Source organism: Seriola lalandi, unplaced genomic scaffold (assembly GCF_002814215.2).
Source record: "Seriola lalandi dorsalis isolate HSWRI2012SDOR001 ecotype SW California unplaced genomic scaffold, Sedor1 jcf7180002054335, whole genome shotgun sequence".
NCBI classification, from domain to species: domain Eukaryota; kingdom Metazoa; phylum Chordata; class Actinopteri; order Carangiformes; family Carangidae; genus Seriola; species Seriola lalandi.
In genome coordinates, this window is record NW_019524888.1 from 649,510 (window position 1) to 718,653 (window position 69,144).

The 69,144-nt window shown below is 40.7% G+C and overlaps 4 protein-coding genes and 1 long non-coding RNA gene across 6 annotated transcripts in view; 3 read left to right on the top strand and 2 right to left on the bottom strand.

Annotated features, from left to right (window-relative positions):
• LOC147819064 (uncharacterized) overlaps positions 1–4,591 on the bottom strand; it is an 11,091-nt gene extending 6,500 nt beyond the window's left edge. The window contains exon 1 of the long non-coding RNA XR_015437318.1: positions 4,198–4,591. This is a non-coding gene — a long non-coding RNA (uncharacterized LOC147819064). The remainder of the gene's footprint in view (positions 1–4,197) is intronic.
• Positions 4,592–6,567: 1,976 nt separating this feature from the next.
• Positions 6,568–8,635, top strand: id3 (inhibitor of DNA binding 3). The gene is made up of 3 exons (XM_023407431.2): positions 6,568–7,031; positions 7,385–7,458; positions 7,860–8,635. The coding sequence occupies exons 1-2, from the start codon at positions 6,732–6,734 to the stop codon at positions 7,436–7,438; spliced, it is 354 nt and encodes a 117-aa protein (XP_023263199.1). The 5' UTR covers positions 6,568–6,731; the 3' UTR covers positions 7,439–7,458; positions 7,860–8,635.
• A 3,792-nt stretch (positions 8,636–12,427) lies between these two features.
• On the top strand, positions 12,428–24,637 carry e2f2 (E2F transcription factor 2). The gene is made up of 7 exons (XM_023407433.2): positions 12,428–13,205; positions 19,341–19,440; positions 20,405–20,624; positions 21,158–21,319; positions 21,442–21,556; positions 21,893–22,091; positions 22,532–24,637. The coding sequence occupies exons 1-7, from the start codon at positions 12,942–12,944 to the stop codon at positions 22,804–22,806; spliced, it is 1,335 nt and encodes a 444-aa protein (XP_023263201.1). The 5' UTR covers positions 12,428–12,941; the 3' UTR covers positions 22,807–24,637.
• A 4,996-nt stretch (positions 24,638–29,633) lies between these two features.
• asap3 (ArfGAP with SH3 domain, ankyrin repeat and PH domain 3) lies at positions 29,634–53,960 on the top strand. Of its 2 annotated transcripts, none has more exons than XM_023407434.2 (26): positions 29,634–30,026; positions 34,057–34,129; positions 36,559–36,704; positions 38,230–38,304; positions 39,594–39,643; positions 40,277–40,400; positions 41,341–41,426; positions 41,773–41,848; positions 42,880–42,966; positions 43,195–43,304; positions 43,990–44,059; positions 44,155–44,242; positions 44,527–44,575; positions 45,393–45,559; positions 45,668–45,801; positions 45,968–46,059; positions 46,165–46,345; positions 47,534–47,619; positions 47,762–47,877; positions 47,960–48,027; positions 49,542–49,649; positions 49,864–50,077; positions 50,867–51,158; positions 51,457–51,679; positions 51,861–51,992; positions 52,141–53,960. In XM_023407434.2, the coding sequence occupies exons 1-26, from the start codon at positions 29,901–29,903 to the stop codon at positions 52,213–52,215; spliced, it is 3,048 nt and encodes a 1,015-aa protein (XP_023263202.1). In that variant the 5' UTR covers positions 29,634–29,900; the 3' UTR covers positions 52,216–53,960. The 2 variants fall into 2 exon arrangements, with proteins under 2 accessions (XP_023263202.1, XP_023263203.1); XM_023407435.2 differs by having other exon boundaries at positions 51,861–51,988.
• A 5,714-nt stretch (positions 53,961–59,674) lies between these two features.
• LOC147819065 (uncharacterized) lies at positions 59,675–60,492 on the bottom strand. The gene has a single exon (XM_087174289.1). It carries the CDS (start codon positions 60,302–60,304, stop codon positions 59,675–59,677), a length of 630 nt encoding a protein of 209 aa, XP_087030415.1. The 5' UTR covers positions 60,305–60,492.
• Between the last annotated feature and the right edge of the window lie 8,652 nt (positions 60,493–69,144).

Sequence of the window (69,144 nt, forward strand, 5' to 3'; positions counted from 1 at the left end):
GGGCTCCACCAGGGGTGACCAAGAGGGGCACCGCTGACCCAGATTAGGGAAGGGGTAAGTGTGTGTGTCTGAGTGTGTGGGAGCAGGGAGAATCAGCTGTGTATCACGTCCCAATCCCCACCGTTTCAATTCATTAGCAGTCCAAGGAAGAGGCAGGAGAGACAAGGAGGGGTGGTAAGTGTGTGTGTGTGTGTGTGTGTGTGTGTGTGTGTGCATGTGTGTGTGTGCGTGCTTGTGCGTATGCATGTGTGTGTGTGTGTGTGTGTGTGTGTGTGTGTGTGTGTGTGTGTGTTTGTGTGTGTGAAGGGGGGTGGGGAACAGAGGAAAGAAGAAGTGTTAAAAGACAGTGACAGAAGGAGAAAGTCACTGCTGCGGCTCATCTTAGATTTCAGGGACCTACTTGACCTAGAAACACATGACACACACACACACACACACACACACACACACACACACACACACAGGTGCAGAGATACCCACCAGGGACCTAATGGCCTCTGTCTGTGTGTCTGTGTGAAGCCTGACCAGCTGATCCCCTGCAGCAGCAGCCATAGCGTCAGGCTCCTCTGCATCTTCCTCTTCTCTCAATCCCTCTTTCTTTTGCCGTCTGAGTGTCTCTTTCTTCTTTCTGCCACTTGTCCTCAAGTCTCTCTCACAGTCATTTTCCACAGTAATGTGTTCTCTGCCTCTCTCACCTTGTTGTTTTCATCAGACTCGTGCAAATTTCTTGCTTCTATCTCTGTTTCTATCCACCACCACCCCCCAGCCCCCAGCCACCCGCCCTCCCTTCTTGATCACCTCGGGGTACTCAGGCTGGCCAGCCAAACGTAACATTTCACCCAACCTCGTTCACTGCAATTTTATACACCATTACAATTGGTCAAAAATCTTGGGATCAGCTTATTTCCATTCTAGTCGTCTCCTTTCACCACAACTTCTTCTCCATCCAACGGATCTATCTGCAGCACTTTTTTCCTCACAGCGTTCTATGACGGGGCAGTTCAGCAGCCAAACACTCTGCATCTCTAAAGCAATGTACAAGCAACAGTCTGTGTGGGGTCTTACAAAGTATAGGCCCAGACAGTCCTTAATTACAAGACAGTCTAGGTCAAATGAGTTTAAAGTGTATTCACCACAAAATGTCCCGCTGGCAAAACAAGCGTAAGAGCAGCAATGACACAAGAGTATTTGCAATTATTATGGTCATCATCTGGTAGTCATCTGCAAATTGTTGCATAGGTCTTGATTTTGGTTCAAATTTAAGCATGCAGCTCCACGCTGATAGAGGCCAAGACTGGGTGTGGAGCCAGTTTGTCTCCATGCTGTCCGCAGACTCTCGTTCTGGTGTTTATTTGCAGTTTTGAAAACAGAGGAATTGTTTTTGAAGAGAGATTAGTGCCTGCAGTGCTTCCATTAATGGTCATCCAATGTTAGACTACAAATTCAGTGTCAGCTCTGGAGTAGCTGTAAGTCAGTCCAAGTCTGTCTACTCAATATGGTCTGACAACATGCGCTATAGGGCTGGATGTAAGATGATAGGTCGTTTCTGAATGTAATACATTATAATTTGTTTGTCAAAGAAGAACATTCATAATTCTAATCCAGACCCTTTCTGCATTTTGTTTGAGAGGATTGATGGAAGGTGTTATGACTAATCAGATCACCCTCGCCTACACCAACTGGCCCCAACCACGATCACCAAGTCTGACCTTAACTGTGCTTACACAAAGCCAGATGTTTATCCACATTGGAATAGCTGCAGAATAAACGGACTGTTCCAGTCAGGGTCGATGAAAACGACAAAACAATGGTGTGACCAGCAGCTGGCAGCTTCTCCACTTGCCCAGTCACACTGAGTATTATAGTCAGCTTGTTTTGGCCCTATGTGGTGACCATGGGCTTTATGGCCCACCTGCTATACAGTTGCATTTGCCACAATTTATTCTTGCATGGAGAGAGCAGTAAAATATTCACACCCAAGGACATGAGCAGAGCCACTTGACAACATGATACTGGCAACAGCACAGTTCCCACAATGTGCAGCCGCAGTATTGTTAAATTATAGTCTAAAGTTACTGACTTCACTGTATTATTATTTAAAGTCATTCTTGTTTGGTGGCTAAACAGAGATACACGATCCCTGTTCACACTTTGTGTGCTCATCCATATTCTGTTTGGATCCATTTGAGACAGACGGTACACCTGACATTTGAATGCATCTTAAAGGGACACACTGGAGAACTGGAATAATTATCAAAACTGATACAACAGAGGGTAAAGCTCCAAAACTACCAAATCCTACCATTCCCATAATACAATTTGGAAGCATATTGTTGTTGTACAGTATATTTTCTGCCTGACAAGCGCCCACGCTTTTCAAACTCCACACCCTCAGTTTGTAACGCAGACTTTAAAAAAAATTTGAAAAAAAGAATCTCAAGTTCATGCTAGAATAACTCTGTCAACATCTCTATGGCATCATCAGTGTTATTTCCTCAGACCTGACAAAGCCCCCCCCCAACCAAAGACATTATGCAACTCTATAGTACTCCTTGGGATGGATAAATGGCCTTTAACGCATCACTGTTGATTACACGTGAAGGGATTTTGCCACTTCTGCAAAGGAGAAATTCAAGCTTTTGCTCAAACAATGACAGAGAAAAGGCCTTTCTGTTTGGTTACTTATTAGCGCAGCACATGTAGCTACAGCCTAAAGCCATATTCCTGATTGTTTTGCATTGGCAAATAAACTGTAACCAGCTATGACTGGAAGTTAGGAAGTCATTTGTGTTTATTGTGTGTTTACATCACCAGAATTGGTCTGAGCTGTCATACCCTAATGCAAACCATGTAAAGATGAATTTGAATACAATAACACCTGTGTTAAGAGCTGTCCAGTGTATTTTAGCATTAACAGCCACAGAAGCGGTGATGGAACAATCCTGATCCTGTCACGTATAGAGCTCGTCATGCCGCCTACCGCCCACAGTGGACACGTAGTGGGTGATTTACTGAATCAGTTAATGAAGTGTGTGGGTAGGTTTCCGTCTTGATACATAAGGTGCCTTGACACTCAAGCAATCAAGCAAGATGAGTGAATGAATAAATAATGGCGCACAGGCTTGAACAAGACACTCTAACATAAATAACAAGTGAGCAGCACAAATGAACAATGTGCATAAAATGTCATGTCACTGCCTGGGTCACTAGGGACAAAAGCTTGGGATCTGTAGGCTGTTCAAAGCTGATGGAGACGACTGAAGCGTCTTTGATGAAGAACAGAGTGAAAACAGGGAGCAGAGGAGGAGGAGGAGGAGGTATCCTGAGTGACACACACACACACACACACACACACACACACACACACACACACACACACAGCCAGATGAAGTTTCACTGTTTCTTGACACTTAATTATCCCTCTAAGATGGGCCTGCACTTGTGGATAATAAAAGATAGCCTTCTGTATACAACACTGCTGTTCCACATGACACTGTGGTGGTTTACCCCCTCTGTCTCTCTGGTCCCCCTCCCTCCCTTCCTCCCTCCCTTCCTCCCTCCCTCCCTCCCTCTCATCTCACAAGATGACCCTCATTACTCTACACCCTGTGCTCTTCTTACCACACAAAAAAAGAGACACTTTGTTTATGTTGAGAGAAGGTGCTTTGATAGGTAAAGATGAGTGGAGGGGGCAGATTCAGATCCTTCAGGAATGGAAACGCATTCAGTCATAGAAGTGGAACAGATGTTCTGGCTTATTATTATGTGATAGTATTTCTCCCCCCCCTTCCTTGGTTGTATTTGGTTGTTAATAAAAAATATAGTGGATTGAAATTTAATTGAGAGACAGAGAGAGAAAGAGAGAGAAAGAGAGAGAGGGAGAGAAGGAGAGAGGAGAAGAGAAGAGGGGGCGCTGCTAATTATGCATGGCGATTGTTGATGGCTTGATTGTCTGCGTCCAGCTGCACGGAGGAGCGGGGAGAGGGAGAGGGAAGGCGGGGAGAGAGGCAGACTCACTGACGCCAGGCTCGGAATTCTCCCATCCATTGAAAGAGAGACCCGATTGTGTCCGGGGCCTTTCCGACAAGCACCTGATCCCTGCCCAGACACAGCAGTGTGTGTGTGTATGTGTGTGTGTGTGTGTGTGTGTGTGTGTGTGTGTGTGTGTGTGTGTGTGTGTGGCACAGATTTACGCACCGGGAGCTCTGGAATCTGCAGACAAGCGCTGTCATGGGTATCAGAGGAAAATACTCTGCTGGCATTTTTTGATATCCTAGAAATAGCTCCTGGTTCCTAAAAATTACTGTGAATTCAGAGGCAGCTCTTTCTGTGGATCATCAAAAACAAATTGGATAATGTTTATTCTGTTCCTGTGGAGGCCTGTAATCCCAAACGCCTCATCTATTCTGCCCAATTCTTGCCCCAGCAGTTTGCTCAGTCAGCTAATACAAACAATTATTTTCCCACCAGACCTGGGAAATTTAGGACAATATTTGTCCTCCCCGTGACATATTTAAGAAAGATATTTGAGGTCAAAGTCTTGTTTGGATACTCTACACCAGTCACATAATATATCTCTAAAATAGTTCTGGAGCGAAGTCCTGTCTCACGGTTCAATACTGTGGTTTGCTGTAAAGTGAGGTCGCTGAGTGGCTTGTCATGTGTGGGGTGAGTGGGTGGGGGGGTTGCCAGGAAGAAGACAGTGTGACTTGAACATCTGTTAAACCTCTGCATTAATGGGGAGGATATCTCCAGCTTTGCGTATTTACGCACAAATGTGTCCAGAATGGAGATAAGAATGTGAATGTGCTGACTTACTCATCATCTTGAAATTGTTTGTTACAGTTTACCCCCTCTTCTTGTTGTTTGTGAGGTAATACAATGTCGAAATTTCCCCAAAGCCTCGCCAAACTTAGAATACAGTTTATCCTTAACTAGATAGTTCCATCCCTCAATCCTGAGTGTTTTCAAAATGAACAGGCGCAGGCTGGCACCCACGAACCGTTGAGCAACAACTTTCTTCATCTGATGACTGTACAAAACCTACATTACTTGGCAGTGTAAAGTGAGACTTGGGTTTGTCATGGCTTTAATATTGATAAACCTGACTGTGGAGAGGCACTGTAATCTGCTCTCCTGTCACTGTTCATGAAGACATTCGTCTCCGGGTCATGTTGGTTTATTCGTCATTACACAAGTTGAGGAGTATTTGGAAAGATTTCTCTGAGTACAACTGCAGACGGGAGGAGGGAAGCGTGGGGGGCGTAGATCCGTGACCGTGAGTGACAGAGCCGGACAACCAATGGGATCGCCGAGCGCCTCTGCTTCTCTCCCCTCTGGTGGTGGACGGGGGAGGGCGGGCCGTCTGCCAAAGAGAGGAGTGCGCGTCGGGGTGAATGGATGACGTCGGGAGGCTGGCGCCAGCATGTCTGGGACTGGCGCGTTAGATCAACACAGCTGGGCCGGGATAGGACACACAGCTGGCTCAGGCCTGCATTCCTCCACAAAACAGGATTGTGAGAAAAGGGGAAAATAAGACCCAAATAGGAGCAGAACGGGACGTGCTTTGATGTAAACTAAAAGGCAGCAACTTTTGGAAATGTTGAAATATAATTTTCATAAAACACTTTCATCCGAGGAGGTTAAAGAATGGGAGAAAGTGACTTTACAGCTTTAGTCTTATGCGAGTTAGAGACATTTTAAATTAGCTGTATTACACGTAGGCACTGAAGCTGTTAGTGTAGACATATAAGCGACCAAAGCATAAATGACCGGTCGGTTTACACATATCCGCTGACTGATCATTATAATATCATGTTTTTGGTGATAAATTCATGTAGTAATAATTTGGTTACCCACTGACCTTTTACCTATATTATACAAATATCATATTTTCAATATTGTTATTTTTGTATGTACATGTTTCTGGGTAGTGTGTCCTAAAATAAGAACACACACTGCTGTGCAATGTGAAAAAGGCTCATAGGAATAAATAATATGGTATGGGTTGCGTTTGTGTTGAAGAGATTCAGTTTGATGACAGGTTTTCAAGGGGTTGACACAGACAGACATATGGATATACACTAATTGATAACTAATAAAAAAAAGACATTTTTCAAATGAGACAGCTTTATGAGAAGAGTGTCACGTGATCTATCTGTGGAAGACTTTTATTGTTGTGATGTTCTTGATTTATAACTAGCCTATTTGTGAAAGTAGAAGTGGAATAGAAACAACAGAAGGTTCATTCTCTCATAGTTTCTCCTTGTTGTGAACTAAACTTATTCCTCTTTTTTTAACTGGGGATTCTCAGCAACTTGAATTGTGCTCTAGTTTCAAAAGACTTTTGCTATTTATTTCACATAAATAAAAACAACCTGAAAGAGGTAACTAATTGATTGACAATCCCCTTCAGGCATCCCATTCCAATTTCCTCATTCTTTCCAGCCCGTCCACAAGGTGATATCAGCCAATGGGAATGGGCGTTCTCTTTACACTGGCCAATCAGAGAGAGATGCGAGAAAGGGGGCGTCAGCAGGCGCGCAGTGTATAAAAACCTTTCTGTAGGCTACGCCGCTGTCACAGTTGAGCACTGTAGCTTTCCAGGACAGTGAGAGGAAGATCGAAACAAGGAAGAAAAACCCATCGCCAACTCCTACTCAAACTTCAAGCCGAGTCTTTTTTGTTGTTGTTGTTGTTGTTGTTGTTGTTTTTCCGCGTCGGTTTCCACCATGAAAGCCATCAGTCCCGTCCGCTCGGTGAGGAGCTGCTACAAGGCCGTGTGCTGTATTTCGGAGCAGAGTCTCGCCATCAGCCGGAATAAACACTCGTGTCTGGAGGAGCCGGTGAGCGCCCTGTGCGACATGAACGACTGCTACTCCAAGCTGAAGGAGCTGGTGCCGAGCATCCCGCAAAACAAGTCGGTCAGCCAGGTGGAGATCCTGCAGCATGTCATCGACTACATCTTCGACCTGCAGATCGCGCTGGAGGCGGAGGACACAGCCACGCCGGAGATGGTGTTGTCAATAAAGGTGAGGAGGAGATGCCCGCTGCGCGGTGGACTGATGCTTGTCGTCACACACTGACACGAACTAGCAGCGATTCTTCTGTGGATCTTTGCGCTGACCTAAAGTTAAAGTCTGGTTCTGGGGATTTTTGTAAAGTTTATTCCACTCAAGCTTTGAAACACCGTCAGCGCTCGGATGTATGTCAGTAATATTGTAGAATATTGCGCTGCAGTGGCAGATAATGTGTGTCTGATATGTTATGTCGTGGGAAACCATGTTACAACCCCATACAGACAGTTATTCCTGATTATATGCAATGAGAATAATGGTGTTGCCAGCGTCTAAAACTGCTTCTCTCCTCTCTGCTCTCCATTCAGACTGCGGACCTTGCTCGCAATTTCTCCAAAGAAGAAGGACGGTTGTGCCACTAGGACGAGGATGACAGATTATGGTACATATTTATCCTTTTCTGATCAATCTTAATATCTTCATAAATGAATAAAATCACAAGATGAATGTGCTTCGAGAGACCCATCTTCTAACGGTTTAGAACAGATTACAACAGTGTCTTGTTTTGACTTTCAAAACGAAATAAATTAAAAATAAACTTAAATACCAGGGAGAATAGTGTGAGCATTGATGTGCTGGGACATGAAGGTCTCCTTACTCTCCACATTCAGCACGGTTGCCAATTAGACAGGCCAGTGAATGTGTAGCGGATTCATTGCTATCTGCCTGGGGTTAATGAAAGTTCCATGCTAGGCGCCAGTCTGTCTGCTCCCCTCTGCAGGGAGGGAGGGAGGGTGAGAGGGAGAGATCTGACTTCACTTTTCTTCCTTTCTCTCCATGCAGGTGCAGGGAAACACATGTCTCCACTTCACTCCGGGCAAGAGGACAAGAGGGGCAGAAAGGGTGGGATAGGTATTTGGGAGAGAAGGAGAATAAGAAAAAGAAGAAGAAGGAGGAGGAGGAGGAGGGAGTTGGAGGGTTTAAAGAAAGAAAGAAAAGACAGAAAAAAGTGGACTGTTTCCTAGATGAGTGGGGATCAACAGTAGTGCATGAGCAAGAAAACAGAGACTCATTCTTTGGCCCCTGGACAGACAAATCAACACACCAAAGCAGAAGCCAGGATTGGAAACTGAAAGCAAGCGGCTTTGTATGCCCTCCTCAACGAAACCTGGGATTCCCTATAGATAGAAGTAGAAATATTGGTACATTGTTGTTTTATTTTCTTTTATTTTTTGTGTTGCATTCCAAACAAACTTTACGTGGGTTAAACTCACACCCATCCTGAACCCATCATATGTCACATCATCTCACATAATTTTCCCTGCATTATTCCCACCAAACCCCCCACAACCCCCATCCCAAAAAAAAAAAAAAATCTGTTTTCCAATGATCTGGAGACTGTTACAACTTCATCCGAATGTGTACATATCTGCTGTGGGTATGTAAGGTGTGAGTCAATTTGGTATAATCAGAACTCTATACTAGAGTTAATTGTAAAAGTTTGTAGGGATTGTGTTATTTCTACAGACAATGTGATGTGAGTTTCATAAACTCTTTATTATAAAGTTTGCTTTGTATGTATGTTCTTATGTAATGAAATAAAAAAAAGATGTGAAACAGTTTGGCGGATATGGTATATTTGATATGAAATAATGAATGAGTATGAACTCTTACTCGTCTTCAGAAGGTAAAAGTGATGCTGACGTGACTTTTTGGCTTTGGATGACGGTGAAATGCTGATACAACAGGATGTTTTCAGATGAATCTTGAGGTTGAGTGGTTGGAAATCAAACGAAGGGAGTTTCCTGTGAGAGCTTCTATTTTTCCAAAGAGTAAGTTACCAGCAGTTTGAAGCAGCTGAACTTCCTAAACAGTGTATAGAGTAGAGGATATTACGTGATCATAAACCAACAACAAACCAACCTTTCTGACCATTCATAAATCTTAAAAACCATGATTTTCTAGGCTAATTCATTTCTACGTCCATGACACCAGAGAAGTATGTGTATGAATATGGTGTCTTGACCATGGAAGCAGAGGAGCACCATCTATAATGCAGCATTCATGCAACTTTACTTGTAAGGATACTTTTTCTAGACCTTGTTATAGGCCTAATATGTGTAGGAGTGAAGCTATTTTGAAGCCTCAGTCATGGAATCATACATTAACTGTCTAATGATAAATTAACAGTTTTGGAAATTAATGTTACTGTACTTAGCTGGTCTCAAAAGTTGAACAAACTACTCCACCTTGTGGATCCATCTGGGATTTCAGGCATTAAATGTTGGCACATATGACCAGTGCCTCATCTGGTTAATCAGCAACAATAGAGAAATCTTTTGTGGTTTTATAGCCTGTCTTGTTATTTACAGACAACAAACCAAACAATAATATGTTGAATTGTCAAACAGTTGACCCAATTCTAACCTTCAGCATACTGGAAATAATGAGGTTACAACTCCATCTAGTGGTAAAAATAGGTTATTGACTCAAAGAAAGTTCAAACTTACTGTACATTCAACAGATATTAAGATAAGGTGTGAACTATCATATCAGTATGCAATAGATTCTACCTTTGTGGACTATATTTTATATAATTACTTAGTTGTTTTTTTATTCATTTATTAATTTATTGTTAAGAAATGTTGAACTCACCCTAAGAACGTAAATGAGAGGACAATATATCATGAACACCCAAATGTATATTACAATTACAGACAATAGCATAGTGTGAAATCTCACTATTAATCAATAATAAACATTATATTATATATTTAAATTTTTCGCATGGTTATTATAGTCGACCAAATTAAACACATGTTCATTATTTTCTATCTACTTCACACATTTTGTTAGGATATGATTTGACTGACTTAAAACAACAGGCTGCATCATTTATGTTTTTTTTAAACAGTATAAAAATGAACCAGTAATGATGGTTGAGGCCAAATTAATGCAGAAGAGATACCAGTCTACACCACAAGATGGGAGTGTTGGACGAGGATGCAACAACTCTGTCCTCATGACATCCCAGGATGTAAGCGCTAAGCTTTGGCCATGCTTCAAATCCAAATTGGTTTGATACCACACAGTGATTAGTAAGCATGAAGTGAAGAACAAAGCAACTCAGGCTAAAATGTAATCCAAGGATTTCATCAGTCACATGAGCTACATACAATCAGCTCAGAATCAGTGCGGCCATACCATGAACAAATGTTGGCATGTGTCAAACAGGAAGCTGCATTAGTATTGACATTACGTATATGTGTTGATGTGAAAGCACATTTGTCTAGCCCCAGTGTGAGGTAATTCACACTATACTTACAATGACTTTAAACACACAAGACATTTATTTTGCACCATTTAAATCCAATGTGAACTCGATTAAGGTTTTTTTCAGTTTAGAAAACAGCATTCAATTAATAATGATTATAATTATATGAATACAAAAAATTGTGTCAAAACTGTACTGATATACTTATATTTTGGCCCCACAGGTGTCATGAGGATCACTTAGGTCAAACTTATTTATATGGAGGCCTATAACAGCACTTACTCCTGACCAAGCCCAGTCTCTTTAAGTAGACAAGGAAAACATGCATTAAAAACTTCACCACATAACTTAACATGTGAGACAGATTTTTTTTTAAACAGTATAACTTTAAATCTATTCAAAATAATTCATGCCATTAACTTCCGTGTGCTACTTTAGCAGGGAAATTAACATGGGACAACACTGAAATAACTCAGGACAGGTGCAGTGTACAGAGACATTGCAAAAAGGGATCACAGAATTGGGAGAAAGTGTGAACACCCCTAACTTTTTATGGATTGTGCAAACACCACTAATGAGTTGTACTGCATTTCGTAGTGTAGTTTGAAAGAGGATGAGACGGAGGGTGGAGATGGTGTGAGTTGCATTATGTGGAGATCACTGTGACATTTCTGTTAGTATTTCTAGTCTCTACCATCTGCTTAATGTTGCAATGTCTACAAGGCAAATTTCTTAACCAACAGACAATAAAGAATCTTATCTAAGTGTAAAAAGCAGCTCACTGTGTCAGCTTTTTCTCTCCCCCTCCCCTTAGCCTTTTGTATATGCTTTACAGTCATCATGAACTATCTTGAGTGAATAAAATATAATGAACTAATCTTGCATTCAGAGTATATTTGAATTTGATTTGAAATAATTTGAAATATAGTTCAAATAGAGGCATGACAATAGGCTTGCTTTGGCTGGGAGTCCTCTTTGCCTTGGCCAATGGGTGTCAAGTCATATGGCTTGGGTGGTAGCTGTGGATGGGGGAGGGGTTGTTTTCTTTCAATATCTCCTCTGAGCCAATAAGCAAGAGTGCTACTGAATGAATCCAATTATCATCTACAAACTATCCCCAGGAATACCTTGCACTAGGCCACAATACACTTTCATCAGATACAATATTGATTCCTATGTAAAGAATGAAAGCTTCTTTCTTACTATATAAAGATGACCCAGGAAAACCATTTCTATACATAATTACATATTATTTATATCTATTTATATTTATATTTATATTTATATTTATTGTTCCCAACATTGGCCTTAAAAGTCTATGTGTCTAATTTCTAATATAAGTATTTTATTGTGTATTGATAACTAAATAAATAACTTCCCCACTTTTTGAAAGTTATATACACTCTATCTGATTGTTCCACTTCTTGAATGAGGCTAGACCTAACTCATTATTAATACACATTTTCATGATTGTTCCACTTAGACCTAACTCATCAGTTAGATATTCAAATATAACGATCCAAATTTGTGGATGCATCATTACATCAAAGAAATTATACATGTTTTGACGCAAATTTTCATATGTAAAATCTGTGATCTAGAATACAGAATAAAGTTCTGATGATTTAAAAACAACATGCCCACAAAACAACAGGGTTTTGTGTTTATGGCTAAGCATGGAAATTGCAGTTAAGTTGGACTATGATGCAAGATGTGGGTCAAATTGTTGCTTACCATATCTTATAACAATATCTTATAATGATACAATAAATCTTACAATATCTTTATATAACAACCACAAAAAGTGTGCTAGCAAAGAAGCGACAGCTGTCTATTTATATGTCTGATTATATACACTGGGGTCATTCATATTCAAACTAATAAGTGGTCATTGTCTCCAATTTAACCCTTGCAATAAAGGAACATTATGTCCCAAACTTGTGCTACTGTCCCTTTAAGAGGACGAACCTCGTCCCTCAACAACTGTTTTATGCAAATGTGACACGCAGAACGTGCCATGAGCCAATCAGATACGAGTTCTAACCGCGGGAGATCTAAATTTCGCGGGACGAAGTTTGGCGGTAAAAAAGCTGTTCTTCGCCAGCTCTTGTCCTCTTGTATGGAGAGCGGAGCTCTGAGGTGGACGGACAGGAATCACAGACCGGGTTGGATTCTGCATCAGAGGGGGGGTCACAATAAGTTGTAAATCTCAAACTGCAACCTGAGCTCACTGAGACCTGGAAGACCTCTGGTATTTGGACTTTAAAATACTGGATCGATGACACTGTTCACTTATTTAGGCAGCGATTTTTAACAATAACTTGTAAGGAAAGTTTCCTCTGCACTTTGTTACCGGACAAAGGATAACAACACCGACCAGTGTACTGTATGTACTAACGATTATTACTACTAAATACGCCTGGATTGCATGTTTAATTCGTGCATTTTGAATTGAATAGGCTGGTTTCAGCTGTGTGAGTTGCTATTGGCTCCTTCGTTATACTAGAAATATATTTTCATAGGAAGCCTGTAAGTGCAGCAGGTCGCCGGTAATAGGGAACGATATAGCAGAGCATTGATCAGTGTGTAAGCCAACAGCACACTTCCCCCTCCGCCTGACCGATCCGGTTAAATTTAGTTTACTCAGGAAAATGATGCGAATGCCAAAAGGCGTCTCTCCGGCATCTTGTCGGCCAGCAGTGGGTCTGTCTTGCCCTCAACAGAAGGTAAAGGTTTTGTCTAAGACAGAGTTGCTCGGCACCGTACTGTCCAGCCCGCCGATGAACACGGTACCGGTTGGCTATTTCACCCAGATCTGCAACACCACCGCGGCCGAACAAAGAGCCAACAGCCTGTATTCAACCCCCCACGGACCAGAGGCTAAACCCATCAGATCATCCTCCGGGCGATTGCCGGTAAAGAACCAAACACACACTACGAGTACAAGCTTCCACTACATTTACACACATTTTAATAACGAATCATTGATACAGTGTCCAGCACAGTGATCTCTGTGCCTGTGTGTGGGCGGAATAATTCATAATTTCCATTGGCATGCGCGTTTTAGCAACGTTTGGGGCACATTCAAATATGTTTTGACGTGATAAGACACAGAGGAGCCACTGTGTCTACTGCTGGATGTGTATGAATTGGTGTGTTCCCATGTTAAGTTGTGTGACATCTTTTCCCGCAGTCCAGCTGTAGCTAGACAAGACCAAACGCTGTGTGTGTGTTTGATAGGGAGGAGGGGGGTAGTTGATAGTGGTGGGGCCCCTCTTTTATGAAAAGGAAGGATGAGTGGCCCCCACAGTGGGAGATAGCTGGGGCAGCAGGGGTACACAATCAAACAATGCTGGGGGGTGACCAAGCAGATGACACTAATGTAAACACAGTATTTTACACTCATCTCTTATCTTCTTTTAACCATTTTGGGAACTGAAAATCAGATCTAATTTGAGAAGAAATATTCCCGAGCTGTAGCTCACACTTTTATTTGGACAGCTTTTTTTGTGATCACACCTACATGACAGCTGCTCCTACTGCACCTGTCATTAAGGCAACACAGGACCTGTGTAACCTGTTCATCTCACTGTAGGAAGGAGCTGGAGGTCAGAGGTCATAACCGGACAACTGGCGTGTTTTCCTGGGAACTGACGTGTGTATGCTCAGGTGGAAAGTTCTCTTAGAAACACTAAAAAGCTTCATGTCCATCAAGTAAATTGTTTCTGTAGGAAAAATGAAATGAGAACTGTATTCCAGCCATTTTACAGGCAGTATGCTTCCTATTGCTGAAGGATTATTTGAAAAGCTTGATGATCTGAGAGGATTGGATCGCACTCAGAGACTTGCTAGTGCTCCACACCTGCTGTTGTTTGTTATATTGGTCTCCTCCTTTCTCGCCAGCCCTGAAGTCCTTTTAGATTTAGTGAATTGCAGTAAAGCTAAAGGGGGTTAGGGGTTAGAGTGTGTGCAGCGGGTCCAAATCTCATGTTAACCCCCTAGCCCTTGCGCCTGTACTTACTAATAGGCCCTTCAAGAGGATTAGTTGGACGTAAGTAAAGTGCGAAATAGGCTGCCACCTGGCTTATTATATGCTAAGGTGAACTTAATTGCGATTCATTCCTGTATGTATTCATGGATTTGTACATGTCACATGATAGAATGATACATAAAAATGTTATCCCCTCTTTTAATCCATCATTAAGACCATTTCATGTGACACCCACTAATATCGAATGTGGGCTGACGGGATTGATGATGTAGATGAATTGAAGATAAGAAGCCACAATGGACAGGGTGTTTTCACACTGATAATTGTATTGTCTATTCTTCCTCTCTGCCATATATCCAATACACTCAGTGTGTTTGGATTTATCGTGAACATATTAACTTCGATTTTTAAGTGACTTGCAGGGCTGGTGTACACAGGTGTACATGACAGCTGGTGGGAAAAAAAAAATCATTGATCACCACAATGAGAGCTTCATTGAGGTGAGAAAGAGTAATGCACTTTTGAAATTACACAGCAGGTTTCAAAAGTCCCAAAGTCCCATAATTATGAAACTTCCCCAGCACTTTTCAGTGAAGTGAATTAGGTAAACTTTCCGTTGTGTGTGTCTGTGTGTGTGTCTGTGTGTGTGTCTGTGTGTGTGTGTCTGTGTGTGTGTGTATAAACTAAGTCTTGAAGACGTATTATACTATGAGAAGTTGATTGGGTGAAACTTTTTAATATATGTCTCGTTCAGGGCAAAAAAAGAGTAAAGGAACATCAAGGCTAGTGATGCCCATTTAATTCCCATATCTAAAAACGACAGCGACACAAGGGTTGGTGTCCCACTGATGATCATCTCACCGCTTCCTCTTTTTTGGTCTGACATTTTTTGGGATCTTATTGTTCTCTGATACAGACCTGCATTTCTAAATTACTGATGGCAGCGCACACAAAGTTGAATCATTCAGGGTCGTTTCTCGAATACTAGAACATATTGTCTCTACTGCCGGTTCCCTAAATACTGAAATTTAGATGCACAGAGCAGTATCCAAATGAAGGTGGGCTTCAGCTTTCAGCCACAGAGCTGAGAGTGATCTTTTTTTGTCTTTCTCTTTACGAACTATAAAAGGCAGAGACTTCATTTGTAGTCACTTTATTCATTTGGACATGAAGTGGCTGTGTTAGGTTCGGTGATGTGTGCACTAACAGTACATGACTATCAAACAATGCAAATGCGTCATCATTATGATAATTAAAGGGATAAAAAGGAGTAAATGCATAGTAATGTTTCTGGAAAATTATTTGGCATGTGGTTTTATGTGTTGTCATGACTAAGGGCAGCTATTATGCAATATACATTTGATATGATACATATGTGCTTGCTGACGCAGCAGCTTGAATGCGTGTTCAGTCATGGGTCTTATGTTTACAGGAAGTGTCGCCTGTTCATGTGAAGCTCACTTCCTTCAAATTAAACAGAATAATTACCGCTTTCTTTTGAGCTTTCTTTGACTGTGGTACAGGATGCTTGGCTCAGTGTTAGAACCTGAGTTCCTTTAAGTACAAACAAAACTAAACAAGGCTATGCATAATTCATGCGTGATCCCACACTTGAAAGCTTGCTCACGGGGCACGTGCTTTCAAAAACACTCCCAAGAAAAAGTTAATGTTTGACTTCAGCTGAAGAGATTCTGCCTATAATTGTTAATCATGTGTCAAGTGTAGTAAAAGGCAATGTGTCACTGATTGTCATGTGAGTCTTAACCAGGGTATGTTAACGGTTGATAATGTTGCGTCGCTCTGTTTCCTTTCAGCTTGATAGTGATGTAAATGTGTTCAGTCCTCCCTCCAAAGTCCAGGGGCTGTCTGGATTTGACAGCTGCTTTCACATCAGACCTCATCCTCAGTGCTCTGCAGCAACACAGATGAATGAGTTTGTCTGTTTCAGATACAGCAAGTAATGTTTACTACAGCCGAGTGCCAGTTTGGCCAGAAGATGCATCTGCATTGTGTCGATCGCCAGAGACAATGTCCCACTTATTCCCTGCTTTATGTCACATGTGCGTGTTCCCAGATTTTCACGGAATGTTCACAATCTGCAAAACTGCATAAGCATTCAAATAATTTTCATGAATTACTCTTTCTGCCACTAGGTAGGAGCATACAGCCCTTCTGTGGGGTTTTCCTATAACCTCCAGTGCTGCCTTGAATCACCTCCTGGATCCGTCCTTCTTGGAACCCATGTAGTGAGCCCCCATTGACACTGATGATGCCTGGGTGTGACATTGGCCACATTGCCAACTGTATGCACTCACCCAAAATTATCCTTCACCTTGTTTTACCACCACCTCAGGCCACTGGCCCTGGAGCATAATGTCCTCAATTGGGGAAGTTTGCATTTCAAAGCAGCCCACTACCCCCTACCCCCTGCACCAGCAACCCAAATGGGCAGATCCACCCTTCTCTTTTTTCCCTTGAGGGAACCATTGACATTTTCAGCAATGTAGCCATTGTTTTTCTATTGACTACCCAAGGGTGTGGTAGTGAGGGGTTTGTGTAAGGAAGGAGTAGCTCTTTGCAGGCATACTGTAACTTGCCCTTGGCTTGGATGGAATCTGAGTCCCATGCAGCTCGACTGACGAGGTTTGTTGGTTTGAGCAGAGGCCCGGCAGCAGAAGTCCTTCACGTGACTCTGACTTTGTGTGTGAAATACCAATGTGGAAGATTTCACCATAGTGGCAGAGACAGCGGGAATCAGCCAAAGAATGTACAACAAACAGAGACTGCCACGTGCAGTGCTTGGGTGTAACTGGGCAGGCAAGCAGGGTGAGGTTATAGCAAACGTGAGTGGGGTGATACTGCCGGGTTTGTGAGATAAAGAGGTAGTAGGAGGCTAGTTGACTCAGGCCTCTCACAGGAGTGGCCTGCTGCACAGTAACTCGGGAGTTTAAAATAGAAATAACATGCTTATTATATTAATTATGATGCACACAATGTCCAGCTGTCTCTCTAAGACTAACCTGATGATCAGATTCATCAGGTTATTCTTTCATGACCTTTTGTGTGTCCTGAAATGACTGTTGTGTCAGGCAACATGCCTGCGTGTTTGACCTTAAATTACCATTTGTAATAACTGCATTTTTCTCTCATATATATCTATACTGAAAGAAGCACACCCTGGCTTTCTACTTAAATGAAGTTGTGTTTGCGTAATATGGTTGACTCACCAGAGAAATCCCTCATGCAAAAAAGGAGCACCCAAGCCCCCACCTTAACCCGTACAGCTGCAGGGTGAAACCGTTGGTTCCCTCTTACAACATGTCACCGTGCCTGTGGCTGTGACTTCTAAAGCGCAGACCTGCGAGCCTGAAATATGTAGATGTGGTGCAGTTTGATCTGCACATCTAGGTCGCGGAAGTTATGAAGCTCCACTTTATTAAATGTCAAGGTTTTTGTGATTGAACCAGGCAGAACTTTAAACCACAGCCGTCACTGTTTGTAGACACAGTTCCTAATTCCCCTCTGTGATCCCTTTGTGTTTGACAGCTATTGTCAAACAAACAAACAAACAAACACACAAGTTTTAAATCCCACAAGTGTTAACAGCTACCATTTTGTTACAAAGTATCTGGTCATTGTCCGGTCCTGTGTCTCTTTGTGTCCTACTGAAGTGTCCGTGCGGCTGCCTGTGTGCTGTGGGGATTAAAAGCCGCCCTGCCAACAGCACGTACACTTGCTGTACTTGCTCCAGATGTCGCCAGTCAACAGGTGGACATGTCAGGGAGCACACTGGGACAATGGCTGCCTTTATTATCCCCACACTCGCTCGGGCGCATCTACACGTGTCAAGTCAATGCGCCACTTTTTCCATCTCTGAAAACTGTTGTCAGTTGCCTAAACCGATTAGGCAAAGCAGCTCACTGGCTTCTTATTCACTGCAGTGACAAAAAAAAAGGGAATTGTAGTTGTGTTTGTTAAGAGACTTGGAAGAAAGGAGAATACAGAAAAGGTGAGGTCCTAACCAGATGCTACAAATTACCCAGCAGCCTCAGTAACGCCGAGCTGAAATCCCACGCTTCATTAGCTCAGTCACCAGTGTGTTTTTGTGTGTGCGCCTTGCGTGAAGGAGGAATGACATACTGATTGACTGCAAACTTTCCTGTCCACTGTGAACGCTTGTTGGTGTTAACAATTCACTGGCAGGAATGCTGTGTGTTCGGGTGTCACCAATTTGCGCAAGTTGGCATTTTTCAGACAGTTGGTCATTTCTTAATCCTTCAAGAGGGAGGCTGTGTCCTTGTGACTTTCACTTTTGTTATGTAGGTCATTGCAAAAACTAAATGGTCACATGAACATATTTAGTTTATATTGGGGTCCAAAGGGTGTGTGTGTGTGTGTGTGTGTGTGAGAGATTTCAGTTGAGGCTACAGGCCTTGGAATGCATGATGCATTACAGTTATAGTCAGGTAATTGTGTTTGTGTGTTAAGCTGTAGAAGAAAGGCGATGTAGGGAGGCTTGAGAGGGGGAGGAGAGGTCATTGAGTGATTCCAGGGATTTCCTGGTGTTTTGTAGGCAGTGGGTTGAGACTTGAAACCCCCCTCCCCTTTCTACTTCGTACACACACACACACACACACACACACTCACACACACAAAATCAGCCCTTCTTCAAGTGCTTGGGAAAGTGTGAGTGCTTTGTTTCTGCACTTGAGGGCTGTTGGCACATTTACGACACAGCACTTTTCAACACCCCACCCTCCCCCCTATTTAGCACTTTGGCCAGCATTGATGTCAAAGTTTCATGGAAGGGCTGGACTGACCCTACACAATACATTTTAACAATTTAACTTGTCCTTATGGAAAGTCAGTGAGGTTTGTTAAGTAGGAAGCATGGCAGATTGTTTCCAGCAGACTATAGACTGGCAAGGAAGTCAAACGAGGAACATTATTCACACTTGGTATATTTTTATGATGACCAAATGGTTACTCTTTGCTCTTGGCTCTTAAATGTTCCTGTTTTTTTTTTTTTTATAACGGATGTAAACTCTCTGCTCTCTAGGCTAAAAGGAAGCTGGATCTAGAGGACCCTCTTTATCTCCCAGAGTTCCGCACGCCAAAAGGCAAAGGCATCATCACAACCAGGGTACCAAGTCCAAGGAGTGAGTACACGGCGTGGATCAAATGTGAGGGGAGGAAGTGTAATGTATGCTGTTTTAGAAGTCTTTCTATTCTTGTCGAGGCTTCTATTTTTTTTTTACATTAGAAAAAGGTAGAGGTCATTCAAAGAGAGAGCTGGAGACACAATAGGATTATTAAAACAGGAAATGGCATTGACAACAAAATCATGTGAAAAAAGCCAATAAAATACTGTACAAAAGAGATAAGTCAGGAAGTAGTATAATTACATTTCTTTACAATGGCCACAATCCAAAAGGGGCTGTAAAGGGGATGGAACTAGGTGTGAAGGGTAAGTGGACGGGGTACTTTGGGAGACTGTATGGGGGAAATGCTCAAAGAGGGCAGCTTGATGGGTTGTGGAGACGTTATCTTAAAGGATAGAAGCTCTATTAACCAGAGAGAAAAGCAGCACATGGACTAAATGTCCCAGGAACTCAGGAGCCCCAGAAACTAAAGTTTGTCAAATTATTAGACCCATTATTATGACAGATTTAGAAAATGGAAACTTGGTTTTAGACAAAGTTTTGGCACATGATACAATGGCACAGTGTCATCTCGTGGGAGATGGGGACAGTTCAGCTTTGCACACAGCAGACAGTACCATCAGGGATTATTATTCATTTTTTCTGTTTCAAATACCATGCACAATACAATAAAAAGATTTATCTATGAATGAGATATCAAACAGAATGCAAAATGAGTCAGACAGGAAGAAAGACACATTCATAAAAGAGTTTGTTTTCATGGTATACTTTTGGCAAAAGCTTGAATGACTAATGCAAGTATCTGAATCAGTACTCCACATCAGCTGATCAACTGAATGAAGTACTCAAATTAGTTCAGAAAAACAGGATATATGTGCACTTCAAGTACATGCTTAAATATCTGCTCTGCTTCACACCGTTCTCCCCTCACGTTCCATTTGTCTGCATCTTCGCCCCTCAGCTCCAAAGTCTCCAGGTGAGCGGACGCGCTACGACACCTCCTTGGGCCTGCTGACTAAGAAATTTGTGGGTCTGATTGCTGAGTCTCCTGATGGAGTTCTTGACCTGAACTGGGCCACAGAGGTTCTGGAGGTCCAGAAGAGACGCATCTATGACATCACCAATGTCCTTGAGGGAGTCCAGCTGATCAGAAAAAAATCAAAGAATAACATCCAATGGCTGTGAGTTGAAATGGATCAGCAGAGATTTAATAACCAGAATGAGAATAATCTGAAATTCCAGCTAATAGAAGACATAGTTGGAGGGAAATGGGTCAGACATTTAGATGCATTCACTTTCTCTGGTCAGATCATGGCTCTTGTTAATAAATCTGTCAGCAACACAGTTTTATCAGCATTTGATGCAAGAACTTCTGACTTCTGACCCAGCAGTACAACACCATAAACTACAGTCTCCAAATGATGATGAATGAACAGCTCTCTGACACAGTCACAAGTGAAACCACATTCCACAAAGGTTGTGTTTATTGAAGAGCTGTTGTGTTTGATTGCATAGCAGCAACTCAGTGTATGGATTCCTGCTCACACATCTGCCACCTAGTGGCTGTAACTAGACAACGCTGAATCACCACCATGTAGAAAGCTTACTATCTGTTACACCATCTGCACTGTTACTCATTTTAATGCAATCAAATCAACTCATCAAACTTTCAATCCTTTTTTGCTTATTTCCATGCTTATGTGTGGTCCTGCAGGGTTGGAGACGTATTCGAGGGCGGTGCAGGTGGAGGAGAGAAGGCTTGTGCCCTGAGGAAAGAGCTGGGAGACCTGGAGCGAGCAGAGAGATCTCTGGATGAACTGATTCACTCCAGCACCACACAGCTCAAACAACTCACTGAATATAAAGACAATCAGAGATATCCTTTACATACGTCTCGGTGTTTGATTACATTCCCGCTACAACTCTCCTGTGTTTGGTTACAAAGCAAACATCCACTTAATATCTGTTGCTGTTGTTACCCTTGACCCTGCACTGCACGTTTGGCTATGTGACATACCAGGACATCCGCTCCATCGGCAGTCTCCGAGACCAGACAGTCATTGCCGTCAAGGCCCCAGCTGAGACCAAGCTGGAGGTGCCGGACACAGCGGGGGTGAGAGCGCATCTTTGTTTGAATTTTACACTGTGTTCTGCTTGTTTCCTCCTTCTCACCTCTTTCGGTTTGTAGGCCTCTGCACTCAATATACATTTTTTATAATATAATGTGCGATATTGCTGTCAGATGGATTTAAGTCTTGTAAAAAGTTTTATGACAAATTAGTTTGGCAGGAACATTGAGTAACCCAGATCATTAATGATTGTACAAACACATTTTTTGTTGGTTAAAACTAAAAGAAAGATAAATGAAATACAAGCAAGGAAACTAGTAACTACTTAACTAGTGTGTCTCATGTGCTAAATAGCAATCTGTGTCCCTTTCTCCTTACAGCAGGGGTCATTACAGATCTATTTAAAGAGTAAGAACGGCCCCATTGAAGTCTACCTGTGTCCAGAGGAGGGTCTTGAAGATGCTAGCCCAGTGAAGAGCGCTGTCACCCCTAAAAAGGAGTTCCCTCAGCCCCTCTGCCCTCCAGCTGTAACACCAGTGGCACCACCAAGTTACACCATCAAAGAGGAGCCTGTCGAATGTAAGCTGGAGTCTCTGAAGGGTCACGTACCGTACTGTCGGATTCTGACTTTAGCACTAACTGTCCAGTTTGAGGAGGCACAGGTTTTTAGGCATGCACTCTAAGGATTAAAATAATAATAATTTTGACATTTATACTCTTAGTATTGCTTTCTTGCTGTGTTGCAGTAGTTGCGAATATCAATGTCTGCGTGTTAGCTGAGGAGCTGGAGCCAGGAGAGAATTAGCCTAGCTTAAAATTAAGACTGGAAGCAGAGGTGAACGGCTAGACTCAGTCCCGAGTTCAAACATGTGCTCAACAGAACCTCTAAAGCTTAGTAGACATGACATTTTGTGGTTACATGCTGTTAAACTGTAGAGTTGCGCAGTAGAACCCCACACTCAGCCACACAGAACTAAACTTCAGCCTCTCCCCTGCTCTGTCCTTTCCTCAAAACACAGGCGCCATGTCTACAGCAGCTCCAACCACCTCCTCAGCTGCAGCCTCCAGTTCCTCTCTGCTGGACGTAGAGGGCCTGTTGGGTTTGCCCCCGAGCCTGCTGCAGATCACAGAGGACCAGCTTCCTGGCACCTCATTCACCCCAGATCCCAACACACCCTTTGTCAGTTTCTCTCCACCCTTGGACCACAACGATTACCTCTGGAGCCTGGAGGATGGCGAGGGAGTGTCAGATTTCTTCGACACCTATGATCTTGGAGATTTGTTGTCCAGCTGAGGTCCAGTGGGGGAAAAAATTTAAGAGGAAGAGGGGGAAATATTTAATTGAATGCCTTCTCGAAGTAGGAAATATTACACTATGAAGCCATCACTCTTTGTTTTTGCCATGCCTGTTTTAATGTCAATGATTCCAAAAGGGTGATTTACCCCCTTTTAATTAATTTTAATAAAGTAAAAATAACAATTGTACATATAATTGTAAAAAAAAAAAAAAGCCCAGACAGGGAGGATGGGTAAGACTGAGATCGACACTGATTTGTATAACCTCCAACCATACAGAAACACTGTTTAAAAAGCAGGGATTGTTTTGGACTTTCTGTCACATTTTTCAGATTGTGCTACGAAGATAAACATTTGTAACGTCATACAAACACAGGAGTTATTATGCATATCACAGCAACAGCAAAAGACCTGATAACATTTGGGTATCAGGCGGTGTTTATGGTGTGACATCTCAGGAACTTTTATTTTTTTCTTTTTCTTCCTTGTTTCCAAAGTCTAAATGTTTGTGCCAGTCTTTGGCCCGTAGGGGGCAGCCTTGTATTATGTCAGCTTTAACTGCCGTGCAGCTTTACAGGATTCAATCACTGGATGAGAGAAAGCTAAAGCCACGAAGAACCATTCACAGGGTGTTTTTGTAGGAGTCCTAGTGTCTTCAACACGGACCAAATGAAGCTGTGAATCACTTGTTTAACACCAGCCTTGTAGATCTGCTTGCATCTACAGCTTGAACATGCAGTATCGTGTGAAATCTGAGCATAGACATTAGACATACAACTGATTTTGAAAGTGCTGATGTTGCGTCTGTCTAATCAAGTTTTCTCTTTCCTGCCTTAAGCTTTTCGTCAGGCCTTGTACCTGTTTGGTGCTGCGCTGTGTGCCAATCTATGCAGGTTGAGACACCCGATACTGGACCCACAGCCAGAGTTAAGTGACCGATAATGGTGGCAGAACAAGAGGATCACACGCTCTGTCTTGTAGGTTTAGCAGCTTTGGTTTCAAATCCAGTTTTCTCCCCAATTGATAGTGGAATTTTAATTGATGATTTTGTTTTATTTGCTTGTGTAAAACTACTATTGTATTTCTGAGGAAATAACCCAAAAGAATGAAATCCAACATCTGTGTTGCAGGTGTGGTGGAAGGTCAATTAATTAATGTAATTAAGGTTTAATAAGAGGAACGTTTTCTTTTTCCTCTGCTTGTTCTGAAATGAATGAAGTCTGTTGATTAAACAGCAACAGAAACAATGAGGAATTGATCTTAACTGTTCAGAATTTAGGCCCATGAATGCTCTCCCTCATGTTATGGTGCAACCCTTTTCTCAATGTCAGAGACGTGCACCTGAGATCAGAGCGGTTGCAACTTTTATCTGTTAAAGTTTTTTTTTTTTTTTATAAAGCATTCTAGACATTTGGAAATTTGAATTTCATGCTGATGTGTTTTTGGCTTTCCCTCTACATTGCAGAGATAAGCTAACTGTCCTGTCCTAACAAAACTTGAAACCGTGTGCTTGTGTGTGTGTATTTGATAGCTTGGGAAATGGGTGTCATGGTGTGTTTGTGTGTGTGTTTTTACAGTGTAGATTAGAGAATGTGAATTCAGAATTTGTTGGTTTTTTTTTTGATGAGCATTATTTTTCTGGTATTTGTACATAATTTGTTTTGTATTTATACCTATTTTTTTCTGAAATTTTTTGGAAGTTGATACTGGCCTTTCTGCAGAGGGCACGACTGTTTTTTGTATGACATGCAGCACTTAATATTTTGTAATATTGTGTGGTCTGTTTGAAATGATTAAATAAATACTAAAGCCATGGTTTACACTTGGAATTATGATCCATTTTTATTTTAATCACTTTCCATGTCAGAAACCTGTAGTTTCTATTGCATTTTTTTAAAATTTAGTTCTTCTCACTGAACTTTTCTTTTTTTCATCTAGGCTCACCATCAATACATCTTCTAGCTTCTGCATTGTCATCCTTTATCTGATCTGACTCTTACTGGAAAAATCCATTCATATAAGGGCTCATTGCATTTCACTGGCTCAAATCAAAATATGGAGTCCTGTGTCTAAAACCAGCAAGGGTATGGCCACTGAGGATATTGATCTAATAAGAATTGACATTCCCAGAGGAAGCAGAATGGGCAGACAAGAAGAGTGACAAAGACACTGAATGAGCTATAAACATGTTCCGACAGGTTGACAAAACCCACCCATCATTCTTTGTGAGTTGGTTGCTTTGGAAACAAGCTCACAAAAGGCAGGGGGCAGGCAGGAGGTCAAATGTCAGTGGGTCAGTGTGGAATGGGGTTAATGCATTCTGGGGGAAATACATTTGCATGGAAATATAGCACAGATTTGCTACTTAATATATGTGTGTATAGTGTTGCGTGTTACTTATCTTTGAGAATGACTGAAATGGAATAATGGAAAATGATTTAAAAAAAAAAAAAGCTGAATGGAATAATGGACAGTCAAATACATGAGGAGTGTTCAGTGTGGGTTGTTCCTTAGTTACTAGACAAGGGTCAGCCAGATGTTATTGTTATTGTGACTCTATTCTTCAGAGAGAACCTTATTCTTTTGAGGTGAAGTTTATTGGCCAAATCACTTAGCCACAGTTAACTTCCTTCTTCTGGCAGAATGTCAAAATGATTTTTTTCACTGTAATCAGAACATACAGGAGAGAAGTTGCTGCTGTGCTCTGTTTAATACAGATGTGGAATCAGAATTTCCCAGTACAATTAAGACAGGATGAGGTAAAAGGAGTCTCTTGTGCTTCAGCCCCTCCACTAATGGAGGTTTGTAGCTCTCAGAGTAGGACAGGATCAGGTTCAATGTAGATATTAAGAATATGAGAGAATGATTTAAAAGTTTTTGTCCAATATCTCTCTATCCTGGGACACAGAACGACACCATGGAGGACATTCGCCTCTGCGATAGTGCATTTATCACACAGTGGGGAGATGTCTGGAAACGTGTTGGAAAGCTTTGATTTCAAATAAGTAATTTAATATACGATCAAAAGTTTATGGACCCTATACTCTAAAGGACGTGTATGAAGACAGGAAACACACATTTATTGTATGCTCACAACAGACGAACATTCAAATGTTGTCAGCAGAGCTTAAGTGAGGAAAAAAAAGACTTGAGCTTCTGTCTCTGCTTGCACATGGTCGACTGTGCCAGTTTTTTTTTTTTTTCTAACTCTGGCATGTGCCTGTTTCTGAGCCAACATCAGGTGTGTTTTAGTGTTAAGTGTCTATTAACAGATGTTGCGCACAACAGCTCATGTGTTTAACAAGAGGTCACAAACTGAAGTGTCAGACACCACATACACACACATAGCCTTCGACTGGGTGGTTTATATGCTATCTAAACAACAGAGCACCTCAGTTATGTTACGTCACACCTTCAGACCAGCTGCTGTGACAACAAGAGACTGAAGTAAATATTGTTAGCTGAATGCTTAATTTGCCAAAAGACTTCAATGGGTTTCTGTGTGCTGCTGCCATCGCATAAATAAGGTGACAGCTCGTCAATGCGCAGCACCAACCTGTGGCCAAAACACTGCATGTCATTGTTTAAGGCTGCAGGACACATTATTTTCATTAAGAGTGGGAGCAATTTATTGACTATAGTTGGTGCTTTTAGGTGCACACACAATCTCACTTAGAGCCAGTGAAAGCCTTGAACTGACTCTGGTAAAGTATGACGTCTAAGCAGGTCTAAAAAGACCATTTCTAAATCATTTTTTTTCTTCTTGGAGGTATAAAAGCACTTAGTTATCCATTCAGATATTCAATGAATAAATTGAAGTTATTCAACAGATAGTTGGAATGGTACCAGGAAAATGTGAATTTAATTTTTCCTCAGAATTATTAGTAAATGTCTTGATTGACACTGTGATGTTGTGAATCCTATGTAACTCTGCCTTTATAAAGGACTATGAATCACAAACAGGTTTGACTACCTGGTCCCTGTCTGGAAAATGTTCTTGTTGCCATACCAAGTGTGACGACAGGGCATGCTGGAGAGGACGTCTTCCTGAGGGTGGGGTTCATGGGCGGATATGTTGGCAGGCGAGAGGCAAGAGGTAATGCATGACACTGGACTGATACGCCTCAGCCAGTGAGTCAAGGATGATCACTAAATCTGTCACTAAATCTGATGCACACCATCATCAAAGGTGTTTTCTAGCACATACTACACAGTTTCCTGAGGTCAATAGCTTTCAATCGAGGGCCTATCCTGTTCAAGACACTTCATAATTATTCCAGTGGGAAACTTGAATCACAATGTTAGACAATAAATCAACACCCCCCCCCCTTTCTTTCTTTCTCTCTCCAGTCCTCCCATTTTCAGTCAACCGTGTTGACCAGAAGAGGGGGTATTTTACGGTAAGCCTGGGCCTCATGGCTTGACAGGGGTAGTAAATTGATAGCAGAACCAGTGGAGCTGAGTCAACATGCAGATTGGAGAGGGAGGGAGATTTTTCAGTAGAGTTGTTAGTAGACATTATGCTACTCCTCTGGGCTGCTGGGAAGCAGCAAGGAAATCCTGGCAGCTGCAATCATTACTGGAAGATGTCGCCACGACCTCTGCGTTGCTGCGGGTGTGCGTGCGTCAGAGAGAAAGAGAGAAGCTGCATTTGGTGTACTTCACTTCCAGACAGCCAAAACTTCAACTGCTCACAGGCTATGTGCAGACTTGGTGTGAAGAAAAAAAGGAATATAGCCCATGTTCATGATGGAAATAAAGAGTGAAATTGCCATTAGCAGTAGCAGAGAGTAGGTGCAGTATGTGGTGTTTAGGAAGGAAAAGGGTGGAGACAAGGAGGAAAACATTGAGTGAGTCACTACAGTTTGTGTACTCGAACAATGAAGTTTCTCTGTATCGTTTTCTCCTTTCCTCTTGTCATTTCACCTTTGTCTTCCTGTGCAGCACATCTCCCACACTCACTCCACCTTCCAAAACTATTTTCCTTTGTCAATTCCCCGTTTCTCTCCTCCACCACCTCCATACCCCCCCGTCCTTGGACTTGTGTTCTCCACTATATGTTAGTTCACTGCCTGAGCAGACCGGTTTGCTGAGTTTTACAACAGGACAACAGGCTTGAAGGCTGGCAGACGCACAAAGGCTCTGCTTCTTTACTAGGGGCCGCAAAGAAACTGAAGGAGGGTATTGTTGGGACACAGCAAGCCTCTGCATTACATCAGCCCAGACATGCATGCAAAATGAGCATGCAGACACTCATATGTTGCACATATATCACAATAATAGACACCTACATGTATCCATACAAACTGCTTGCATTCATTCTCATCAGTTTTTCTCTTCCCCTCACCAGTGTTCTTGTATCACACATACAGGCATGCAACCGAAACAATGAGTGAGGCCCTGTTAAATTGGGTCACCAAGCCTATTTATGTGGCTCTGCACTGTTTGGAGTTCGTCGCGTGCCTTCACTTCCTTATAAGAGTAGGCATTGTTTCTCCATGATCAATAGGGCGAAGAGCGAGTTTTCCAGCTTCTCTTCTGGAGACTTTAGTACACATCTTTTTAATTTTATTGTTGTCTAAACTTGTAAGAATTTTGTGTAGTTTCCAGTGAATTTTCACTTTTGGTTTCAGAGGGTCACATCCCATAACCACTCTTTTAAACTCATTTGGTGTGTATGAGTTATTTGCTAAGCACAGAGACTTGCGACACAAAAAGGAGTTTGTCTATCTTTGTGAATATAAACACAGCGCCACTGTGAGTGTGCACACAGCTCAGCTCTGCACTATTCAGAGTGGCAGTAATAAGTAGTTACAAAGAACAGATAAAAACCCTTTTACCACAAAGTGAGGCTATTTTTTCTTGGATCATGAATATGGTTAAAATAACCTCAAGTTGCCTATAGAGCTGGGACTAATTTTCCCTTTATAGAGCTAATGTAGGGAAATATGTGGTTTTGTGGTACAACCAAAGGGAGCCACTGTATTGACGCCACTTCTAAAACCACCCATCTGCACTTCATAATGTATTGTATCACTGCTCTCCCTGAGGCATGGTACGGTGATACACCTCTTCTTTGAGTTGACAGGATTGACAATGCCAGGCATGCAGGAGTTATGTTCTATGCACAACTACTGTAGTTTTTTTCCCCATCTCTCTGATGCGCTCTTTCCTTTGCTTTCATTTTGTTAGTGGGGAAAGACTTCAGAAATCCTCCCCCTCAATAAAAAATGCCTCCTTTTCATAAGATGAAAAGGAAGCAGGAGCTTTGGAGCTTCAGCCAAGCAGATCAAGGTGCAAAGATCCAAAGAGACGTTACACCTCCAAACTAATGATTAAAGAGCAGTGTAGATGAAACCACCTTCTTTCCTTTTTGTTGCAAAGCACTGCGCATTGCTTGAGATATGGTGAATATGTGCAAATGCTGCATCTGTTTGAGTTGTGTTTTGTGCAAAAGCATAGAGTACTTAACATAAAATTGTTTTTTTCATCTATCATAAGTGCAGAGATGAACTGTATGCCTCTGGCTCTCAGCAGTTCTTTCCCTCAGCAATATGCACCTCATCCATTGAAATTCCTCTCCTTCAGTTTAGTCTTTGAATGAGGCATTCTGCATATCCATGGCGACCACAGTGCGGATTCTCTAGAGTTTGCATAGAAATGAGAAGTAAGAATGAAAGAGATGAGGGCGAGCGCGCGCGCGCACATGTACACACAGACACACTCTTTTCTCTCTCTATGCAGTGTGCAGGGCAGCACAAACGCACAAACATTCCCACGTGATGATGGAGTTTGCTCCCTCCCTCACTGAACCGCACAATAGCGCGCTGGTTCACCTCCACGCGCACAGATTCACTGAGCGGAGTCTAAAATCGGTCAGGACTCGGGTCTAGTTTTGGAAAACTTTCCACCTCAAAGACGCTTTTTGGGGCACTACCACTGTGAGGAATACGGTCTCTCTTCAGTTGTCATCTTGCAAACACTGGAGGAGTAAACTTATTTATTTTTTTCTTCAAATGGGAATTACATGCGCGCGTGAAACTTTGGCTCACTTTTCTCCTCAGTGACTCTCGGACCTTCTTCGCTCGAAACATGCCGGAGCGAATAAGCATTTCGGACTTCGTGGTCCTGACTAATGAGGATTTGTCTTCGCCGGGGACTTCAAGTTTTCAGTCCAAAATGAGCGACTGTAGGAACACGGTTTCAACCGTGGAGGAGGTGAGGGGCTGAAGGAAGGAGACACACAGAGACGTGCACCTTTGTTTGTTATTTACCTGTCCATATAGCATATAGCTGAAGAAGGGCTCCACGCTTACCTGTAGCCGCGACTAGCTAGATTAGTTTTCTCTTTTCTGACAGTTGTTGGGTTTTTACGGCACTGTTAAGATAAACTGGTTATACATCGTAGTAGTAGTTTCTTTGAAGTTTTTCAACTTTCTTTCAAGGTGAGCACAGCTGTCTGAGACAAACATGCAGTGAACATGCACTGCTCATGGTAAAACCTGATAAAATAGGCTAATGTCATTCCACCAGCTGTTATAAGCACCTAATGCTAACAGCAACGGGATTATTTACAAAGGGGCAAGTGCAACTGGTGTTGGGGCAACATCTTTTTGTAAAGAAATGTGTGTCTCTGGTGTGGTGATTTTGTGGTGACCTGGATGCACTTAACATCTGTTAGAAGATGGTGTTAAGTATCTGGTACTGAACTGAACAATATCACAGTTCATAAGTGTTTTTTGACCATTTTTATAAAGTCTGAGACATGGTGTATGGCTTTTGTACTGCTTGCAAATGTGTGTGTGTGTTCTGGGTGCTGCACTTGTACAGTCTTTACAGGGTTCATGGTAGCATTCAAGGCAGACTGGCCTGGTTCAGCAGAAGTGTAAAGGTTATATGAGGTAATACGGCATACAGAAGGTTTACTTTTTCCTGTCTGAGACAGTACACACACAGAACACACACACATGACACAGCAGACATGCCAGACAAGAGGGTGGCCCTTTGACAGAATAAGGGATTGTTTTGTAGTGTGTAAGTGTGCACACACATGTTTGACCATGCTTTCGCGAGCCTGTCGGTGAAGTGAAGGCCAGTTTGATCATTTTGTCTGTTTGAACTAGTACTTTGGCTCAAGGCTTGTTTGAGGTTGTGTGTGTTTGTTTGAAATCTGTTCTCCCGAAGCTCCTCGGGCAAAGGAGGAAACAGAGGGAGACTGCCATGAACTCTGCCATAAAACAAATAATCCAAATGTGCACACAAGTTTTTCCTTCCTTGTATGTCTCCTTCTGACTAAACATGGTTCACTGTAACTCAAGTTGGAGTTCTGTTTTCAGTCAGAGCTCACATTAGTTTGCATCATCAAACTGAGGATATTTTTTCTAAAATACATAATGTGGGAAAATGATATAGTTTCCTTTTGCAGTGGTTATTTGACAGCAGCAACTCACTCAACAATAATTCAGTTTAAATATCCTAATAATTCACTGATATTAAATGATGGAATCCAATGGATACATTACCCATTAATGCAGGGGGTCTTAAAAGGTCTATGAGAATTGAAAGGTCTTCATTAAGACTTTCTTGAAAGTGTGACAATTGAAGAGAGACTGAGACAGCAGAGGGTTTATAAACAGCAGTTTTAGACAGCTGTCTGATGTATTTATCTTGGCCTAATGTCCTTATTTATGGCCATGACACCCTGGAAAATACATAGCTGGAATAGCTGCTCTGGGGAGGATCATGCTGGAATCCTACACATGTGCAGACAGACAGGCAGACAGACGGACAGACAGACAGACAGACAGACAGACAAGCTGGCAGACTCACACACAGATGCAATAGTCCCTTTATAGATAGATCTATGGTTATTATGTTTAGTCTGCTCAGCAGGGACAAGCTTGATTAATGGCTAGGGTAATGTGTGGGCATGTGTGTGGTTTGTGGCAGAGAGACAGAGAGACAGAGAGACAGAGACACCTTTTACCCCCACACTCAGCTGCTTGTTGCTTATTACTCCTGATTAGAGGCAACGATAAAAGGGGAAAGACGGGGATGGAACGCTTTCGTCTCCTAAAGCTATAAGCTATAGTGGGCTTTGTTCATTCCCAACAATTTTTTTTTGAAGAACAGATCTAAAGTTTTCTCCTATGGTTAACATGTTAAAATTGAATATTGTAGTGAAGTCTGTCATCATGCCTAGTTAATGTGGTAAATAGGGATCAAGTATCAGTTAGTCATGAAATATTAAGCTCTGCTGCTAGCAGTTGCACATACGCCCTTACAGCAGGTGTACACAGTCCTGTTTTGGGCCACAAAAAGGCACTGCAAAAGACACTGTAGTTTCTTAACACCTATGGGTGGAGCTCCATACCTGCTCCAGAAGGGATATGTGTGTTGTTCTTTTATAGTTTGTCTGTCTCGATTGACGGATGCGTCATCTTTCTGTTTGTGTGTCTGTGTACCCTGATTTATTTCACAAAATTAAACAAACGCATCCTATTTCATTGACCTGCACCACCAGTTTCCACTGTTTATCCCCCGTCTGCCAACCGACTTACCAAGCAGAGGAAACCGCAGCAGCAGCAGCAGCAGCAGCGGCAGCAGCAACAAGCAACTCCCATCTCCAGTCTCCACGAAATTACTTTCCCATTCATTGTCTTCAGAACCACATTACACAACACCCACACCACCTTTTAATTAGTGAAGTAACACTTAGGGAGTGGACTTGACTGGGAAAGACTGGGGCGGGTAAACACAATCTAACAAGACAGAGTCTCTGTTAAGTCTAGATTATTGGCTCACTAAAGCTATTTCTGGTGGTGGCACGAAGGTGGAGTACCATGTGTCTAACGTGGTGAAAGAAGTGGCCTGTTTAAGGAGAATAAACAAGATGTAGTTCAAACCTTGTTGGTTTAGAAGAGATTGGTTGTCCAAATACAATGAAGCCAATTGACTATTTGCATCTAGTTTACATCATGTGTCATAGTTCCATGAAAGCTTTCTTTCCTGCAAAAAAAAACCTAGTCTGGTTTTAATGTGGGGAAGTGTTGTTTCAACCTGAAAAGTGACAGTCAGACAGACAGGGGAAGTGAATAAGTGACATCATTCGGGGGACTACATGACAGCGCAAGACATGATTGTTTTGCTGGCAAATGCTGACTCACCTGTTAACCTTAGTCACATACCGTGAGAAAATCAAACTTAACTAAACACACACAAACCTACCTCCTACTGTAAACCTAAAGAAGAAAGAGGGAGCACTACCGAGTACTAATTTTTATGATCATGAAAGATTGTAATCCCTAATCTGATCATTGGGGAGCGTAAAGTCTTGTGTGGAGTTGGCTAATAAAAGGATGAAACTGTAGAAATTTGTCAGAGATTTCTTCTGTACTGCTGAAACTGATGTCCCCTCAAAATCTCTCGGTGTCTAATTAGGTCTTTTGAGGCAATGTTGCAAACCAACAAGCAGGTTTACAGTATGGCAATATTGTATTTATAGGATTTGTGCATCAATGCAATGCAATGTTTCTTGCTTAAATTCAGTTATTTAGTTATTTATTTCACCGGTTTTTCTCAAGTAGATTTCCAGAAAACGTGCAATATAGTATATCAATATCAAAATATTAATTTATGACCATTTACTACTGCATGGTACTGGCTCAACTCACCTCTACTCGCCTTTTTTGATTTTCCATCGGGCAAAACTGGCACCTGGTACTTTTCCCCTCAACTCACTTGGAACAATGGAGGCAATACCAAAAGGTGACATGAAAACTGCAGACTAATGATTAGTCAAGAGAGTTACTATCAGTACATAATCTGAATTCTGATTAAGTATTTCCCAAGCTCTCCTGTTTTTGTTTTTTTTTGTTTGTTTTTTTCTTTAGCAGTCTTTTGTCTTGCTGCCTTCAGCCTCTTCTGAACCAAAATCTGTCTCCTTGATGTGACAAACATCCACAATCTGGGAATCGAGAACAGCATCCCTTCGATATCCTCCATTGTTCCTGTGTGTGCGTGTGTCATGTTGAAGATAAGTCTCCATAGCTTCATGCAGCGTCGCTACTGAATTGAAAGGGTACTATCTGAAGTGGAAAAAGAACTACCTGGTACCAAAAACAAGTAGAATCGAGTCGAGTTGTGCCGGACTTGATTCATATAGACCACCCTTAGGATGTAGATGTTGTCAAATGTTATTCTTGATTTATAATTTCACCCACCCATTTCTGTCTCTGTTTTACTGCAGTCTCTGGAGATGGATCACACAACTCTGCAGAGGATGAAGAAGATGATCAAAGCTATACACACATCTGGACTCTGTAAGTGTCAATATGTCACACACAGTATAGTCTCACTCACACATTGCATTACTAGTGTGAGTAAATGACCTCAGCTAAAAGTCTGACTCCCGGTTTTTTCAGAGCTTTCAACCATATCACACCCTAACTGTCATGGAGATGAGTCTGTGCTCAGCAGCTATTATAATTTCATCCATAGCACTTTGAGGACTTCTCATCAGTGTTGTCTTCGATTCAAGTCCATTCTTGACTTTGGAAATAGTAGTTTGGCAAGAACTCAAGGTCCATTATCTAGCTCTTTCCAGAGCTTTCATCAGCAGGTGGACTGTGTGATATGGTAGGAAGCACCTGGAATATAAAGTGTAATTTATGTTGGGATTTTTTTTTCAAACTTAAGATTTTCAATCAAGGTCATAGGAAAGTGACAGGACCAGTAGGGAGATCTGCACAAATGTGTTTTACCACTTTCCAATCCATGTTGAAGGATGTCTTGTTCCAAAGTATGTTAGCTCAGCAGTGAGTTTTCAGATAAAGGTCAGCCTCTATTATGGCAGGATGAGCTGTTCAGTGCATTGGGGGCCTCCACATAATTCATCGTACAAGCCTGGTTCGGATGACATCATCAGGCTCGTGTGGGCAGTGGTGTTTATGAGTGAGGCCCCTTGTTATGGGACCAGAGTGCGTAGGATGTTGGGTGATTGTGTTTATATCCATACAGAGTGTATGCTTTTGTGGTGTATGTGTGTGTGTCTGTGTTAAGGTTAATGGTATGTGTGGTTTCGGCAAACAACAAGGTGCTCACTTCACAGTGGCCTAACAGCTGCACGGGGTCACCAAGTTAATGTTTTGTGAGTGTGTGTCATATAGGTCTGTGTCACCATAAGTTGCCATTGCTCCCTCAGAATTGGATGTGATTCGACATAGATAAGATGTGAGTGTTCACCTCAAAAATGCGCGAGAGAAAGAGAGGAACTGAAGTTGTTTTTCTGAACTCGCTTACAAGCCTGTTTCCCATTTCAAGACTTCAACTCATAGTTTTTAGTAAAAATTAGTCAGCGAGGCAGCTGCTCAGAATTAGGCAACTAGATGCAGAGAAGTCGTCCATGATTATTCCCTATTCACTCTCCTATTCTATTTCTTCCTCTGTATCAAAGTTGAATCATGAGGGTTGGTTACAATAATGTGACAAAGAGAATTTCTCTCATTATGTTGAACCACCTAAACTGTCCTGATAGTAACTGTGGACTGACAGTCTGACTCATTAAGTCACACGCCCACATCTCCCCATGCTGGTCTGATGGCCCCTTTTCTGTGTCACACATACAAAAAACACACGCACACATGGTGAGATCTTCTCTTCTTTAGTTCTCTATTCCCATAAACCGCTAAGTACCATTTTTCTGCCAAGACGCTGAGGCCTGTGAGTCTGTGTGTGTTCTGGCAGAGGAGTGAAGAGTTGAGTTGGTCTGCTGGTATCTGGTACTAAAAGGTCAGCATGAAAATCATCCTCTGAGCTACTCTGTGACTCAGCTGTTTGTTGTTTGATAGATACACGTATGTTGTTTGTTATAATACCTTTTTAACAACCATGCAGCCACAACCGCTCAGTTTTCCTGCTCCCCTCGATTCTGTCTCGTCCGTCCTGCAGTGTGTCTGCATTCTTTCCTTAATTTCCAAATTTTGCTCATTCATAAAAAATTTTCCATGTTTGCTTTACAGTCAGTTAGTACAGCTGTGTCAGTCTGTCTCCCAGCTACTGTCAGTTTACCATTATATATTTTATACATGGAAACTGGAGCAGAAGAGATGAACTTATGATACTCTCTCTGCTTATTTCTGCTTTTGTCTGTTTAGTCTGCTCCGGACACTTCTGCAGATGCATATCAGTCTACAGCCACCAACAAATGGTTTCATTTTTACACTAATGTTGGGGTTTCCAAAAGACAGTCAAGAAGTTTCTATATGACTGTGATGAACAGAGATTTGGTTGTAATTGTTCATCGGGTGCCCATCTTTGAAAATGATGTCTTCCATGGCTCGGATTTTGACTTGTGTTTATTTGATGTCCTCATCTAAACCACACTTTCAAATAGCTCTAGGATAAAACCTTGTTTAGTGCAATGTAAACCAAAGTGATGCCGGTCAGAGCTCAGATTCTTTTCCATCAGCTTTTTTCCACATAAATTCAACAGAATGAGAGCCCACTAAGGTCATGACCCTTGGAAAAGTGACCTATAACATTACACATTGACCTATAAGCCCGAGAAAAGCATGGATGGGTGGAAACCAGCACTAATTTGTCCCACATGCTTGTCTCGTTAAAATACTCTCACTGCAACAGAGCAAGTGAATCAGCCCTCTTCAGATTTTCTGCACATGTAACTTAAGTCTGAGACATTTTACCAGCCTATGTCTTTACTCATTCTGTGTGCATGTGTGATTCTTTTCAGCCCATGTGGACAACAAGGAGCTGTATATCGAGGTGCTGGAGAACCTGGGGAATAGTCACCTGACCCAGGACAACAACGAAGTCTCGACAGGTTTCCTCAACCTGGCTGTGTTCACCAGAGAGGTCACAGCCCTCTTCAAAAATCTGGTGAGGAAAGGGGAGAAGAGTGTGGAAGAAAAGGAGAACAGGAAGGGGTGGTTTCCTCAAATTAGCTGTCCTTTACTTGAAGGTTCAAACCACACACGCAAAACCTAGGTGGAAAATAAAAAGAGGAAAGAGAAGCTGGTCTCTTACATGTCTCGAAAACCCCTAAAGAATGGCAATAAATCAGATAAATTTGAATTTAAATTATGTGAAATGGCAGCAGGTGGCAGAACTCCAAATCTATTCCCATAAGATGCCGGGTGTATGTTTGTGTTCATCGTGTGCGTGTGCATGCATGAATGCATGGAGGAAACAGGTTTTTTAAAGAGCTGCATGCTTGCGCATTTGGGCTGCAAAATATGGCGCAGTCCGGAACCCTCCCACTGATAGTTTCTATGGAGATGATAATTCATCCCAGACCTCCATGTGCGAATAAACACACACACACACACACACACACACACACACACACACACACACACACACAACCACACACACACAACCCACACCGTCTGACACACTCCCTCCCATGTGTCAATCAAGGCTTCACAGGGGAGACTGGACCTTACAGATGTGAAAAGGAAGTGGGTCCAAAAGCCCCAAAACAAGAGAGTGATTTAAAGTTGTACTGCTAAATCAACCTGACCGTGTGTCTTAATGCCACATTCTTGTCCCACTGTCTCATTGTGTGCATTTAGGCATGGATGCATTGATCTGTGTCACTTGTACATGTGTTGATGAAGTTGGTATTCCCCTGTGTCAGAACTCCATGTATTTACCCATTAGCTACCCCAGCTTCTGGATGCCAACCAAAACAATTCCACCACTCTCCAGGCCTTTGTGTCAATATATCAAGGTCAGCTCATGCAAGCAGTCAGCTCATGGAAGTGGCTGGACATTATTTATGTTAAGAGAAGAGTGTAGCTTAATTGTAACCCACCAGGATCTATGGAAAGGCTGCAGTGACTATAAACAGACTTGAACAGTGATCAACTGGACACATGTGGACAATAATGTATGTAACTATGCAGCATGCCAAGATAAAGATGTGATGCACTTTCTTGGGGGAACTGGTGGTAATGATGTCTTACTCTAAAGTGCAACCTACTGGGGTCAGGCTAGTTGTTGTGTGATTCATTCTCACCACATACATGATTAATCTCAACTCCATACAAACCTCAAATTAATCTCAACTTCCACTTTAGTGTACACAAACACTTCATTAAAGTCATTGCATCATGCTCCAACTTGGATCCAAAAATCATGGTACATATTATTGTCCAGTGTTTTCTTTTGATGACTCACTAGTTCAAAGTGACTGAATCACCATGTTTTTAAGATTATCCACAACTCATTCCCAGAAATGAAAGTCCATAGGGAGATACGGTAAGAGTCTGTAGAACTGTGTGTGTGCCTGTGTGTGTATGTGACTGTTTGCTTATACTGCAGGAGATAAGGGCTGTCTGTAATGTTATATGGAATAATTTTGACTTTTCTTACTCATTTCCTCTGCTCTTATGTGTTTCAGGTACAAAACCTCAATAACATCATGGCGTTTCCTTTGGAAAATGTACTGAAGTCAGAGCTCCGGGACAGCAGACTAGTGAGTCTAAATTTTGTTTTTCACAGATTTATTAAATACTGATTCAACCTCTGCTGGCTAAGCTGATATTCATATTGTGATGACTTGTCATTTACTTGTTTAGACTGTTCCTGATTTAAGCTGAAAATCCTAAAATCCTTGAACTTGAACAGCTTGTAGTTTTCAATAGGGCTGGGTGATATTGGAAAAAAAATTATATAATAATAATTGGCAAAAAAATGCTAGTGTTGATAAAGCTACAATATTTTGAAGTTGGATATATTTGCTCTAAGAATATATTTACACACAAGAAAAATTTTATAAACCTATATAATGAATTAATAAACTCAGACATAATATGAATATAATGATCAGGTAGAGATTTACTTAGATACACTCCAATAACATCAGCAAATTGTGTCAACTTACTTCATTGTGGTCAGAGTGATGAGAAGAGGTAATACTAAAGGGATCCCAGAATTATGACAACATAACCACATCTAGTCCTTTATGATATTATATCAATAATTTTTAAAGCCCCACATTCAAATCAAAACAATTCAGATGTAATAAGACACACAAAATTGTATAGTCGGGCACTCATCAATTTGTAGGAGTCAACAAACAGGGTCATATGATGATATGATATGTTCAAGATGTGACATGTGATATGCAGCTCAGGAAGACAGATACCTGTGTTTGTAGATGTTGTCTTCACTGTCTAAAATGACAGGATTTCCCCTTTAAGCAGATAATGCTGTCTGTCTGTGTTGTAGACACAGCTGAGCCTTTTAAGATATTGGATAAGATGAGGCTGTTTCTGCAGATTAATGAGTAAGACTGAGCTACGCTCCAATACTGAACCGATCTGTCTTGGCCAGCATTTGACTTTTTGATTTGCCATGCCAACAGACTAGTGAGTAATAACAGGCTAATGCCTCTGTAAGCTCCTGTCACTGCCCTGTCTTTTAAACATCTGATTCAACAGCTGAACATTGCTTCACTGTAACTGTGAAGGAAGGCTAAATGCTACTGAAATCCTGTTCAGCCAGATTTGCAGACTAGTTACCTTAATGTGAGTTGTCACGTCTCTGTCCATCAACTGTCTGGCCCTACCCACTCAGGTAATTACCAGTAAATCCACACTGTACAATGCTGCTTTACCTGACTGTATGCATACTATTAACCTCTCGTGGGGGTATTTTATTGATCATGTAAACACTACTGTCTGGCTATAGGAACATATACAGCAACCTTCCTGAGGTGACATGAAAAATATCTACTCTTTTCTTCTTCTCTCTCATATTCAGGAGCTCAAGAAACAGATGGAGAAGAGCTGGAAGGAGTACGACATAAAAATGTAATTAACCATATTCGTACACTTTGGTTGTTACTTCACAATCAAATTGGTGCATAGTGTGTGATTAGTCCAGTTCTTCATGTTTAAACCTCATTGCTTTCACAAGAGACAGGAAACTGAAGCCTGAGATAGATGTTATTGTCTAAGGAGACTCACGTCACACATTTAAAATTCTTGCTCTTCCTTTTCTGGCTTTTTCTGGGTCATAGAAGTTGGTGTAACTTCAGCAGAGGTTAATGTGATAATAGTTAATTCCCTGTGGTCAATCTCCATTACATTGCTATGAAGTAAAACTGAGGCACTTGCACTTTGCAGACATCATTTGATCTCATTCTGATGGTGGTTTAAAGTGTTTTATAATGTTGTAAAGAGATTTCACCTCTCCCTTATTGTCTTTTGTCCAAACTCCCCTCCCCCCTCTCTCTCTCTTTATGAGGAAGGTGAATGAGTTAGTGGAAAAAGTCCCTCAGTTTGTGGCGGAAAAAAGCAGCTCACTTAAAATGCTTGATTAGTTAATCATTACAGAGAGAGAATTGATCAGACAGATGGTTAAAGAATTGTGACAGACTCTGGATAACATTTTTTATTGCTTTTTCTCTTTTCTTTCTTTCTTTCTTTCCCTCCGCCTGACAGAGGGAAGCTAGAGAAGGAGAGGAAGGAGAAGACCAGGCAGCTGGGGCTGATCAGGACGGAGGGATCTGACGGCGGGGAGGACATGGAGAGAGAGAGGAGGTCCTTTCAGCTGCAAATGTGTGAGGTGGGGGAATCGGTGCCAGCCAAAACACAAGACACAGACACCTTTCACATACCTGAGTAAGGCTTGATTTAGTTCACATGGGTGGTCTGCCTTGTGGATTCCATATTCCATCCATGGTGGACAGGATGTCCCGGGTCGATCCCTTTTGTGTCTCTCCAGTAATTCCTCAATGGAAATAAAATATGCTTCAAAAAGTCAGTTTAATTTGCTGCCTCTTGCAGGAGTGCTGGGTCATATGCATTAGACGGCAGTTCAAAGGCAGATGAAACTGCTTAATGACCCCACACCTGAAAGGGTTGTGTAGTCTCAGTAGCTAGCACACATGTAGCTGGAGAAAACCCTGAGGAAAAAAAAAGGTCTAACTCTGACTGAGACCAGCTGTTGAGACAAAAAGGAGGCAGGTAAAATGGAATTTCCACACGTTGCAAGTCTCTCCACTCCTCTGACTCTTGGTCTGTCTGCCCTTCTTTCCTCCTGCAAACATACAAAAACTCTTTAAAAGCACTGTAGTTTGCCATTAAAGTTTTTTTTCCTTTAAAACATGAATTTAGACCGAGGACAGGCCTGAAATTATTTGCAATAAAGCCTTCAATATGTGCCTCTGTTTTTCATATTATATGAATGGAGACTTTTCCAGTTTCTGTCTACAAGGTTCACTGACTGGCTGGAGTTTTGAAATAAGGCACATGACCTTTGAGACAATACGGAGCAGTGTCCTAGAAAGTAAGCAGCCACATACTAGAAAACATACTCAGAACAGGATATAAAAGATGCGTCGCCCAGGATGAGCCTTAAATTATTGGAACTGAAAAATGGTAGCTTTACTTGATGCCTCATTTTCATATTCAGGCTTCATGTTTTTGTGGATACATCTGGCTTTTCTATGGGACAGCTGCTGTTTCTGGATTTTTTTGCTAACTTTCTGTGTTTATCCTTATAGTATCTTTTGAAGATCCAGGAGCTGAAGGTGCGTCAGGGCCCTGATCTTCTCCAGAGCCTCATCAAATATTTCCAGGCCCAGCTCAGGTCAGTCTCAGCCAACACCACCTTATTTTGTGTCACAGCCATTTTGTTCTAGGTGTGAAATAAGAATAAGAAAGTTTTTCCTGGCATAAAAAGCATCTGGATTTGATTTCTACCTCAGGGTTTAGAGAGGGAATTTTCATAATAGTTGAGGTTCTTTGGTTTTCACTTCCTTTTACAAGCTATTATTTCTGTTAACCATTTACTCGTTTTAATCTTACTGAAGGTTTTATGTGGGAACGGAGTTGCTTATACAGCCTCAGCATGTGATGTTTTGGTTGGTGCAAACTAGGATGTTTGGACTCAAGTTCCATCATGACTCAGCATTTGTTCTTTTTTCTGATCTCAGTTTCTTTCAGGATGGGCTGAAAGCTGCAGAGAATCTCTCTCCCTTTATCGAGAAGCTTGCTGCTTCTGTGCACACGGTAATCACAGAAACTGCTGCTGCTGGTTTATTCTCTCCTCCCGCATTATATCAGTCAGTGTTTATAGGGGTAGAAAAAAAAGCATTTTGATGTTGTCATACCCCCAATCCACCCACACACAGAGCTTTTCTCCATTTGTCATACATTGCTCAGTCACAACAACAGGTAAATCTGTGTCCAAGGAAGTCACTTACAGTAAATCTGTCGCTGTAAATCACACAGTGTTTTAGTACCTCCTATAGCACTATTTCACTCTTTCCCAACAGGCAAAACCTCAGCCTCCCTCTCCCCTGAAGCGTCCCCCCAGCTGAACCCACAGGCTGAGACTGTTATTGGAGTCTATTCCCAGAAATGCTTTCCCCTGTTAGATGAAAAAGAAAGCATCCGTCATTTTCATTCTTTCCCTGCTGCACACCTATTTCTCTGACCACTCTGACTGGTTTCCAGTCTGCACAAAATTTGCCTTCTTCCCTTCTCTGGATAGAGCACTGGAAACAGACTGTTAACTGTGATACTAAGAACGTTAGAGGTTTTTCTGGTTCTTCATGGGCAGAACACAGACCCGCTCAGACATGCCAGCCGTCAGCCTCGAGAAGGAAATTCAGACAGAATCTCTGTTTGGTTCCCTGGAAAATTGCTCAAATATTTCAGTTAAATGAACAAGACTGTTCACTCTGCTTCTTAATATAAAAAACACAACCTCCTAGGACTACACACCCCAGTACTGAGCTCTGTTCTGCATTATTTAGGCCATTACACAAAGCTCTGATTTATTGTCATTCCACACCCAATTCTGGGAACAAATCAAAAAAACATTGCAGACATTGCATATGAGCTAATGAACACGAGAGAAGACAAAAAAACATGTTGTTCTTTCAACTAATTAGATTGTTTTTTATTACTGCAATTGAATAAACTGACTTTTATGGTGTGTGTGTGTATGTGTGTATGTATCCATGTGTGTGTGTGTGTGTGTGTGTGTGTGTGTGTGTGTGTGTGTGTGTGTGTGTGTGTGTGTGTGTGTGCTATAGGTGCGTCTGGACCAGGATGAGGAAGTAAAACAACTCACTCAATTGAGGGATTCTCTCAGATTACTTCTCCAAGTGGAGGGGAAAGAGGTATGCTTATTCCTAATATCATTATTATACTCATATATAACCAGAATACTGCAGATCTTCAGCCAGTGTATAAACATGTGTGCTCTAAAAAGTCCAGCAGCAGATGGCTTTAATTTGTGGTTGATGGTATCAGATTACTTTGTGTTTTATATTGTTTTAAATGTCATGATCTGCAGAGCTAGCTTGGAACCTTTGCGCTAATGTCCTAAATCCCTCTTTGTGTCCCAGGAGTATATGAACAGGAAGAACTCTGGCAATGGGTACAGCATCCACCAACCACAGGGCAACAAAAAGTATGGGACAGAGAAATCTGGCTTTCTGCTCAAGAAGAGTGATGGGTGTGTAAAAGCATAACTTATTAAAACTTTTAACGTGTTCTAGCTATACAAAATCTATACAAAATTTTAGCTGTTCACATACAGAAAATTGTAATATTTTTAAAGTGAAAAATACTTCTCACTGTTGATTGCAAGCACGTCAGAGCTCGGTAAAAAAGTAAGCCAGCAAGGCACGGAGAGAGAAAGGGGAACTCAGACTTTGTCTACCCCAGCTGGTCTTCATTATTGTGAGATGAAGATTCAAGCAGGGGCCCCTCCTGTGGAACTTATTGGCAGACTGGCTAACGGAGCAGATCCAACTTTTGCGTCATGCACACACTCGCATACACATACACACACACACACACAGTGCTAGATTACTGTGTGATAAGGAGAGGGGATGTGGTTCAGTAGGGCGAATGTGAGACAGGAGGAGAGTAAACTTTCCTCAGGCCACTGACACAAAATGGAAAAAGTTCCCTGACATTTTACTTGATTCAGTCAAGATAATGAATGCAATGATAATGAAAGCAACACTGAAACACTGTGAACAGAAGTAAGCTGAGCCAGCATAGTGTATAGGGTGCATGTTGATAAACTGCATAGAAACCATCTGGTCAATATTATTACATTAATAATGATGATGTGTATGAAGTCTATTTGTTATTTTTTTTCTCCAATTGTGCATATTTTGTCGACACTTCAGCATCCGGAAGGTGTGGCAGAAGAGAAAGTGCGGAGTCAAATTTGGCTGCCTGACCATTTCCCACAGCACGGTGAGGACACGTGGACAAGCATCAAGCATCTGTCAATTGAATTATGTCCAATTTTTTCAACACATGCTGACATAGGTGTGCGTGTCTGTCTTCAGATTAATCGACCGCCTGCCAAGTTGAACCTACTGACCTGTCAGGTGCGACCAGACCCAGAGGACAGGAGGATCTTTGACCTGGTCACTCGTACGTTCATTCCTAAGCTTTGACCTTTACACTTTTACCCTCGACATATAATCATTAAAGACTCTGAAGAATCATATGCAGCACAGCTGTGTGGAAGTATGCCTGTTTGGTCCCCACATTCATAGAAACTGAGATCAAAACAGATTTTATTTGGGATAAACACCAGAGATTCAACTTTTGTTTCCACTGTTGCATTTCAACTTTGAAACCCTCTTCACTCCAACTACTGTTAGGTTTTTCAAGATAAGCCGACAGTATCTAATCACCGTTTCTTCTTCTCCTAGATAATCGGACCTACCATTTCCAGGCAGAAGATGAGCAGGAATGTCTGATGTAAGCATTGAAACTACTGTACGCTGCATGTTAGCTTTATTCACTTCCTTATCCCATGTATTTCTTCATTGTGTAAGCAAGTTGTGACATATCATGCAACTTTTATTCAAGCTTAAGTCTGTATTGGAAAGAAGCCTGCATTTAGAACAATGGGAGGTGTACTAAAAGGGAGGAGTCCAGTAGAAAGATAAAGGTTGTGTAGTTAAGTGCTATAAAGAGTATACAGTCTGATCCTGTTTGCAATGAAGAGCAAGCAAGGCTGACAATGGAGAAAAAGGGAGCGACACTAAAGGAAAGCTGTCCGTGAAGACCCCCCCAGCCCAGCTGGTGTTGGGTGGGACTTCTCTTACTAGCCACAGACAGCAAGCAAGGGAACTTTCTGTGTTGTGATGTGGTGTTGGATGGGGTTTCATGTGGGGCTTTCTGTCCCCTGCCCTTCCCTTGTGTGTGGGCCTCCAGGCAGATTCTTTGATGTGATGTGCTGTGTGAGTTTAGGGACAGAGGGGAATGGAAACGGTTTGAAAGGGAAAAGTACCAGAGCTTCAGAAATGAAAGACATGAGGTTCAGTATGAGTCTGGATGGTAGAGAACTCACGAAACTGAGAAAGTGAGAGTGATGACTTATCATTAGACAACTGAGCAGAAAACACATGCAAAACACATGGTGGAATACTTTTGATCTTCAGAGGAAAGACTGAAATGATCATTTCTTTAGTTTCCCTTGGTGGGACACTATGTGTAAACGCTGTGTTCTATATATATATATCTGTGTGTGTGTGTGTGTGTGTGTGTGTGTGTGTGTGTGTCTGTACTTTAGTTGGGTGTCAGTGCTGCAGAACAGTAAGGAGGAGGCCCTGAACACAGCACTGGGAGGAGACCAGCTCCACCTCCAGGACAGCGGGCTCCAGGAACTTTCCCGAGCCATCATCGCTGAGCTTCGACACATGCCCGGCAACGAGGCCTGTGCTGACTGTGGGGCTCCAGGTCAGACAGTTATTGACGTTGATGATAATTGCAGAAGTAAATGTGGAAATTTATGTTCTGAGCATGAAATGATTCATGATTGGGTTTTTTTTGCTCTGTGTATTTCAGATCCAACTTGGCTGTCAACGAATCTTGGTATTCTGACCTGTATCGAGTGCTCTGGGATCCACAGAGAGCTGGGTGTCCACTACTCCAGGATCCAGTCTCTCACTCTGGACCTACTGAGCACATCAGAGCTCCTGGTACTAAATGCACACATGGAAACACACAGTACACGCAAAAACAGACACAATCCTGGTGGATTTTCTGTTGTCAGGATTTCCTAATTGCAGACATTATGTAACCGCTTGCCTCTCATTCAAATGCCTCTGTGTCACATCTTTGTGGCTGCATTGTGTTTTACTGCAGTTGGCTGTCAGTATTGGCAACACCAGATTCAATGACATCATGGAGGCTGGCCTTCCAAATGATGCTGTCAAACCACTGCCACAAAGTGACATGTGAGTCCCTGATTTCATTTTAATCAAAAATCTGATTGTTAAAGAGACATTTTTTTAATTTGTTATATTTTGTTTTTCATTAACTGGTGCATCCTGTACAACCAGGAATGCCAGAAAGGAGTACATTGTGGCAAAATACGCTGAGCGGCGGTACGTCCTACGTAGAGAAGAAGCAGATCCCGGACGGCTGTATGACGCCGTGAGGAGTCGGGACCTCACTTCTCTTCTGCAGCTCTATGCTGAGGGAGCAGACCTGGTCAATCCACTCACACTGCCCGATGGACAGGTGAAGATAATTTACAGCCATGAGTGGATTTTCACACTGGCATTTCTTCCTGAAATCTATCCTGTGAGGGTGGCAAATAACATTATAAACACATTTAATCTCATGACAAATTGAAACTCTGAGCATTCCCACAGATGTCATGCATTTAGGGAGAATGACAGCTACATCCTGACAAGGCCGCCCACCCTGCTTGCTTAAAGTTGCACACACATTTGTGAGATGCTTCAAAAGGTTACTTACTTGTCCCTGTCACTTTGGAGTTATGACTGAGCTGGATAAAAATAGAATCACCCAACCCTCTAGTGTTGGAAAAAAAAAAGTCACGACATACAGTGTGTAGGAGGTGTGTGGATAGTTACAGTATGTGAAGCATGTGTTAATTGTCCTCTTGTGTGCATGGATCATGTGGGTGGGTAGTCGGAGACCCTCCCATCTCTTTTGGCCTCTAATCCAATCTTTCCCTCCCTTTTTGTCTCCTCATCCTCTCATCTTGTTTTCCCTGCCTCTGCTGTCTCTCTCCAACGCCTGCTTTTCTGGTCTTTAATCACATTCTACCCTACTGTCATCAACTTCCTGCTCGAGAGAGAGAGAGAGAGAGAGAGAGAGAGAGAGAGAGAGAGAGAGAGAGAGAGAGAGAGAGAGAGAGAGTTGGCCCTCGTTTATTGTTTCAGCTTTTAGGTCAGAGCTCACGTCTGTTAACAAGTGAGACAAACTCCATGATTTACACACGCACCTCTCCGCCTTCCTTATCCCCCTCCTTCTACACTTCTCATAAACAAATAATCCTTAAAGCTGAAGGAATATTTTCTCTTTTTAACACACAGACACAAATGAATTGTTACAGTCTCTGACATTAGCCTTACTGGTGTTCTTCTATAAGAATTAGGGATATCATGCAAACCGATATTTCGTACCAAATTGATTTTGAAAATTCTGAATTCTGCTGTGGTATTGAATTTATTATTTGTGGTATTGGACTTTAATTGGTATTGGTACCGACTACCAAAGTTCTGGTATCTTGACACTCCTATTCTTCTATCAAGTCTCTAGACCCGATTGTCAGATGCAAAATGCAGCAACTTGATGCCACTGACTAACAGCAAACTTGGTGAAAAGTTCTGTGCAGCTGTAAAATCTTTTGAGGGTCGACAATATGGCCTAATTTGTACTAATTTCTTTCCTTATAAGGGGATCAGAGAGACAGCTCTTCATCTTGCTGTGCGTCTGGAGGAAAGAAGCTCTCTGGCGCTGGTCGATTTCCTCTGCCAGAACAGGTCAGACACTGAAAAATAGTGAAGTAAGATTTGTATCTCCTTAGTATGAAGAGGATTAAGCTGTTGGTCAGTTTTGTTAGACTTGCGATGAAAGATGGTAATGTTTAACACCATCTGTCTGTGCTCTATGATCACTCTACAGCAACTGTCTGGAGAAAAGAACGGCAGAGGGAAACACAGCTCTTCATTACAGTGTCCTGCATTACAAGCCTGAGTCTCTCAAGTTACTGCTAAAAGCAAAGGCAGCCCTACACACAGGTACATTTTGCTGTATTTATTTTTCTTTCCACCCGTGCAATCAGTGAATACTTAAACCATTTTTTTTTTATGTCTCCTACAGTGAACTCAGCAGGAGAGACTGCCCTAGATATCGCCAGGAGGCTGCAGCACACAAAATGTGTAGATCTGGTAAGACCTCACTCCTCTCTCTTTTAATCTGACTTAAACACACAGTATGTAACTTCTGCCACAAAGGGTCACTCAGTCTAAACAATAACAAAAGATGCCATTTGGTAATGCGTGAAGTAGCGTGGAATCCTGGGAGTTGTTATTGCTGTCTTTGGAGTCAGTGTCTCCCAGTTTTTTTTCATTGCCAATTGATCCGCAGAGGGTGTCCTCCTCGCCATAACAGAGAGACCGGGTAAAGAAAACCGGTGAACACACTGAATAAAGCAGTTTCAAATTAAAAAGGAGGGGCTGTGAGCCGAGCTACCACTAATGATTGCTCAGCTTGTTTCTCCGACAACTTGTGATCCAGACGTCTGATAACTAAAATCCTTTATCTGGTTAAAACATATAGTTAAAAATGTCCAAGATCTAAAATGTGTATCACAAAAATGTGAATTAAAACTGGATAAAAAGTAAATTTTGACCACTTCTGGCAGACAATGACAATGCTGACACATATAGGGTCCATATAGTCCAGTGGTTTTTAGACATTTTAATGCAGAAAAGTTATATATTATACCTTTAAGGTTTTAATTCATATTTTCAAAGAACACACACAGTGAGGAGGTTAAGTTCAACCGAGGAATCGAGTTGCAACATTAAAATACCTAATAGAAAGCCAACCTCAGAAACAAAACGAGACAACTTCCACAGCTGGAAATACTACCTTAAAATAACTCCCTGTGCAGCAAAGCTCGGCTAAGGACTCAGTCCCAGGACAAAGAATCTTATCCTCATCAGGTCCCACTGCGTATCATTTATAAACTGGTTTTATTTTCTTACCGGACATCTGCCCTGCTGAATCAGACCCGTCTTGTGTAATATCCTGTTTGATTGTGCACATCCTTGTTTTGAAGGCTTTCTGTTTAGAAATCAAAAAAAAGTTACATAGGAAAAGTGCCTGAAAATGCTCTCCTTTTACTCATTGGCTGTATTAATATCTACTTGTGTTGAGGTGATCTCTTTTTTGATCAGGAATCTACATTTAGATCAATTATTTAATTTAACCCCCTTAGGTCTTTCCTTATTGTCTTTTATTTTCACTCTCTGAAACATCTGCTGAAAGCACTGATATACACAGACTCAAGAGGGATTTCCCCAAAACTGCACAGGGGTGTGTGACAGCATGTGTTGACATCATTTATACTCCTGTCTTCTGCCCTTTCCGTCCTTTTTTACCTGTTATTTTCAGTTTTCATGGATTTTTTTTATATTAATCTCGAAACCTCTTACTGCCGGTACAGAAACTTAAAGTCCAGAAAATGATCTACTTACCCATGCCTAAAAAACAAAAAAATTGCAACCCAACGGCCAAGAGGCAGAAACTAAACCAGAAAGGAAGTTGAAATATGGTTTGGCTTGATGGAGGAAAGTACACAGTTACCACATCTTAGCTGTACCCAACTTTTATGTGTCTTTTACTGGAGAAGTGCATGAGTATTCTGAGCGTTTGTGTTTCTGTGTGTGTGTTTTAGTTGGAGCTGGCCCAGAGTGGGAAGTTTAACTCTCAGATCCATGTGGAGTTCATGTGGGAGACTCAGTCTCAGGAGTTCTATGACAGTGAGGATGACCTGGATGAGAGGGTAAACAGCACACACCCCCACCTGGGCAAACTCATTACTGACTTTGTCCTTCTGCCAAAAAAGCCTTGACAAAGTTTGGAGAAGAACATTATTGGGGTTTTCCACTGCACTGTCCTCAATGAATGTAGAAAAGATGACTGAAAAGAAATTAACCAAAAAGAGTCGAGAAGAAACGATAGTAATTAACCTTGTGCTCCTTTCAACTTTCTTCCAGGTGAGCCCATTGCCCAAAAACCGCTCTCCATTGCCCTCCAATGGAGGTGGTGGATCGTCCTTTGCCCGCTGGAGTGTGGCTAGTGCTTGTATAGGCAGCAGGCCCTGTCAGACTTATGAAAATCTGGACTTCCTGTACAGAAATCCTCCTGCCAACAGTGCCCCCTCTGGAGCATTAGGACCACCACCACTGCCAGCTAAATCCATCCAAAGAGGTGAGCTACTATATAAGGTTTGTCTGCATTTTAGAAAATGCCCTATATACTCATTTCAACTCTGAAAACGTCATATTTATCAAGAATGACGAGAAGGAAGTAACTTAGTACTAAGAAATCAGGTATTGACGATGCAAATGTTAAAGTTAATATTAATAGTTATGGAATACACTAAATTGAGGGAAAACAGGGATTGATTAATTATCCTTCTACTCAGTCGCACTACCCATCTCACATGTTAAACAGCTGTTTTCATCTCTGTGGAGCACTGCCACCAAGGAATATATTATACTGAATGCCAGATCAAGTCATATTTTCCACATTAAACCCCACAGTCTCTGTTCTGTGCAGTTTACTGACTCTGCTGTTGCCTATAATAAAATTGCACAATACAAGTTAAAAAAAAAAAAAACATTATATGTAAGATTATGCCGGTTGATATGTTGTTCTACTGAGTGGATTCATAAAGCTGCTTTCAGTTAAATTTTGTTTATGTTCACTGCTGCCAAACTGAATAAATAAGGGTTTGTTTAAGCCTTTGAATGATTGCGTCAATTGAAATTTTCCATAATCATTTTCCATAATAATCCTAAAGATAACTTGTTTCTTCAGCCATTGCTTAGAACCACTTCGGATAACAGATTTAAAGCTTAATTTTAGATCTTGGCAGCATACCACACTTGTTTTTGAATGAATGTATAACTTAATTATTGGTGGTTTTATAAACAGATTAAATGGACAGTGTTCCTCTTGTTCTACTTTTTGACTTCATTTTCTTCCCCTCTACAGGTCGCTCAGACCCCCAGATTTCGGTCACAACACAGGAAGGAAACCCCATTCCAAGACGTTGCTCTAACCCACCCTCCCACTCCTCAAGTCCCCAGACACAGGCGAGACACAGCCCTCCCTCACCCAACACAGAGAACCTAGGCCAAGGTGGGAGACCCCCTAGGTCTCCCCTCGGACATGGAGGTCTGCTCAGGGGACAGAGGCAGACCTGCGAGAACCAAGCTGGTGCTAGTTCTGGGTCTCAAAGCAGTGTCACGTCAACATCCTCTCAGAATCACATAGGACCTGTGAGGTAAGACAGCACTGCTACAACCGGTTTACACATTTGTCTTGACACATTTTTTTTTAAACATGATAGTGTTGGGTTTAAATAGGGCCACTGAGAGGATGCAATTCAAGATAAGGCTATGTCTAAAAATAATACTTGAAATAAAAACTATCTTGTATCTGTAGGACAAGCTTTAATACTATGCAGATGAAAATGATTATCCAACTCTCCTCAGTTTTGATCTATCCGTTTATTTAAATAACTCCACATGATAACTTCTTTGATCAGTGTAATTTCATTATACTTCTGCGTCATTTTCCAGTTCAGAGAAGACCACATCGTATCGTCGGACCAGCAGTGGTGGAGGTAACCAAGGGAAATGTAGTGTGTTGTCTCAGAGCTGTGTGGGTAGCCAGGAGGAGCTGTACTGCAGTTTATTGGGGAATAGTTCGGCCCTCACCCCTGCTCCTGCTCCTGCTCCAGCCCCAGCCCCGTCATCATCACCTACCGTGACCTGTGCCCCTCGACCCCGCAGGAACGCTATGGTACGGCCACATAGAAACCTCTTTGTATTACATTCAGCCAGTTTAAGTCCTTCATGTCAGAGTCTTCCATTTCAGAGGACTTTTTCTTTTCTCTGGAGAATCAGAAAAGGCCTGTGAGATTTCACAGTCAATATAAATTTGCTGGGGGCACACTGAGAAATATATTACATGTCTCCTCCAGGTTTCTGGCAGCAGGCCACATCAGAAGCGTGTCAAGGCTTTGGTGGACTGCCGAGCAGTCAGTTCAGAGCAGCTTGCTTTTTTCAAGGATGAGATCATAGTGGTCACAGCCACTAATGACATCCACTGGTGGGTAAGTGCAACTACAACTTAATTTCATTTCTGTCCCCTGTCACTTGCCATCTGAGTTGCAATTTGAAGGGTTCCAAATGAACCTGTAAAGTGAGATATATATATAAAATGTGTTCACTTCATAAATATGTTATTCCTTATCCTAACAGGTTGGTCACATAGAGGGGGAACCATCTAGGAGTGGGACCTTTCCCGTCAACTATGTACACAAACTGACAGACTGAAGGACGTGGAAATATGAAAGTACTGTATAGTAACATACTAGAGGAACTGAACCAGCATCGGATGCTTACTGGAACTTTATCATCACACAGTGGATTTTATCTACAGGAGAGGACAGTGTTATTCTCCTGGGTCCAACTCAAACTCGAGCTTTTGAGCAAACTGAGAATATCTCCACATGAGGATGAGAGAAGCCATGGGATACCTGAGGATCTAAATGACACTGTTTTAGGGATTGTACCTTTTAACATTTACTCATCCTGGGAACTAACAAGGGAAGGTTCATAAAGCCTTTTATTCCAAAGACAGTGTTTTATCTTGTTGGCCTATCCTTGGTTTTCTAACTGCTACATGTTTCTACAGAACCACAATTATTAAGTACACATTCATTTGTGGTTTGGGAAACGTCTCTAATGTCCATATAACCATTGATTACACAGTATATTGCAAATGTGGTGTCTAGATCAGTACCTAGAGGCAAAACTTACCTGCAGGGGAAAACCCTATAAGGCACTTTAAACTCACTGAGAGGAGTTGGCAGAGCTGTAAGCGTGTACCTAGCCAGCTGCTGTATACGGATATAGCTGCTTTTTGTTCTGAACGGAAACCGTTCAGTCTATTAAAGCACAGTACACTGAGAGATGGGATGTGAGCTTCAAACCTGCACAGTGTCTGTTGCAGCCTGCCCAGGGAATCTGAAAATGGCTTTGTGCCTGCCAGCCTGTCTCCAATAAAACGCCAGGCGTCTGGGCAGCCAGAGTAGAGATCTGAAACTTTAGCTCAGCCATCTTGACTCTGGGCAAGGCTTACCGCCTGCACAAAGAAAGAGGAGGATCCAGTTTCTTCTGGCTCCAGGCATCTGTCTCTGGAGAACCTGGTATAACAACGGTGTGTTAGGGGAAAAAAAAAAAGACTCTCTGTTCTACCAGGAAATGGCACTTAAAGAGGGCTTGTTAGTAGCACCACCCCACTGCAGTAATTTGTTCACTGAACTCACAGTTAGTTACTGTAGGCACGTGTGTATCATATCAGATATACACAAGCTCACTTGCACTTAGTGTACACACAGATAATCTTCCAGGAGTGAGGAACCTTTAGGTAAGAGAGTTGGGAGTGGGAGAGGTGCAACTGCTCCACTTTTTAAAACCCAGTAACAAATACCCAAGTGTAACACATTTCACAGCTATTCCACACAATTTGTTGTACATACTTGTCTAAAAATGTCCACTGATGTGTACAGTGTATATCATGTTTTTTAATCTGTTATGCTTTATAAACAATTGTATCATTACAGATAGTGTTACTTCATGTTGCTAACTTGATGCCATGTGTCCTCTGTTCTGTTTAATCAGTTATCTAAATGACTGTCAGAGCAAGAGAAGGGAATAGACACAGTTGCATAATCGGTGTTAAGAAAGGATCCAGTCTCGCCAAACTGAAAACAAACACTGACAGGGAGAAGTAAAGGCAGTCAGGCAGCAGGCGTTCACTTCCTTTGAATCATTCCTGAGTTTAAACCAACTGGTGAGGAGTCTCTTTGCCCGTCACTGTTTCTGCTGATATTGTCTTGTCACAGTGTTGACCATTAAGCAAACGAATCACGAGGCGTCTGATGTGTGAGGCAGTGGATGACTGCATTAGACTACAACTGTAAGTAGGAACTCAGTCAAATGTATACAATAGTACCGTAGCTCATTTTAGTGAGTATATTTTAACGTACACATTAAACATGTCTGATAAAGTGTCATAGAGTCTTCTATAGTGTAAACTAGGTGATATCTTTACTTCTGTTGTGAGTTGAACTGAGTAATGTAGTGTCAAAGCCCGAGAGCTAATGCACACCAAAGGTACTGAGTCCTTTACACAACCACACCAGTCTTAAATTATTTAGCCAGTGTCGGCACATATAAAACCTATTTCCTAGTAATGTGTTATGTAATACCTAATGTGACAGGGGTTTACTGCTATTACTTCCTTCTGCACACTTGTATAGCACAGTATGTTGAAAAACAAATGACTGAATATTGTCACTTCTGGATGGCAAATTTAGCTGCATTGCATGATAATTGATGATGATGAGTTTGCCTAGTGTTCAATACCTGGTGTTCAATAATTCAGAATCCATAGACTCAAACTAATTCACAGGCTTTAATTAAATTAGAAGAGACTTTCCAAGTCATAGCATCTATACCATCTGTATATAGTGGTTCAATTCTAAAAGTATGTGAGTTTGAACGGGGGATTGCTAAAAAGAGAGCATTGCTGGCTTGCTGGCTAAATGGCCTTTCTGGAATTGAACTTATTTGACAGTTGCATTTTCACTTCTCCCTGTCATTTCTGACATCATTTATTTTAAACTCCTACCCTTTATGCCTCCCTAAAGCTAAATCTCTCCATCCGTCTCTCTTGGCAGTCTTCCCTGCACCTCTCCATCCTTCCAGCCTCATTTCGCCTCCATCCGGATGTTACTTAGCCCTGACCCTCTGTCCCGAAGCCAGGATGATGAAATTCCAACCTGTCACTTACATAACCGGCCACCTCTAACAGCCAAGATAATGATGCTGCATGCCACGGCCAATTCTCCTTTGCCAACTGAGTAGCCCATACATGCAAACACTTCCTCCCATTAGGCCCATCTGCCTGTACTAATGCATACAGCATATACAAGAAGCACTTTGTGAAATGTTATTTTTAAAACATACTGTATAGTTAATGTATTCATTCACTAATGCCGTCATCCATTTTATGTGTATTCATAAATATACACACACTGACCGACACTATGCACAAAAATAATAATGCACACTGTGGAATATAATAGTAAACCATGAAATGCAGAGTAAAGCCTGCACTAATCTCTAGATTTATATCATTCCTGGGTGGAAGAGAAGTGTGGCTTTGGTGTGTTATTATAATTTTTTTTGTGCAAGTATGTAAAGTTTGTTTGCATCAGGGTCTTTAATCTCTAAAAATAAAATATTATAGAGGATGTTCTAACTTTCTAATACCCCAGATACTGAGATCCGCCTATCTAAAACCCATCTACATGGGTAATGCCTTTCATTAAGTGAGCAACAGCAAAAGCATCAGCTTAATGTAACTTCACAAATCCTGGCTTGCAATAATGAGGACTTGGAAGTGGGATATATTTCCAGTAATTCTGCCCTTTCCATCTGGACACAGGGTTATCTAACCTCCATTTGACTAAATAATCAGCTGAGAAAGGGCTCTAATGGACAAGCAAATTACTAAATGACACTGTATGACTGGATGGAAAATAATGCACGCCAAATGTATAAGCCCAGTGTGGCTTTGTCAAAGTTTGTTTCTCTCTGGCCGAGCAGTTTACTGATTGGGCACTATGCAGCTGTTGGCTGCTGCAAGGTGATCCTAATAGATCCTAGACCTCCAGCATAACTGCAAAGGATGTAATATCTAGAGATCCCACCTGAGAAATGAATACTTAATGCAAACAGTTTCCAGCAGAATAGCAAAACAGAGCCTGCAGCCTATTTAGGATTTTCTCTCCAGCCTGAGACGAGGAAAAACAATAATCAGTTCTCTGCAACATTTTAGTCATTTTTATTCTAATAATAGCTTATCTTACAAAACCTGATGATGCTTAAAATGAAATCTATTTTTTTAGATAATTACTAGTTTTAAACATTGTAGCTCTGTGCTCAAGTAAATGATAATGTCAAGAAAATGAACTAAGTTGTAGCAAATTTAAGCATAAAACATAGCAGAACATACATTCTTTCACTGCAGAAAGCAAAAAACTTTTTTCAGAAACAGTGCTAGCACATCAGAAAGGTTTGGGGAAAAATAACTTTCTATCCAGCTGATTTTCAATTAGTCTCATTGGTCTCATACCCATTAATCTGTCAAAAAATGATTTGGCATTAAGGCTATGTAATTATGCAAATGGATGTTTCATTTCAGATTTAGATTGAAAGCAATTTGACTCCAAACCTGCTGTTACTGTTAAGCATATAACATTTTCTGAGTAAAATTCGACTTAACATTTATACTAAAGTAGAATATACAGCTCTCAAATCAACAAAAATATCATTGTACTGTGAATAAAAGGTAAGAAACACCTGATTTAAGGAAAACAAAAAGTTCTGTGCTTTGTTCACCAGAACAGAAATGCATTCTGTACCACACGTCACATAAACTAACACAACATATTAAAACATTCACCAAGATAAATAAACATCAGAAAGTGGTTTTGGACCTGCGGTTGACCAGCATTCGTGTCAGTAAAGAGATGTGGGAGCTGTAGTTGTAATGAGTTCCCAGCACACCAGTCGTCTGCATAATTATGATTCTGTAGACAGGAAATGAATTTGTTGCCAACCACAGGTTCAAACAGTTGTGATTATACTGAATATTTAGTCTTCAGAAAAAAAACAGAAACACTTGTGTAACAACTAACATTACATTCATTCTGCAAGTGGGCCCACAGATCTTTGGGAAACGTAGTCTTCTTTTTCATTCATAGGAAAACAAAAAGTGCAATCCCACAACAGTGCTTGACTTGTGTTTTTTTTTCTTCTTCTTCTTCTTCTGTCCAGATAACAATGTTTCTGGATGACGGCTGTGATGGTCATGAGTTCACCTGTTTTGCCATCACCCTCATCATTGGTATTATCACCATCAGAATTGTAACTGCCAATGCACAAACACTGCATAAGGCATATTAAAAAGCAATATATAGGCCAGCTGTATATTCAGTTATAACTCTAGCTGTTTACATAGGACCATAAATACATGTTTAAGGCCTACTAGACCCCTTTATTTATTCTGCACAAGCATTCTGCTAACAAAGACCTTAGCTGAATATTGTTTGGTATAGATGTACACAAAGACAAAAAGCAGTAGTTCCCTTGGCTATGTGGAATGCTTCTATAGTGAGTCAACATTCAATGATAAAGTCATCATGGCTGTCAGAAATCTGAAAGCTGAGAACGTCAACAGTAACATTGAATTTCTAACATTATCGTTGCTTAAAGGGGTACTCCAACGATTTAGTACTGAACCTCAATAAAAGTGGGGAACAGATTAAATGGTTAAAAGGAATGGTCAGAATCGAAGCAACAGATTTTTTTTTACTACCTGTATGGGGTCAAGCTCCAGATATCCGTCCTAAATACCTACTTCTATTAAACTACACATGCTCAGTTGTAATGTAGGGGTTCTTTTTAAAATGATAAGCCTTGAGCTCAAGCTGACACAACAGCACTGTGAGATCATCTGTATTATTATTATTATTATTATTATTATTATTATTATTGTTATTATCATTGTCTTTATTGTTTATTATTATTTGCACTGAGCTTTGTGTGTAAAACCGGTGGAGTGCCCGTTTAACTGTGCTCCCAATAAGCTGAGACAAAACAATCATTTAAGCCCTTTTAAACAAAATTAGAAAATAACCAAAGCTAACCTGTGGCCTCGCCCTAACTAATTTGGATCACCCTACTGTACATCACCAAACCCATGTATTTTAATCTTCACATCTAATTTCACATGCATGTTTTTCTTCTCCCTTTGCCTGCATGGTCCCTTTACAGAAACAAAGAGACATCTCTAACGCATCCCAAATGATGCCGTAACATGTCCGATGTGCCTATCTTTGCAACTAGGGAGCAATTAAAATTGCAATATCTAAGTACACAGTATGACTTAATGGAAACCTACAGTGAGCAGTTATACAGACAAAGCACATGCCTCTCTTGTAAACAGTCTTGCTCCTTTGTTCTTCAGTGAGGTCATTTATGATAGGAGAGCAAGCGAAGCACCATCAGGGATTCTGCATTTGCAGAAATCCCTTTTCATTCTCTTGGAAAGTGGCACACACAGATGGATACTAACTTGCACTCACATCGCTATACATGCTTGAGATTGAATGCCTGTCTCTCTACCATAACCTTTGAATGCCAAAAATAGATATCTCTGTTGTATTGGCTGTGCCTTCTACACACACACACACATATATATATAGCTGAAGCAAGGGATTGGTGGAATAGATGAATACAAGACATACTTCGTCATTGCCTTATCCAAAGAGAAAAAAAGGAAGAATATAGGCCAGAAAAATTAGAGTAATCTATATGTAGAAATTAGGTAATCCACTGCATATGGGACAACGATACTTTTGTGCACGAACATAGTTATCAACTGATCTATCAAATTAACCAAGCAACCTGTTTTGGCTTTGACATACAAACCCTGAATGAAAACTTCCACATGTCTCTAAAAAAGCTGATTAGAATGACGATACCAGTGATACTTATGCATGCATGGCTTAATTTAAGTGCAACCCTAAATCTTCAAATAAATGAGCAGGTTCAACAAGCTTGTATCAGTAATATGTTTGACTACACCGCCAGTTCTGATTTATTTTTAAATAAATGCAGCAGTTCCTAAATCCTTCAGAGGACCTCTACAGCTGTCTAGTAGTGTTGTAGTTACAGTGCTCTGCTGGATACATTCTGTAGGTTTGTCAAAGCAGATTTAGGACCGAGAGATGAGTGGTTGCTAGGTGACTGGATGAAAAGAGGCCACAGGTGGAATTGTCCCAGTGTGAACTCCTCTCCTGCTCTCTTTGCTTGTTAAATGCTGCGAAAAAAAACAGGGGCTGTGGTAGTGGACGAGTGGTCACGGAAGAAGCCAAGGCACGTTTTCTGTTAATATCTCAGCTAAATCTAAATTATACATTAATTTGTGCATCTTCTCTGTTTCAGACTTCTCCTCTTTTCCATCCCCTGCCTCTTTACCGCATCCTTGGTTTTATATAACAGTGCAGCAATCCCTGTCACAGCTTCACCTCTCATCCTCATTCGCTGCCCTTCTCTTCTCTTCTAATGGGCAGGAGAGGCAGATGTTTCAACGCTGTCCTCTTTGTCCTCATCTCTTTTGTCTTACCTTCTCTCTCCCTGTTTTTCTCCATTGGAAAGTTTCACATTACACAATCCCTATTGGCTTTTTCTCTATCGCTGCATTAGTCAAGAGATACAGTAAAGTATAGCAAATCTCCTGTCCTCACAGTCTGAACCTCTACTCCCACATCACCTGAAATATTACTCATCCATGCAGCAACCAAGGATTCTATATCAATAAACTATCTCTGTCCAACACCACAGCAAACTGCAAGCAGCAAAGTATCAGTGAAAACAATAAAAAACATAATGACATCCTGTACACATTGCACTGGTCCTGGCTTGACTGGTTTTCTAGCCAGAGGATTTCCTCAGAAACACACTCAACAGGAAACTCCTTACTAGCATTTGTGATTATTGTAGGCACTCTAAAGACCTGGAGGACCAGCCTCAGGATACAATAGCAGAAAGGTTGAAACTGGAGAGCAGCTGTGTCAATGAGTGATAGCTAAAGAATCCTCCTGTTTATGTAAAGCACATTTCTAAAGCAAAGCTGGAAATGCAAGCCTCATGGTTCCTATTTGAGCTTCACAGGCCAGGGGAGGCACGTGCGGAGTCCTAGCATGGAGGAAAAGACGATGGTGGGTCGGTGTTTCTTGAACCTCAGGCCCTTCTTCAGGCGTTGGCTGTTCTCAGCCACGTACAGCTCCCCCTGCTGGGCTGCGTTAGATATCCTGGAAACCAGCTCCCCGTGAACCACCACCTCCTGTTCTGAGCGCACAAACACCTCCCTGAGTTCCTCCAGCCGCCGCTCCATCTCTCTGATGACCCGCTGTCGTTCTTCCACCTCCAGGAGGCGCCGTCGAGCTGCCTCGAACTCCATGCTGGAACTGGGGGTGACGAGCTTGGAGGAGGGGGCCGTGGCTGAGGTGGATGGAGGCTCAGAACCAGTTAGCAGAGCCCCTGTCACCCTGCGGAAGTCTCCCATGGAAATGGAGCGCCTGGTGGCAGGTGATGCCAGAGCCAGGAGAGTAGAGGCAGATGTAGAAGGTGGCATGGTCAGTGGAAGAGGGGGTGAAGATGATGATGGAGAAGGTGAACCCGGCGTGTGGAGATCAGGATGTGGGTCGGTGTTTTTAATAGCTGCTGCCATATCCTCGGTTGTGTCCTCATCATGGGAGTCTGTGTTTCTTTGTCGTCCCTTCATGGCCAGTGTTTAGCTCTTCCTGTTATGCTGCTGTCCCTGTCGCTGTTGATGTTTTTCCTCTGTCTTCCTCTATCAGAGCAGAGAGCAGCCGAGCAGAGAGTGCAGAGATGTGCAGTGATGCAGCCTGGGAACTGTTCCATTCATTAATAGCAGATCCGACCCAGGCTTGTGCTGTCTCTGCATCTGAGTGGTTGGGCTGGGGAGGAGCCTTCTGGCAGCTCATTGGCTGCTGAAATCGTGAGCATGTCAGCTGATGATTGGGCAGCCTAGCCTCTGTGCTGCTGATGCTGGCAGGCTGTCGTGTCCTCTGCTTGACTGTTTTGCTTCGTCGCCGTCGTCATCATCTGGAGCTCTGCTTGGATCAGCTCTGCTCAGTCAAGTGAGGCAGAGTGAGGCAAGAGATGCAGGAGTATCATGTCTCTCTCCTCCTGGCTGATGCCATTTGGCTCATTTTCCATTCTCCCAGCCTTTCTGTTGCCATCCCTCCTACCAGCTAGTCTTTCCATTTCCCTCTTTCTCCCTTTCTCTTGTTCGGATGGTTGCCCCTAGCAACACAACCTCAACATCAGATGGCAAAAGCAGGAGGGGAGGGGTGATGCTCCAATTTCTCTCTCCCTTTATCACCTTGCTGCTCAGCATTATCACCATTTCCAGGCAGCCATTCTCCCCCACATCTCCTCCCTCTTTTGACCTATTTGACAGCTCACAGCTGTCCTACAAACTATGTAAGTACCATTGTTGCACACAGACAAACACATATCCAAAAACATACAAATAATCAGGAGGTCCCACACACATGCACATTTGGATTCACTTTAATAACACAAAAAAACTCGTAATTTCTATCAACATTTATGTAGATATTTCAGACTGTGAAATAGCATGAAAACTCAATCTATTGGCAACAAGAAAATGGAGGGGAAAGGAGTGTTTTGAATGTTGTAAACCTGATCAATTGAAAATTATATTCACACCATTTAGAAGTACACTAGTGTTGTACCAAGAAATCATACTAGGCTTAGTGGTATTTATACTGTACGGAAAAAGCCCAATAACCAATGATGTGGAATTTGTAGAAACAGTCCTCTAATTTCTAAAATTATTTCAATATTGGTGTATTAATTTATTGTTTTATTTTCTATTTATGAATTCATTTAAAAAAAGAGTTAATGTGAATCAAATTATCCAAACATCCTTTCCAAAGTTGTCATTAAAGCAGCATTTGGATGGAGAGAAGTGAAAAGGAGAGCTTCACACTCACACGGTCTGTCAGGAGTACAATTTGAATCAAAGCTGTTGTGATGTGTTTAATCCTGAATCTAAATACCTTGTACTGAAAATTAAGTCCTGAAAATTGCACCGCCAGCTGTTCTGCAGCTTTCTGTGGGTGAACAGGTTAGCCTGTCTTCACATGTTCAGTCACCTCCTCAATGCCATGCTGAAACATTTAATCTGAAACCCAGTTTCTATCGGCCAGTCTTGATCACATTTGACTGATCTGAAGTTACATCATCATGATATAATGGGTTGATTTTTTTCTTCTTCTTCTGGTTGCTGTAAAATCTACTCCACTAACAGCTAAGTTTATCTGTTCAGTCTGATGACAAATATTGACTTGTTCTGCGGCTGCATTGCAGAAGTGATATGATCAGAGTGTGAAGTAACACACAGTTCACTCAAATAGGCTCACACACACACACACAAACACACATCCTTGTATTACTACTATATTCGTGGGGACTCATATTTGCATATGGACAGTAGGGAAATGTCCCTAGCAGGATTTTGGGAGTACAGAATTGTCCCTACCAATATTTGGGTGAACTCGTGCACATTATGTTAGGAGTGAAGTCATATTAGATCATTCCAATGTGCCCTCCAAGAAGCTACATCTAAAAGACAACCGATTTAGGCATGCTAGCATTTGATTGACTGAAACGCTAGCTGTGAGAATATCACAGTGGTAGCTAACATCACCTGAAAAATGTCAACTGATGTTATTTAACCATGTTAGCTAGCATTAACTAGCAAGTTAACCCTGGCTTCTGGCTTCTGTACGCTAGCAGTCAGGTTGCTAGCAGGAGAAAACATAAAATATTTGTTATATCAAAGTATTAGATGAATTCCTGTTGAAAAATCCCATGAAAATGTGACCATGAATAGTATGACTGGACGTTATGCCTTACTATACTATTACATTTTTAAGACTTACTATACTATGACTTTTTATGTCTTGCTATACTATGACTTTTTTTTACCTTACTATACTATCACTTTTTTTTGCCTTACTATAGTATGACTTTTTAGGCCTTACTATACTATGATGTTTTTATGCCTTACTATAATATGATCTTTTTTGACTGTCTATACTATGACTTTTTATGCCTTACAATACTATGACTTTTTTGCCTTACTATACTGACATTTTTATGACATTTTACTCCCCTAACTGCCACCTGCAAAAGTTCTCTGCTGACCCTGCTATTGTTGGCCTCATCACTGATGGGGACAACAGAGAGTACAGAGAACTGACCCAGGACTTTGTGATCTGGTACCAGTGGAACTGCCTCCAGATCAACACTGGGAAGACCAAGGAGCTGGTGGTTGACTTCTGCAGGCCGAAACATGGTCCTCTCACACCGGTGAACATCCAGAGACTGGATATTTAGATAGTGGACCACTCTTACAGATATCTGGGTGTTCAACTGAACAATAAACTGGACTGGATTCACAACACCAGTGTACTCTACAAAAAAGGACAGACAGGCTGTATCTGCTATGGAGACTCAGGTCTTTTGGAGTGCAAGGGGTACTCATGAGGACCTTTTTGTGACTTTGTGGTGGCATCAGCCATCTTCTACGATGTGGTCTGCTGGGGCAGCAGCAGCGTCTTCACTGCTGATAGGAAGAGACTGAAAAGACTGATCAGGAAGGCCAGCACCTACTGGTATGCTCCCTCAACCCAGTGGATGTAGTGGGTGACAGGAGGATGATGGCTAATCTATCATCCCTGTTGGAAAACATGGGGCGGTGCACTCTGACAGCACTGAACAACTCCATCAACATCAGGATGCTGCACCCACGGTGTGTGAAGAAGAAATATCGCAGTTCTTTCCTTCCTGCTAATGTCGGACTGTACAAAAAACACTGCACACAGTAGACCATACACAAACATACCAAAGACTGACAAATCACCATGTGCAATATCACTTATCTGCTGCTATTGTCTTGTGTTGTGTTATATTTATTGTGTAATTGTACATATTATATTGTTATATTATTTATCTTTTCACTTGGTACTGACATTTCACAGTTTTTTCTTTCCTGTGCTGTCACTGCTATAATACTGCAAATTTCCCCAATGTTGGACTAATGAAGAAATATCTTATCTTATTCCTTACTATACTATAACTTTTTATGCAATACAGTATTATGAGATTTTTATACCTTACTATACTATGACATTTTTATGCCTTACTATACTATGTTGTTTTAATGACTTTTTATGCATTACTATGATGTTTTTATGACTTTTAATGCCTTTTTATACTGTCGTTTTAATGACTTTTTATATCTTACTATACTATGACGTTTTTATGCCTTACTATACTATGATGTTTTAATGACTTTTCATGCCTTATTATACTATGATGTGTTAGGGACTTTTTATGCCTTACTATACTATGATGTTTTAATGACTTTTCATGCCTTACTATACTATGCTGTTTTTATGCCTGACTATACTATGCCGTTTTTATATCTTACTATACTATGTCGTTTTAATGACTTTTTATGCCTTGTTATACTATGACGTGTTAGGGACTTTTTATGCCTTACTGTAGTGTGACGTTTTAGTGACTTTTTATGCCTGACTATACTTTACCGTTTTTATACCTTACTATACTATGTTGTTTTGATGACTTTTTATGCCTTACTATAATATGACCGTGTTATGAATTTTTATGCCTTACTATACTATGGCGTTTTTATGACTTTTTATGCCTTAATATTGTAGTGGAAATTTATATCTTGTTACATATGCTTGTGCTATAAAGTGTTTACTTGAATGAAATGGGGATGGACAACTCTTTATGGATCACATGTAACTGGTTGGATTTTGTATGTCTTTCCTGCTCAGTGTCTTACTACTCAGACACCCCTTTGCAAAGGCTTTTAATAAAACCCACCAAAGACAACTTGGTCTCAACAAAATTTATTGAATTTCGGGGCGTTGTGTAGCGTAGTGGTTTAAGCAGGCGCCCCATGTGTAGAGGCTACAGTCCTCGCTGCAGTCGGCCCCGGTTCGAACCTGCATCGGACGGCCTTTCACTGCATGTCATTCCCCCTCTGTCTCTGCCTCCCCGTTTCCTGTCACTCTCCACTGTGCTGTCCATTAAAGGCATAAAAGCCCAAAAAAATATACTTTAAAAAAAAAAAAAATTATTGAATTTCAACCACAACTATACTTTGTCGTTTTGATGGCTTTTTATGCCTTATTATATTGTGTAATTTTTTATTTGACTTTTTATACCTTAGTATACTGTGACGTTTTTTAGGACTTTTAATGGCTTACGTTACCATGAAATTTTTTATACTATGACATTTTTATGCCTTACTATACTATGTTGTTTTAATGACTTTTTATGCCTTACTATACTATGATGTTTTTATGACTTTTAATGCCTTTTTATACTGTCGTTTTAGTGACTTTTTATATCTTACTATACTATGACGTTTTTGTGACTTTTTAGGCCTTACTATACAATGACGTTTTAATTACTTTTCATGCCTTAGTATACAAGGACATTTTTATGACTTTTTATGCCTCACTATACTATGACGTTTTTTTACATTTTATTGCCTTACTATATTATGACATTTTTTCATATTTTTATAGCTTACCATATTATGACTTTTTTTTCAAATTTTTATGCCTGACTATACTATGACGTTTTTTTTCACATTTTTATGCCTTAGTATACTATGACGTTTTTTTTCACATTTTTATGCCTTACTATACTATGACGTTTTTTGACAGTTTAATGCCTTACTATACTATGACGTTTTTTGACATTTTCATGCCATATTATACTATGACATTTTTTGACATTTTCATGCCTTACTATACTATGACATTTTTTCAATTTTTTATGCCTTACTATAGTATGATGTTTTATGCCTTACTATACTATGACATTTTTTCAATTTTTTGTGCCTTACTATACTATGACGTTTTTTGACATTTTTATGCCTTACTATACTATGACGTTTTTTGACATTTTTATGCCTTACTATATTATGACATTTTTTCACATTTTTATGCTTTACTTTACTATGACGTTTTATGCATTACTATACTATAACATTTTTTCACAATTTTATGCCTTACTATACTATGATATTTTTTCACACTTTAATGCCTTACTATACTATGACATTTTTTCACACTTTTATGCCTTACTATACTATGACATTTTTTCACAATTTTATGCCTTACTATACTATGATATTTTTTCACATTTTTATGCCTTACTATATTATGACGTTTTATGCCTTACTATACTATGACGTTTGTTCACAATTTTATGCCTTACTATACTAGGACGTTTTTTTTAATTTTATGCCTTACTATAATAGAACGTTTTTTCACACTTTTATGCCTTACTATACTATGACATTTTTTCACATTTTTATGTCTTACTATACTATGGCATTTTTTCACACTTTTATGCCTTACTAAACTATGACATTTTTTCACAATTTTATGCCTTACTATACTATGACATTTTTTCACAATTTTATGCCTTACTATACTATGACGTTTTATGCCTTACTTTACTTTGACGTTTGTTCACACTTTTATGCCTTACTATACTATGACATTTTTTCACAATTTTATGCCTTACTATACTATGACATTTTATCACACTTTTATGCCTTACTATACTATGACATTTTTTCAAATTTTTATGTCTTACTATACTATGGCATTTTTTCACACTTTTATGCCTTACTATACTATGACATTTTATGCCTTACTATACTTTGACGTTTGTTCACACTTTTATGCCTTACTATACTATGACATTTTTTCACAATTTTATGCCTTACTATACTATGACATTTTTTCACACTTTTATGCCTTACTGTACTATGACATTTTTTCACATTTTTATGCCTTACTATACTATGGCATTTTTTCACACTTTTATGCCTTACTATACTATGACATTTTTTCACACTTTTATGCCTTACTATACTGTGATATTTTTTCAAATTTTTCTGCCTTACTATACTATGACATTTTTTCACAATTTTATGCCTTACTATACTATGATATTTTTTCACAATTTTATGCCTTACTATGCTATGACATTTTTTCAAATTTTTATGCCTTACTATATTATGACGTTTTATGCCTTGCTGTACTATGACGTTTATTCAATTTTTTGTGCCTTAATATACTATGACATTTTTTGACAATTTTATGCCTTACTATACTATGACATTTTTTCACAATTTTATGCCTTACTATACTATGACATTTTATCACACTTTTATGCCTTACTATACTATGACATTTTTTCACATTTTTATGTCTTACTATACTATGGCATTTTTTCACACTTTTATGCCTTACTATACTATGACATTTTTTCACAATTTTATGCCTTATTATAATAGAACGTTTTTTCACATTTTTATGCCTTACTATACTATGACGTTTTATGCCTTACTATACTAGGGTGTTTTTTCACATTTTAATGCGTTACTATACTATGACATTTTTTCACAATTTTATGCCTTACTATACTATGACATTTTTTCACATTTTTATGCCTTACTATACTATGACGTTTTTTCACAATTTTATGCCTTACTATACTATGACATTTTTTCACATTTTTATGCCTTACTATACTATGACGTTTTTTGCCTTACTATACTTTGACGTTTGTTCACACTTTTATGCCTTACTATAGTATGACATTTTTTCACAATTTTATGCCTTACTATACTATGACATTTTTTCACACTTTTATGCCTTACTATACTATGATGTTTTATGCCTTACTATACTATGACCTTTGTTCACAATTTCATGCCTTACTATACTATGACGTTTTATGCCTTACTATACTATGACGTTTGTTCAATTTTTTGTGCCTTACTATACTAGGACGTTTTTTCACAATTTTATGCCTTACTATACTATGACATTTTTTCACACTTTTATGCCTTGCTATACTATGACGTTTTATGCCTTACTATACTATGACGTTTGTTCAATTTTTTGTGCCTTACTATACTAGGACGTTTTTTCACATTTTTATGCCTTACTATACTATGACGTTTTATGCCTTACTATACTATGACATTTTTTCACACTTTTATGCCTTACTATACTAGAACGTTTTTTTCACATTTTTATGCCTTACTATACTATGACGTTTTTTCACATTTTTATGCCTTGCTATACTAGGACGTTTTTTTCACATTTTTATGCCTTACTATACTATGAAGTTTTTTCACAATTTTATGCTTTACTATACTATGAAGTTTTGTGCCTTGCTATACTATGACATTTTTTCACATTTTTATGCCTTACTATACTATGACGTTTTTTCAAATTTTTATGCTTTACTATACTATGAAGTTTTGTGCCTTACTATACTTTGACGTTTGTTCACATTTTTATGCATTACTATACTATGGCATTTTTTCACACTTTTATGCCTTACTATACTATGACGTTTTTTCACATTTTTATACTTTACTATACTATGAAGTTTTGTGCCTTACTATACTTTGACGTTTGTTCACACTTTTATGCCTTACTATACTATGACATTTTTCACAATTTTATGCCTTACTATACTATGACATTTTTTGACATTTTTATACCTTACTATACTATGACGTTTTATGCCTTACTATACTAGGATGTTTTTTCAATTTTTTGTGCCTTACTATATGATTACATTTTTTGACCATTTTATGCCTTACTAAACTATGATATTTTTTCACATTTTTATGCCTTACTATATTATGACGTTTTATGACTTGCTATACTATGACGTTTATTCTATTTTTTGTGCCTTACTATACTAGGACGTTTTTTCACAATTTTATGTCTTACTATAATAGAACGTTTTTTCACATTTTTATGCCTTACTATACTATGACGTTTTATGCCTTATTATACTAGGACGTTTTTTCGCATTTTAATGCGTTACTATACTATGACATTTTTTCACATTTTTATGCCTTACTATACTATGACATTTTTTCACACTTTTATGCCTTACTATACTATGACGTTTTTTGCCTTACTATACTTTGACGTTTGTTCACACTTTTATGCCTTACTATACTATGACATTTTTTCACAATTTTATGCCTTACTATACTATGACATTTTTTCACACTTTTATGCCTTACTATACTATGGCATTTTTTCACACTTTTATGCCTTACTATACTATGAAGTTTTTTCACATTTTTATGCCTTACTTTACTATGACGTTTTATGCATTACTATACTATAACATTTTTTCACAATTTTATGCCTTACTATACTAGGACGTTTTTTCACAATTTTATGCCTTACTATAATAGAACGTTTTTTCACATTTTTATGCCTTACTATACTATGACGTTTTATGCCTTATTATACTAGGACGTTTTTCCACATTTTAACGCGTTACTATACTATGACATTTTTTCACAATTTTATGCCTTACTATACTATGACATTTTTTCACATTTTTATGCCTTACTATACTATGACATTTTTTCACATTTTTATGCCTTACTATACTATGGCATTTTTTCACACT

Excerpts from the sequence above, each read along its gene's own strand:
- id3 (XM_023407431.2), top strand. The coding sequence starts at position 6,732 with ATGAAAGCCATCAGTCCCGTCCGCTCGGTGAGGAGCTGCTACAAGGCC. Across the intron at positions 7,032-7,384 it reads AGATGGTGTTGTCAATAAAG|ACTGCGGACCTTGCTCGCAA; the intron begins GTGAGGAGGAGA and ends CTCTCCATTCAG.
- e2f2 (XM_023407433.2), top strand. The coding sequence starts at position 12,942 with ATGATGCGAATGCCAAAAGGCGTCTCTCCGGCATCTTGTCGGCCAGCA. Across the intron at positions 20,625-21,157 it reads AAGAATAACATCCAATGGCT|GGTTGGAGACGTATTCGAGG; the intron begins GTGAGTTGAAAT and ends GTGGTCCTGCAG. Across the intron at positions 21,320-21,441 it reads GAATATAAAGACAATCAGAG|GTTTGGCTATGTGACATACC; the intron begins ATATCCTTTACA and ends CCTGCACTGCAC.
- asap3 (XM_023407434.2), top strand. The coding sequence starts at position 29,901 with ATGCCGGAGCGAATAAGCATTTCGGACTTCGTGGTCCTGACTAATGAG. Across the intron at positions 44,243-44,526 it reads GATCTTTGACCTGGTCACTC|ATAATCGGACCTACCATTTC; the intron begins GTACGTTCATTC and ends TTCTTCTCCTAG. Across the intron at positions 47,620-47,761 it reads GATTTCCTCTGCCAGAACAG|CAACTGTCTGGAGAAAAGAA; the intron begins GTCAGACACTGA and ends ATCACTCTACAG.
- LOC147819065 (XM_087174289.1), bottom strand. The coding sequence starts at position 60,304 with ATGAAGGGACGACAAAGAAACACAGACTCCCATGATGAGGACACAACC.